The 69,325-nt window shown below is 41.4% G+C and overlaps 7 protein-coding genes across 12 annotated transcripts; 5 read left to right on the forward strand and 2 right to left on the reverse strand.

Annotated features, from left to right (window-relative positions):
• The first annotated feature begins 5,944 nt into the window (after positions 1 to 5,944).
• Positions 5,945 to 8,884, forward strand: LOC103360974 (FAS-associated death domain protein). 3 transcript variants are annotated; one of them, XM_008286927.1, is made up of 4 exons: positions 5,945 to 6,080; positions 7,631 to 7,971; positions 8,078 to 8,149; positions 8,229 to 8,884. In XM_008286927.1, the coding sequence occupies exons 2-4, from the start codon at positions 7,656 to 7,658 to the stop codon at positions 8,507 to 8,509; spliced, it is 669 nt and encodes a 222-aa protein (XP_008285149.1). In that variant the 5' UTR covers positions 5,945 to 6,080; positions 7,631 to 7,655; the 3' UTR covers positions 8,510 to 8,884. The 3 variants fall into 3 exon arrangements, with proteins under 3 accessions (XP_008285149.1, XP_008285148.1, XP_008285150.1); XM_008286926.1 differs by having other exon boundaries at positions 5,945 to 6,073; XM_008286928.1 differs by lacking the exon at positions 5,945 to 6,080 and adding an exon at positions 6,418 to 6,566.
• Positions 8,885 to 9,278: 394 nt separating this feature from the next.
• Positions 9,279 to 15,393, forward strand: csad (cysteine sulfinic acid decarboxylase). Of its 2 annotated transcripts, XM_008286930.1 has the most exons (15): positions 9,279 to 9,534; positions 9,627 to 9,769; positions 9,850 to 9,976; positions 10,063 to 10,153; positions 11,309 to 11,531; positions 11,654 to 11,733; positions 12,686 to 12,740; positions 13,271 to 13,387; positions 13,507 to 13,571; positions 13,683 to 13,764; positions 13,880 to 14,079; positions 14,471 to 14,522; positions 14,610 to 14,699; positions 14,844 to 15,020; positions 15,145 to 15,393. In XM_008286930.1, exons 1-14 carry the CDS (start codon positions 9,510 to 9,512, stop codon positions 15,015 to 15,017), a joined length of 1,524 nt encoding a protein of 507 aa, XP_008285152.1. In that variant the 5' UTR covers positions 9,279 to 9,509; the 3' UTR covers positions 15,018 to 15,020; positions 15,145 to 15,393. The 2 variants fall into 2 exon arrangements, with proteins under 2 accessions (XP_008285152.1, XP_008285151.1); XM_008286929.1 differs by having other exon boundaries at positions 9,280 to 9,534; positions 14,844 to 15,393.
• A 491-nt stretch (positions 15,394 to 15,884) lies between these two features.
• znf740b (zinc finger protein 740b) lies at positions 15,885 to 22,004 on the forward strand. Of its 2 annotated transcripts, XM_008286931.1 has the most exons (7): positions 15,885 to 15,969; positions 17,742 to 17,884; positions 18,051 to 18,284; positions 18,760 to 18,888; positions 18,986 to 19,115; positions 19,307 to 19,425; positions 19,588 to 22,004. In XM_008286931.1, exons 2-7 carry the CDS (start codon positions 17,840 to 17,842, stop codon positions 19,735 to 19,737), a joined length of 807 nt encoding a protein of 268 aa, XP_008285153.1. In that variant the 5' UTR covers positions 15,885 to 15,969; positions 17,742 to 17,839; the 3' UTR covers positions 19,738 to 22,004. The 2 variants fall into 2 exon arrangements, with proteins under 2 accessions (XP_008285153.1, XP_008285154.1); XM_008286932.1 differs by lacking the exon at positions 17,742 to 17,884.
• An 11,746-nt stretch (positions 22,005 to 33,750) lies between these two features.
• copz1 (COPI coat complex subunit zeta 1) lies at positions 33,751 to 37,957 on the reverse strand. The gene is made up of 9 exons (XM_008286933.1): positions 37,871 to 37,957; positions 37,366 to 37,434; positions 36,553 to 36,634; positions 36,381 to 36,472; positions 35,572 to 35,627; positions 35,397 to 35,474; positions 35,221 to 35,272; positions 35,100 to 35,138; positions 33,751 to 34,421 (listed from the first exon to the last, which is right to left on the reverse strand). The coding sequence occupies exons 1-9, from the start codon at positions 37,886 to 37,888 to the stop codon at positions 34,374 to 34,376; spliced, it is 534 nt and encodes a 177-aa protein (XP_008285155.1). The 5' UTR covers positions 37,889 to 37,957; the 3' UTR covers positions 33,751 to 34,373.
• Positions 37,958 to 43,138: 5,181 nt separating this feature from the next.
• On the forward strand, positions 43,139 to 48,566 carry nfe2 (nuclear factor, erythroid 2). Its single transcript, XM_008286935.1, is given in 5 exon segments — positions 43,139 to 43,341; positions 45,154 to 45,232; positions 45,346 to 45,483; positions 46,972 to 48,260; positions 48,262 to 48,566. Coding segments are annotated over 4 exon segments (1,536 nt in total). The 5' UTR covers positions 43,139 to 43,341; positions 45,154 to 45,184; the 3' UTR covers positions 48,323 to 48,566.
• LOC103360979 (heterogeneous nuclear ribonucleoprotein A1) lies at positions 48,481 to 52,221 on the reverse strand. 2 transcript variants are annotated; one of them, XR_520386.1, is made up of 11 exons: positions 52,122 to 52,221; positions 51,480 to 51,596; positions 51,209 to 51,355; positions 50,905 to 51,115; positions 50,653 to 50,802; positions 50,496 to 50,549; positions 50,287 to 50,415; positions 50,095 to 50,202; positions 49,926 to 49,995; positions 48,690 to 48,740; positions 48,481 to 48,607 (listed from the first exon to the last, which is right to left on the reverse strand). XR_520386.1 is itself a non-coding variant. In XM_008286934.1 (10 exons), the coding sequence occupies exons 1-9, from the start codon at positions 52,134 to 52,136 to the stop codon at positions 49,937 to 49,939; spliced, it is 990 nt and encodes a 329-aa protein (XP_008285156.1). In that variant the 5' UTR covers positions 52,137 to 52,221; the 3' UTR covers positions 49,443 to 49,774; positions 49,926 to 49,936. The 2 variants fall into 2 exon arrangements, 1 of the variants encoding a protein (XP_008285156.1); XM_008286934.1 differs by lacking the exons at positions 48,481 to 48,607; positions 48,690 to 48,740 and adding an exon at positions 49,443 to 49,774.
• Positions 52,222 to 52,827: 606 nt separating this feature from the next.
• Positions 52,828 to 58,562, forward strand: cbx5 (chromobox homolog 5 (HP1 alpha homolog, Drosophila)). The gene is made up of 5 exons (XM_008286937.1): positions 52,828 to 52,953; positions 53,493 to 53,673; positions 54,306 to 54,528; positions 55,189 to 55,289; positions 56,771 to 58,562. The coding sequence occupies exons 2-5, from the start codon at positions 53,543 to 53,545 to the stop codon at positions 56,910 to 56,912; spliced, it is 597 nt and encodes a 198-aa protein (XP_008285159.1). The 5' UTR covers positions 52,828 to 52,953; positions 53,493 to 53,542; the 3' UTR covers positions 56,913 to 58,562.
• Positions 58,563 to 69,325: the final 10,763 nt, after the last annotated feature.

The following is a 69,325-nucleotide window of genomic DNA, read 5'->3' on the forward strand; positions in this document are numbered from 1 at the left end:
TGCATATGCAAACCTCTCAGTACCAATCTTTAAACATTTATCAAGCTGCCAGAAGAAACTGCAAGTTTCCTGAACTATGCAAAAAACATGAATTCTAAAGACATTATGGATACAATAATCCTACAGCAAACAGTTTGAACTTAGAAGGCGCAACTCCATTCAAAGCCGCTCACAATGTGCAACACAGGCTGATGTGTGTGGTGTTAAAAATGTTAGTAAATCAAAGGTAAAGCCTGACTTTTAAAGGGACGTGTTGTAAAAAATTAAGCTTGTTCTGATTAACTGCAGGTTTTTAATCATTAAAAGGAGTCGCAAGACATTTTGGCTATTTCACCTGCAAGTTTAAATAAGTGTTCAGTTCAGTTATTACTGTCTAAGTAGTTGTGAATCTATTATGATCCTAAATGCATTAGCAGATGACAGTTGATGTTCAGTCACGGGTGGCCCACATCAGTCAGGTGTGATGTCCTCAGAAAATATTGTAGTTTCAGTGACAGACATCTCAGAGTCACTCCAGTTCTTACACAGGTCGCTGAGTTTGAGACAGTCCTGACCAAAACCCCAAAGCCCCGGCAGAATGTGGGTCTCTCTTGCCGATGGGTTTCTTTTGGGAGCTCAGGAAACCTGGCTCACCCTCTTTTTGCCAGAGGGACTTTGTGTCGTCTCATGGCCAAAAACAGAGCAGCCGTTGGGTTGAGGGAAGTCTGAGCTTTGTGGCTCAGATTATACAAAAGCTATGCTCAAATGAACAGCTGAGTGCAGAGGCCGGCCAAACGCGTTCAGGTACTTTAGAATGATAAGAGCTCCCTCTAGAGGTCGACTCACGCTGCAGTCGACTCACAACAATCTCCCTTGGTTCCTTTTTCTCTGATGTGATGGTGCAGGTTTCCACAGGTCCACAGATTTGACTTGATGAATCCTGTAAACAGTCTCGACAGAACACTGATGTCACCGAATTACAGCAGCAACTAATTGCTGACATCAGCTGACACCTGCTTCTCCCGGTGACTTTAGCTGCCATGATCTCACGCAGTAAAAGCATTGTTTTGTGCAGTGACTCCTTATTGCTCCTTTGAACTCCTCAACTCTGTCCTCCTTTTTTTTTTAATCTCGCCTTTGACCTCACTCCTGCAAACACTCCATTTTGCTCGCCGTTCTGCTTACATCACTCACACGTACGATCTCAGCTTCTCCAGCGCTCATCCATTTTCTCCAGCAGCTCCTTCGTGGCTTTAATGCAGTCTGAGAATTGGTCTGCTCTGTCAGTCAGACTCACTGTCTTTTCCATTCATTATACTTAAAGGAAGGAAAATGCCTTTGTGTTGGCCATTTTTTCAGCACCACTCTGAGCAACACACACACAAGTAAATTATTTACACTTCTATCAGCATTAATGGACCCATCAATTTCATGACAGGCTCAATCTATAAGTCCTTCGCAAACAATCTTCCTCCCATAATGAACAAGAGTTTCATATATATTCAATCTTGGAGAATGTTTACAACATGATGAGTGATAATGGATCCTGCTGTTATATCATAATATCAGCCATTTTCCTTCAGAAGTAAGGATAATAATATCTCAGATAGCATTACCTAAAAGGTCTGAGTTGAGCCATGCTGAAATTCTTCTTTCATGATGCTAAATCTAGCGTCTTTGTGCTGGAAACGGAAGGTTTCCACCTACAGTATGTGTTCACTCAGCGGTGAATAGCAGCTTTTCTTTGCCCTCGCTTTCTTTTTTTTTCTCTCTCTTCCCCGGTGTCTGTCTCTTTAGCAGCGTCACTCTCTTCCTCCCTCTCTCTGTTTGGATGCCCTGCTGCCGTGCTCTTTCTTCCCTCACTCTGGTCTTTCATATATAATGCATGTTAAACAAACAGACATGTCAGAGTCACTCAAATGCATGACTGTCCCTTCGCTGCTGCTCCATCCACCTTGAGAGCGGGAGGGTCAAGTCTCAAAGGCCTCTGTGCGCAGGCGAGGCCCGGCTGAACCACGAACCACAGTCAGCCGCATCAAAAACAAACTGTACATTCTGCAGAGGGGGGGGAGGAATCAATTTTTACTGCTATACCGCAGTCTATTTATACAAAAATCTTTAAGGTGAAACCTATTTCATCACATGAAGTCATACAAGTGTGGAGCTTTGGTGCACCCTCATCACAAACGTGGGCTCATGTCTGAGTTTCAAGCAAACATAACGAAAGAGTGGCGTCTGCAGCTATTTGTAAAATTATTCAAGAGTGTTTTTGTGCATGTTTGTGTCTTTGTATAAACATAAAAGCCTTGATTTGCTTCCTGTCAAAAAGTGTACAAAGCAATATTTGATCCACACAAATGTAGACCCAACTCCATTTTGTCCCTCGAGGGTTCAGAGTGCTAAAGACTGTCAGCAAGAGCGATTTCCCTCGTCAGTTACTTTACATGTAAATCTAATTTCTCTGTTAAGGCATGGAGGGGATAAGCTGCTGCGCCGGCTCACTCTTGAATTGTATACATGCATAAATAAACACACACACATACACACTCTGATCTACAAAATCCCAATTTTCCAGGTGCAGAGGTCTGTAGAATAGAGCCAGAGCCACTCATACAGAAACTGCATTATTCTCCATCAGCAGTGTAGAGAGTCTGAGCTATTATACCATCCACCACTAGCGTGCACATACAAGTGGAGTTTGCCACTTGACAGAGAGCGCGATGGGGCCTGAAAAGCACAAGGGTATGAGTGGGATCATGCTTGATCAGCGGCAAAGTAAGTTCATTGTCATTTGCCATACAGAATATGCTCCACTTGTGCTGCAGTAATATAATGCAAAATAACTAACGGCACAATTCACAAACACATTATACAGCACTTGGAGTTGAAAGCTCCCAGGATGTCAACATGTGCATATTTTTCCTACATCACTAGATCACTGCGTTTCAGCTCTGCGTAAATCTTCAGCAATGTATCTTCTCAAGATCAAGACTGAATATGATTCAAATTTATAGCATAATAAGGTTATTAGAAGTACAGCAAGGTGGATGAATTATGCATTCCTCTCTTACACAGCAGTCTCACCTGGGTGGTAAGAATAAATAACAGGAATAAATGATGATTCGCTCGACTCTTTCCACCCACTGTAGGCAAAGAGAAAGCTGGATTTATTCAGACAGCTAATACACACAGTGACTCAGAGTGTACACTGTGTGTGGATGAAATGGGCTCGAGAGGCTTTTCGTCTCACACAAACCAAATATCTGTCCAGGAATAAGATATTGATTTGTCATTTCCCAGAGCTGAAGCTTAGTAAACAAGCTAAGCAGGCGTGTGACCGGCGGTTCCTGATAATTGTTGTCCGGTAACAGTAGGAGGCCTTTCCTCTGAAATGACGCACGACCCTTAAATGTACTGTAAGATCATAAATTATTCATGTTCCCTCGCATGTACCTGTAAATACACACGCGTTAGATAAAAACACAAACGTCTTTTATTTGGTATTCATGCAGTGAGTCTTCTCTGCTCAACCGAAAACAATCAAATATTTATTCATATGTTTACAGCATTCTATTTCTGCAGTATGAACAACAACAGATTTCTCAGCGTAAACATGAATGTTTGAGCTTCTTGTTCTGAGGAACAAGTGCCCAGGCGGAGATGCCGTTTAGTTTACAGTTTAAAAAACTCATTGAATAAGAGCAGCAGTGAGTGTTTGTTTCCAGGGTGAGGAATTTGAGGTCATTTCAGACATACAGAATTACACATACAATTATTCTCTTCTTTTCTCTTGTTGTTTCTGTATTGTGGTTTTATACAAAATGCTGTATCATATTGTAATCTGGGCTGCAAGGTGGCGCAGTTGGTAGCACTGTTGCCTCGCAGCAAGAAGGTTGCCGGTTTGCGTCCCGGTGGGGGCACCGGAATCTTTCTGCGTGGAGTTTGCATGTTCTCCCCGTGCAGCGTGGGTTCTCTCCGGGTTCTCCGGCTTCCTCCCACACAGTCCAAAAACATGTTGAGGTTAACTGGTGATTCTAAATTGTCCGGAGGTGTGAATGTGAGTGTGCTTGGTTGTCTGTCTCTAAGTGTAGCCCTGTGATAGACTGGTGACCTGTCCAGGGTGTCCCCTGCCTTCGCCCTAAGTCGGCTGGGATAGGCTCCATCCCCCCCGCGACCCTAGTGAGGATTAAGCGGTGTATAGAAAATGGATGGATATTGTAATTTTTATTTACTTTGAGTTCTGTTACTTCCTAATATTGTATAGTTAAAGTTTGAGGTGTGTGGCATGTTCTTCCACCGTCTGAGGTCAGGTCATGGTGGCAGCAGGGCAACCAGGTCATTCCACTTGTCAAGTCAAGTCCATTTTATTTGTATATTGCAGTTTACAACATGTGCCATCTCACAGTGCTTAAAATACTAAGGTATAGGCCTTACAAATTTAAACAGAGAATCCAACAATCCAAAGCTGCCTTTGGATTCCCTCTGAGGAAGCAGTTGGTAACGGTGGGAACCACAGTAGTGCTTTCCAGTTCCTCCTGGATCCCAGGGTGTTTCCAGGACAATGGGGATATGTAATCCCCAGTAAGTTCTGGGTTTACCCTGGGGTCTCCTCCCAGTTGAGCATCCCTGGAAAACCTCCAAATGAAGACCATCCAGAAGGCATCCTCATCAGTTGCGCAAACCACCTCAGCTGGTTCATTTCGTCATGAAGATGCAGCGACTCGACTCCGAGCTTCCTCCGACTCATCTCAGCTGCTTATATCTGTAACCTCATTCCTGTGGTCGCTACCCAGAACTCATGACCATAGATCAGGTTTGGAACATAGATTGACTGGTAAATTGAAAGTTTTGCCCTCTGGCTCAGCTCCCTCTTCACCACAACAGTCTGGTTGCATTACTGCTGCCGCTGCCCCAGTCTGTCTGTCCATCTCATGCTGCATTTTCCCAATCAGTCACAAGTGAAGAAGATCCCAAGATACCTAAGAACCTTCAACTCACTGCCAACCCAGAGAGAGCAGTTCGCTAGTTTTGTACTTGTAGATGCTGAGTCTCATTCTGGCTGCTTCACACTCGGCTGCAAACAGCTCCGGTGCACACGGAAGGTCACAGCCTGATGAAGCCAACAGAACCACATCATCCACAAAAAGCAAAGCTGCGACTCCGAGTTTCCAAAACTGGACACCTGACTCACCTCAGCTGCCCCTTGAGATCCCATAACAGAATCAGAGACAAGGGGCAGCCAACAGCCACGAAAGGTGTTTGACTTGAGGATACGAATAGAGCTCCCACTTTGGTAGAACACTCGAAACAACTGCCACAGTACCCCTTAATACCCCACAATACCCCCTACAGGATCATAGGCCTTCTGGAACTACACAAAACACATTTAGACTGGAAGGTAAAACTGTCATAACCCACTCAGCAACTCCAGAAGGATAAACAGCTGATCCACTGGTCCACAGCCAGAACAGAATCCACATTTCTCCTCCTGAATTAGTCGCATTGGTCATTCTTTCCTGTACTCTGGAATAAACTGTACCTCTGTGTATCAGAGTTACATATTTAGACAACTGTAGCTGTACGCCATTGCATCTTCTGGAAGGTGCAGATCTATAAAGGTCTCACTTCTGTCTATCTACACTGAATACTTCACATTAAATGTTTTGATATGTTTTTATGAACACTGCATGTTCTATTCATAGTACAGTATATATGGAATGAATGGTGTGCTGCTGTAACATGAATTCCAAAATAAAGTCTTACATTTCCTTCTTTATTTTCATTTCACTTTATGGATGATTTTTTTGTTTTGTTTTTCGTAAATAAAAGATCTCCCAGTAGTTCTCTCATTACTTGGTGTAATGTGTGAACAGTTCCAGCAGATGCCACCAAATCCTCACAAGCTCAGGCAGCTGACTGCAGTTCAACCATCCACCCACTGGATGGAAGTAAACACAAGTGATCGATGAAGGAGGCAAAGAAGAAAAAGCAGCCGGGGAAAAATGAAAGTCTGATGATCCAGAGTCCAACAGAGGAGCTGTCTTTGGTTTGTCTGGGGGGCAAAGGAACCACTTCTTTTACTCCCTCTCTTACGGTAAGTGGTAAGAACATAATGGAGATGCTCTGATGTTGTTGTGGGTGTGAGACTAGTCTGCTGTCGTGGATGCTGAAACACGGCAGGAAACGAGGAAGTCCAAACATCAAGGGGCTGCAGAATGTAGGATAAAGCCTTAGCTGTCTGTGTAACAAAACAAGAAAACACTACATGCATGTCTGTGTTTATGTTTCTCACGTGCTGTTGTAAACAACGCGTCCCCACTAATACTCCAAGCAGCATCGCAGCACTTACTGGAACCAGTTTGCAGATCAGGGAGTTTGTTGACTTGCTGTAGAGTCATAATGAACACCAGCAGGTCTGTGTTTGAATCTAAACTGAATGAAAATATCAGCGCAGCTTGCAAACGGTTACAAGTCCCACCACGTTGTATTCTGCATGTTTAATGCCACTAGGTGGAGCTCTCACAGACAAACAGTGACTGAGGCAGCATCATAGTCCAGAAATCCCACCTGATGGAGCCACACTCAGAGTGAATCCTGATTTTCATGTATTTTTGGCAGAGTGGCTGACATCCCAAGTGTAAAAATGGCTGCAAAATTAAAGCACTTCTGCTTATTCTTTAGGTAGCTTTAGTCATCTTTGAGCATATTTCCTATTGGTCATTCACTGGAGCAGTGGAGAGACTTGGTGCAGTCTCCTGTGAGGATATTGTCATCTCTGCAGCCTCCCAGGAGCTCGTTTCATTGGTGAAGAACTGTGCAGATTTTGTGCTGGGCAAAAAAAAAACCATCACAATCAAAAATACTTAATTGATCCCTGAGGGGAAACTGCTTGCATTACAGTTGCTCCCAATCAAGTCTTAGAAATTTAAGCAGTAGAAAAAAAATATAGGATAAAAATATGTCCTTCATCCATCCATTATTTATACACCACTTAATCCTCACTAGGGTCACGGGAGGCTGGAGTCTATCCCAGCTGACTCAGGGCGAAGGCAGGAGACACCCTGGACAGGTAACCAGTCTATCACAGGGCTACACTTAGAGACAGACAACCAAGCACACTCACATTCACACCTACGGACAATTTAGAATCACCAATTAACCTCAACATGTTTTTGGACTGTGTGGGAGGAAGCTGGAGAACGCAGAGAGAACCCACGCTGCACGGGGAGAACATGCAAACTCCACGCAGAAAGATCCCGGGTGTCCTCACCGGGATGTGAACCGGCAACCTTCTTGCTGCGAGGCAACAGTGCAAACCACTGCTCCATATAATATAATAATTGTCATGTTACTTCAGTAGAGTCTGCTGGATAATCTATAACACATTTGTGTGTTACTAAAGTGTTTTGAAAATAATGCAAAAAAAAAAAAACATTTAGGACTTCAACTCATAAGTTGTATTTTGAGTCATATCACAACCTCTATAAGTCAAAGTGGCCCAAAGTGAGTTTATGTAACAACAATGTGGTCATTAGACATTTATTGGGCAAAGAACTAAACTTTAACAATGTATTAGATACATGTTTATCAGATTATTTTATCTGTGTATGCATTAGGAGAATTTATCTTTTTGTTTGTTCGTTATTTTCAGGAGCTGATTCAAGCTTCCTTCAGTCATGGCGGAGGAACCCGCAGCAGAAATCCAGTTACTCAGAAGGCAGAAGACAAAGCTCATAGAAATTCTGAGTGCGGATGCTGACTTCGTACTGCAGCACGCGGATGCTGGCTGCTTGCTCTCTCTTCACGGCTACCAGCAGGTGAAATCTTGTCGTGTTCCGAGTAAAAAGGTGACGGAACTTTTGGATCTTATCATTCAAAGAGGTCCCGATGCAGCACGAGGATTGCTGCAACTCCTGAAGGGCCAGGCTATGCAGGAAACCTTCCCAATGCTTTGTTTTATTAACGATCTGCAGCTCAACACACTGTCTTCAGGTAGAGCAAAGTTAGTTCAACGCTTCCTCAGCAATTTTATCATTAGACACTGTTGGATTTCTTTCTAACGTATAAACGTTTCCTTTTCTTTTACAACTGAAAATAGAAATACCAGGAAATAGACAACAAGGTGATGAGTTAAAGGAAATAATCCCAGCAAAAAAAATCTGCAAAAAGGGTAAGTCACACTCTGCTTATGTTCAATCCACTGAAAACGCTTACAGGACGCCACCGTAATCATCCGTCTCATCGTTCAGGCCCCAGCTTAGTGAACGAGAAGCAGCTGATGACTGTGGCTCGTGCTATTGGCAGATCTTGGAGGGAGATCGGCCGAATGGCTCTAAACATCTCGTCTGTGAAGCTGGAGCAGATCGAAGAGGATCATTCGCCGCATGTGGAGCGAGTGTTCGCCATGCTGCGTTACTGGCGAACGTGCCAGAGGGAGGAAGCCACTGCTGCTCACCTGCACTCCCTCCTCAGTCAGGACGACTGGGCGCTGCCGCCCGAAAGCATCGACTGTCTGTTGGAGACCGACTGAGGCCTTCGCTGTCTGAGACTGAAAATTCTCACCAGGAATTATTGTTTCTCACCATAAAGACTCATTTTATATCAGGAGAGAAACAGCACTGAGATTTTACAACTTGATGAAATTACCCCACAGTGGGGTAACATTTCCACCGCTGAGCAAGAGACCTTTGTTCACCTTAAACCTTTTATATGATGGTGCAGCTGTCATAGAGAAATAGTAAATGATTTATTTTATTCTATTTCTTTTTAAGAGGTGCTGTTAAGAGTGACTGTGGTGTTATTTTTATTCTCCTTTTAGAAATTACACACACAATGAAGCAGCGCTCAGTTCATTGTAGTGTGTTCAGGGCATTTAAGGAGGCAAATAAAATCATATTTCTCTCTTTATGTTTTGTGTAAAGTTTTACTCAACTCATTTTATTAAAGGTTGAGTTTGTCGGGGGGGAAGCAGGTAATTTCCTCAGAAGGATAATCAGGAGTCGCAACAATTGGATGTTCCTCAGATGTCTTGTAGATGAAATGTACCTTACATCATGGTGTGTTTAAAGTTACAACCTAAGCGTCTGTTGAAATAGCATTGTCATGTAAATGAGGGCAGACAGATATCACACACTGAATTATTTCATTTGATCAAAGGAATTTTGTTCTCTGAAAATTTTCTCGCACAAGTTAATTTGACGCTCTCGGTTGTGAAGCGATGAAAGTCGTTTAATGAAATGCACAACGCCTTGTTTTATTCATGAGAAATTCACGCCTGACTTGGTAAAAGGAATGATCTCTTTATGTTAGTGACAGAAACTCATAAATCAGAAGTTGCTGCGTGTCTACTATTGTTTCTCAATTGGCTTCCCTCATCTCAGAGAGCATTAGATAACTTATTCCGGGGCAAAGGTCGGCCGCCTCCCTCTGCTGCAACACCTTACTGTTGCTTTAAAGCCATTTTCTGCAGGCAGGCTGTCAGCAGACCTAAATAAAACAGCAGAGACTGTGAAGCTTTTTAAAACTTGAACATGGCAGACGAGTCTCCACTCTCATGTAAGTACAGTGCGCTATCACTGTCTATTTTAGATTGCAACTCTTTACTTTTGCAACTGTTTGTTAATGTGTTTAACTGTGATATGTTACAGCTGAACAGTTTCTGGGACGGACTAATGAGCGTGACCTGAATGAGCCTCTTACTGACCATGCAGAGGGGCAGCTTTTCTTGACTGAAGCCTTCAAAATTATTGTGGACGAGGTGCTCCGCAAGGGCACAGATGTGAAACACAAGGTCTGTCATGAAGCACAGAGTGGCTCAGATTACAGCAAGTGCTCCTGATAAAACTCACAATCCTTGTTTTCTTTGTGCAGGTTTGCGAGTGGAAAGAGCCCGAGGAGTTGGCACGGCTGCTGGATCTGGAGCTGAGAGAAACAGGGGAGCCGCAACAAAAGCTCCTGCAGAGAGTCAGAGATGTGGCCAAGTACAGCGTTAAGACAAGTAAGGCTGGCAAAAACAACCCACCCAGTTAAACAGGCTGACTCTTATTCCCCTTTTGATGAGATTTTTTTTATTGTTAATTTCAGGTCACCCACGATTTTTTAATCAGCAGTTTGCCGGGATGGACTATTATTCCTTGGCTGGACGATACCTCACTGAAACGCTCAACACCAACCTGTAAGAAATGAAAATAAAACAGTGAAGTACATAGAGAACCCTTTTAAATGATATTGTGACTGTGTTAGCAAGTAATGGAAGAAATATTCATCCTGCATTCAGTGAGTAAAAGTAAAGAAGCAGTTGAATGTAGTCAAATAGCATCAGAAGTATTTGCTAAACTGATTGGCTCCTTTATAGTGTGTTCTGCTATTATATATTTTATGTCATTGGATTATCAGATTTCTTATATACACAAAGAATGACAATGCTGATGCTTAAGGTGGAGGTGATTTTAGATGTTTTATATACTGCTGTGTTATTTCATTGAAAACAATGCATCAGTTACTTTATGTAGATGAATAAATGTGAACCTGGAAAGTAACAAGCCACTGTATGGTTGTCCTCAAATGTATTCATATCCTCCCATTAAAGAAGAAAAAACAGCTGTCACTGAAATAAGTTGGAATTGACAAAAGTAATAAAATAAATAAAAATTTAATGAAAGTCATGACATTGCTTTTGAATTGTGGTTCAACAGAAATATTTTTTTGGGGGAAAAAAAAGCAAACATCAAGATAGGACCCATAAACTAATATTTTGTTGAACAACCCTTTGAGCCAATCACTGCAATCAAGTGTTTTCTGTAACTCTCAATCAGACTTCTTCACCTGTTGACAGGTATTCTGGCCCACTGCTCATCAGCAAAGTGCTCTCATTTGTCTGGGACATTTGTTTGTTTTTAATTATTCTTTTCACCCACAATACAAAAGCAATGTCTTATTTCACTTAATTATAATTTAGCAAATTTTTTATTCATTATTACTTTTTTTCAGTTTCTAGTTATTTGAGTGACTATTGTGAACTTTGCCTTTTTCTTTAATGGAAGGATATGAATACATTTGAGGACGACTGTAGGTGTCCAATAAATCAATGGAGTGAAGGTATAAAGTAGCAGAAATTTAAAACATTCAAGTAAATGCTTGAGTATCTTCAACTCTGTTCATTTTTGAATGTGTAAGTAAATAAATAAAGTTTTTTAAATTCATTCTTCATCCCTCTATATCAGAATTCACACAGCGCTTCACAGTGAAAGATAAGAGAAAGACGCCTCAGATAGAGTTGCATTACATGAATTACAACATACAAAATTATCATTTTGTGTGTCAATTGCAGCTTCACCTATGAGGTCGCCCCGGTCTTTGTGCTGATGGAGACTGAGGTTCTGAGAGGGTTGCGGCAGCTGGTGGGCTGGACAGAAGGCGACGGTATTTTCTGCCCCGGGGGATCTGCCTCTAACATGTACGCCATGAACCTCGCACGCTACCGACTGTTCCCAGAGGCCAAAAGCCAGGGGCTGTATGGTCTCCCACGACTCGCTGTCTTCACATCTCCAGAGGTCAGGGCGGCTGTTCACACTGTTGAGTGGAGTGAGACTTTATGAGCGGTGGTCAGTGAATATGTTCGATACATGTCACTCAAAGATGCATCCTTGTGTGTGGGTGTTTTTTTCCCCCCCAGAGCCATTACTCTGTGAAGAAAGGGGCTGCATTTCTGGGCATTGGAATGGACAATGTGATCTTGGTGAAAGTCGATGATGGGTAATTGATTATTTATTATAACAGCTGAAGCTACTTAATAAAATATGAAGAAACCGTAGACCGCTGAAATCATTTATCAAGCAAAAGTGCCAGAAATTCTCTCGATCAACCGCACTCTCCTCAGTTTTATATAGTGGTAAAATTGAATACCTTTGAGTTTTAGACTGTTGATCAGATAAAACAAAAATATTTGTTGGTTACAGCCTCATTTACAATTGCTCTTGAGATTCTATAGACTCAAAAGGCCATAAGAGACATAGAGTATTTAACTTTGCTGCTTCATCCTTCTGTTAAAGCGGTGACATTCTCTCATTCAGACATACTGTGGGCCACTTTTGCAGTAATGGCTTGATTCAGGCAAATCCTCAACAGTGACAGAGAGCCACGTTGATATTTGTCATACACGTCATTTTAAAGTGTACGTCAGGTGATGCATAATAATACACAAATAAACAAAACATCAAATCTAAACTAACAGGAGGTAGCCTATTTAATACATTTAGACACCTACAGACAGCTGGAAGCAACAAACTAATCTTTAACTTCTGTTAGAACCTGGGTTCCATTCATTACTGGTGAGTCTCATATAGCTGACCTGCTCTGTCTTCATTACAGTAAGTTTTTATCTTTATGGACATTTTTGTTTCATAATAGATGTGAAATTGTTGTGCAAAGTGAATAAGAAAGGTGGCTTGCGATTTCGACAGACACACTGTATCTGGGGCTGTCTAGGATGTTTTTGGATCAATATTGGATGTGAAATGAAAAAGCCTTCCCGAAATTGCTTCACAGAACTCGAAGTTTGTCACTATTGCGTGACCAGGGTGCTCATTCAGACATAAAGCCGACATGTTCGGATGCCGACGTATTAACGTAAAGGGTGCATGTCCAAAAGGGGCTAAAATAATGTCTTAATTTCTTGCCTTTGTCTTTGCTTTCTCATGTGCTGCAGAGGCCATATGATTCCAGAGGACCTGGATGAAAAAATAGAACTCACCAAATCTCAGGTAAATTCATTGATGTTTAGTGTGACCTCAAAAGTAACATGTTTCACATCATCCATCCATCATCTATACACCACTTAATCCTCACTCGGGTCATGGGGGGCTGGAGTCTATCCCAGCTGACTTAGGGTGAAGGCAGGGGACACCCTGGACAGGTCACCAGTCTATCACAGGGCTACACTTAGAGACAGACAACCAAGCACACTCACATTCACACCTACGGACAATTTAGAATCACCAATTAACCTCAACATGTTTTTGGACTGTGTGGGAGGAAGCTGTAGAACCCGGAGAGAACCCACACTGCACGGGGAGAACATGCAAACTCAACGCCGAAAGATTCCAGTGCCCCCACGCGAACCGGCGACCTTCTTGCTGCGAGGCAACAGTGCTACCAACTGTGCCACCCTGCAGCCCATGTTGCACATCAGATTTATTTAATTAGCTATGTCCCGAGCACATTTGTTTATCTTTTCAACCTGAAAATACCAAATGAAAGGAAACTGTGGTCACCTTCAGTTTGTTTCTTTCAGGGTGCTGTACCGTTCCTTGTAAGCTGCACATCAGGGACCACAGTACAGGGAGCTTTTGACCCATTGGATCGCATCGCTGATGTTTGTGACAAACACAAGCTGTGGATGCACATCGACGTGAGTCTTCCGCCGGATGACTTATCTGTGTTGACAAGTCTCGGTTTAGTGAAGCTTGTGTTGTATTTGTTAAAAGTTAAAAACATGCAGTGTTTTGACGGTTTTGTCGTTTGTTCCAGGCTGCCTGGGGCGGGAGTGTGCTCTTTTCCAAGCAACACAGACATCTGATGAAAGGAGCTGACAGGTATTAATATGCATACCAGAAAGACAACATTTAGCCTGTACATGAGTAGAGCTACAAAGTTGGTCAGATGAGCGACACTGTGTGTGCTTGTGTGTTTCTGTGATTAACAAGAGCAAATTCAGTCGCCTGGAATCCACACAAGATGCTGGTGGCCGGCCTGCAGTGTTCTGCCTTGCTGCTAAAGGACACCACGGTTTGGCTTCACAGTTTAAACCTATAAAATTATAAATCAGAATAGTGTTTTTTGAAGGGGGGGGGGTTATTAAACAGGTTTGTGTTTTCTTTGACAATCCTCTTGTGTCCCTCAGAACTTGTTGAAGCACTGCCACAGCACTAGAGCGACATACCTCTTCCAGCAAGACAAATTCTACGATGTGAATCTGGACATTGGAGATAAGTCCTTGCAGTGCAGCCGCAAGGTGGATTGTCTGAAGTTGTGGTTGATGTGGAAAGCTGTCGGCTCCGCTGGCTTGGCAGAGCGCGTAGACAAAGCTTTTGTCCATGTGAGGTAAATAAGGCATGCAGCTGTACCACATGTCAAGTAGTAAAATCAAACTTGTCTCATCCTCAGAGGGCATAACTTAGAATCCCTGCTGTTATATTTTATGTGTCAAACTAATTTAATGCTTGTCAGCGACTTAGTGGTTTACATATTGAAGAAAATATGTGAAAAAAAAGACAGATAATTTGCGTTTGTCTTGCTTAGCAGGTTAAGACCCTTGAGAGGGATCTGCTCTTCAGTTTCACAGTGAATCCTAATCTAACTAATACAGCAGGACAATTATCATGAAAATGTCCACTTTTCTTGAATAAATAACACCAACATGGTTAACATTTTTTGGTAAATGAGACTTATACTGGAGCTCTGTCCCAGGCTAACAGAATGTGAAAACTTGTAGGTATCTGGTGGAGCAGATGAAGAAAAGAGATGGGTTCCATCTTTTGGGCGAGGTATGTTAAAATCTACAGTATAAAGCATAAATGTTATTCCCCACAAAATCTGAATTATGACATGTATATATTTGGTTCCATGGACAGCCAGAGTTTGTGAACGTATGCTTTTGGTTTATACCACCAAGTCTGAGAGGGAAGGAAGGAAATGCAGATTATCAGGAGAAACTGGCAAAAGTAAGTTTCCATGGACTGAGTAAAGAATAAAGTCTCCTTATTTAAAGTGTTTTAATGCCTTCTTGCTGTATTCAGATGCATCTATCTTATCAATCTTAAAGTTAACGCTATATGTATGTTTGTGTTTTTTTCTACTGTCTAAAGGTAGCGCCAACCATCAAGGAACGTATGATGAAACAAGGCACGATGATGGTGGGCTACCAACCTCTGGGAAACAAGGTCAACTTTTTCCGTGTGATTGCTTTTTCTCCCCTCATTTCCCAGAAAGACCTGGATTTCTTCCTCAATGAAATTGAAAGACTAGGAAATGATCTGTGACTTTAACGCCGCTTTCAGACAGAACCACCGTGTTCATCTAGAATTCGAGTTCATGTGCACAGCCAGGCATTGTATATTCACAAGTTAGAACAGGCAAACCTCACTGTAGCAATTTAGATAATTTGCTGGATCCAAACAGCTGCCGCAATGTACCAAGGGATAAAATTAATGAATTAAAAAAATAATATCGATATGATCTGAGTTCTTCATAAATGTCAATTGTGGAAAAGTAAACATTTTAAATACCTGTAAATAACTTGAATAACTTTTTTGTAAAGAGTGTAAAAAATTATCAATTGAGTGAATGTCCATGCAGGTCATTTTAACGATGTGTTTCCATGAGTGAAAATCATACCAATAAAATATACCGATGATATATTCATGTAGGAAAAGTCCATATTGTGACACGCTTGGTGATAAGTAGGAGATGTGTGCAAAAAACGCAATTGTTTTTTAAAGATTTGATTGCTGGCATGGCGCTACATTGAAGAAGATAGTACAAACGTTGTAGAAACATCCAATGCTTATTGTTTGTACTGGTACAGATACATATTGTATGTTAATGCTGTTTGTTAGTCATTTACACATTACACCCATGTATACAATGTTGGGTCATTATCATGCAATGCATCCTAACTTGCCTTGATGTAGATTAATCCATGATACTATCTGAATAGCTGTGTATTATTATTATTATTATTATTATTATTATTATTCAACTAGTTGTTGAGGCTCCACATAACTCACACATTCGTACTGGCACCAACACTACCTCACAGTTATGGCCGCCAATGTGGGTCAGTCCGCTTCAGTCACGTGGTTGGGCGCATGACCAATGAGGGCTCTCCCCGGGGAGTACTTCCGGTGGTGTTTCCTGTCAGTGTTTGTAAACTGAGAAAAAATTGGAAGTGCGACAAGAATTAATAATCTTCAACACTCTGAAAATCGAAAGGTAAGCTATCACGCTTGCAACACATCTCACTCGCGGTCCTTAAAGGGTTTTGTAGTCCGTTACTCGCCCGTTTCGAGCAGCTGTGGCCGGTGAGGGAGGTGTTATTTGAGGTCGGCGCTGAGCCCGAAAGCCCTGCCTGGCTGTTGTGTTGTCTGGGGCGGGGGGTGGGGGCTCAGTCGGACAAGAGTTGTCCCAAAACCCCAACTCCTGGCTAGCTAGCTGGTTTCTGTTTGCTGTTTCATTCAGCGGAGACTCTCGCAATGTTTCACACTTTTTGCATGCATTCCTAAATACAAGCAAACTGGCTTTGCAGGTTCATGTGGTCCCAGTGGATCACCAAAGCTCACTTGTCCATGGATTTTCTGTTGCCCAATGAGGTATCTAGCGCCTAAAGGATACGTTGCTAGCTAGCACAGTAATGCACAGATCATGCGTGTTTGACCACGATTGATTCACCTCGCAAATATATTTCAAATTTAAGATTGAATACAAACTCGTTGCTCTCAATTCATGAGTGTTTGTCTGTATTGTTTAAAGGCTGTATGCATGCAGCCCACCCGATGTTAACATAATAGTTCTCTCATAAGACTGCAAAAATCATGCTGCTTCTTACTGGATATTCTACATTTTGCATGGTGATAATATGCAGATATGCCCTTCTGCGAGGTGATTATTTGTTGTTGGTTTATATACCAAATCATTTGCAATTTTGTATGTTACCTTTTGTCTTTAACATTTCTGATATCTGTAAGGACAACCTGATACTGGCTCTTTTTAGTCTTATGCATGAACTGAATCCCACAGCACAAGACAAAGCTCTTGGCACTGTAGTATCAAGTGCATTTACTTTCACATTAGTTGCCTGGTTTTGATCAAATTTCAAAAATGATGTTTACATGGATCACAGGAACTTGGTTGTTCATATCCATGATCATAGCAATATCCAGATTTCTGACTATTTGTGTGCAGGCATCCTGATATTTTAACATCTCAGGGTCTTATTCCTGTATCGACTGAGTTATCTCAAAAATTAATTAGCATAGTTTGGTTTCTGGCTGTTTGACCTGTGCTGCATTTCTTGATATCGATTGCAAAATTAATTTTTTTTTTTTTAGTGTGTTGATCATCATTTCAGTTTTTTTTTTTTGCAGCTACTGTCTTACTGTAGTTGTGGATGTACCAGCAAACATGTCAGAGACAATACAAAACCTAAAAGAAGTGTTTACATGCCACAGTACTATTAAATTATTCATAATTTTCAAAGGATTCAAAGCCTTTATTTTCATGTGCAACACTAACAAGTTATCAGAGAAGTGAAATTCGTAGTTCTCTGTGTCTCTGCCTAGTGCCAGAATTAACCCATTTACTCTGGTAAGTGCTACCAGACCTGTAGCACATCGGTAAAACCCATCAAAACTTTCCTGGATGTAGATTCATATTTACTATTGTCTCCATGATGTCTTAAAGTACACTTGCTGCTCTCACAGATGTCTTTTCTGTTTTTCAGTGTCAACATATGTATGATGCATTTGTTGAATAATGTCTCATTACCTACACGTTTTTGTGTTTTTGTTTTTTTTGGTAGGCTGCCTTCATATTTCCATCAGATTTGCTTTTTTTGTTTGTTTTTTTTTATCTCGCTGTTGAGTGATGTCTGTCAGCCATGTAAACCGGAGGCGTCTACCAAATCATTGGGGCTTCCTTGCCTGAACAGCACATATTAATGCTGCTCCTAGAATTCTAGTCATATATCCATATACCTCTATTTTCAGGCTTTGGCCCCTGATGATTTGGGTGGGTGTCTGTCACCCCTCATCCTGAGTGAAGCCCCCTCTGTCTCCCCAAACACGCACGCATTCAAACCACGGCGATGACACACCATTCCAACAGTTCTGTTCGAGACCATATGAAATGGGTCAGTGGAAGTCTCTTCATCTCCAGAATCACCATCATGGTTTTAGTGTCTGCATTTATCTGTCAGTCCTATTACTCAACCCCACCTTTCTCCCCCTGACTCCTTGTCTCTGTGAGGAGTCCTGGAGTTTGCTCTTTCTTCTCTGACATGTTGTTTGTGTTGCCAGGCTGGGTTGCTGGGTTGCGAGGCGGTGCTGTCCAGCATGGCCCTGATGCAAGCCAACAACATCCCAGGCCAGAAGAAGATGATGTCAGCCTTGGGTCAGGGGCACAGGGCCAGCCCTGAGAGCCACCAAACACACTCGCAGCACAGCCACAACCACCATGGGCACCAGATTCATCATGGACAACCCCACCACAGCCACATGGGCCATCCTTCAACTGGGAGCTGTCCACCTCTGGTACGAGAGAGGCGCCAACCATAATTCTATGTTAACCACAAGAGCTTCTTTGTTTATTTTGCAACAAGAAAAAATGGTTAAGATCGCTCAGAAAGTCTGTTAATGTGGTGATTTCACAACTTTGCTGTCATGAATGAATTTAACATGGTACTGGACAGATGTTGCAGCAGGTGAAGTAAACTTAACAAATGTAAAACTCATTGGCTGGATAAAGTTAGCTCTCCAGTGGGACTCTAAAGAAAACATACAAGTTCATCGGCAGTTTCATATTTTGATACCTACCGGGCGAGTTACTGACAAATTCTGTAATGTCGATATGCTGTTAATATATGTTAAACAGAGGGCTGAAGGTAAAAGGTTTCCCTGTATGTGTGATTATGTGTTTGGTGCCTGATTAGATGCTAACGTGTACCACAAACCAGTTAGCCAGAATGCACCTTGTATAACAGTACTTTTCTTTTACTTCCTCCAAAAGCTAATCCGAAAAGATGGGGATTATCACTCATCAAGGATGATTGATGGGAAAGACATGCAGGCAAACCAGAACATGCAGCCCAAGAAGAAACACAAAAAATCTGGATCATCCAACAAAGTAAAAGTGGAGGTAAGGATGTTTCAAAAACTCTGTCGAAAATCACAAAGTGCAAAGACACGCTGTTGCCGTTAAGCTCAATTTTATCTAATTGTGTTCATGTTAACAGCATTTACTTCCACAAATTGATATGGACGACGACAGCTCCTTAAAAGTCCAGAAGAACTTCATCTGTGATCATTGCTATGGAGCTTTCAGGAGCAGTTACCACCTCAAGCGACATATTCTTACACATACAGGTGAGCACTTTTTCACCTCAGTATGGCCACTGGACTTTAGCGAGGATCCTCCCTTCTCATCTGCTTGATACAAAAACAAAGAAGTGTTTAATTGGCAACATACAGTTGTTTTAATGTATAAGGTTTTTGTTTGTTTGTTAGGAAATTGTGTTGTTAGTATTTATATAATATACACCTGCGGTTGTTTACAGGGGAAAAGCCATTTGCCTGTGACGCGTGCGACATGCGGTTCATTCAGCGTTACCACCTGGACAGACACAAGAGGGTGCACAGCGGAGAAAAACCATACCAGTGTGATCGCTGTCATCAGGTTCGTTGGCCTTGTTTGGTTTTTTTTCAGCACAACTAAACAACATTATGTGAACTGTTTTGTTTTTTAGTCAGGATTTTTTAGCATTATACAAAAACAACTGTCTGCAACTTTGGCTGAGGCGCACATCTTTTTTTCTTTTTTTTTTTCTCCTTGCTTCAGAACTTTTCACGGACGGACAGGCTGCTGAGACACCGACGACTTTGTACAGTTGGGATGAGCAAAGAGGAAAGCCAGTACTCCCAGGATGCATCTGGCCACCCAGCTTCCTGGAGCCCCTTACAGCCTTCGAACACCCGTCTGACTGTCTGACCCTCAGCTTCCTATAGAGACCCAACAAACAGCAGCAGCCTGCAGCTCAGTAACGCCACACACTGGAGTTATGACCTGAACAGAGCCTAGCCCAAACACAACCAAACTTTAGTTTGCTCTTGCCAGCTCATTCATAGAGCTTGATAGTGGATTTCTGTGCTTTTTTAACCTACTGTTACATTCATGAAACAGACAAATGGGGATGGACTAGTTTACAATCTTGGACAACAGGTCATGGTGTTATGGCAATAACTGAACTGGAAAAATACACACATCTCCTGTTTTTTGAAAGGTTGCAAGTATTTTTTGGTATCGCTGACCAGAGATTACAAGTATTTTTTGATTGCCTGGACAGCCAGTTCATTGTGCAGCAGCTCTCCGATTTCCTTTTGACCTGCAATCAACCCCATCTCAAGCTATTGTTACACACGGACATTTCACCAAAGGACACCTACACAAAATCATGTAGCATATTAGTGTAACGTCCGCCTCGTTTTGTGTTTCTTATGCTACTAATCATGTACCAGCTACTGCTGATAAGCCGAAGGTCGCAGCCAGCTTGCGGCGTGTGTGCCGCCTCAACGACATAATCATCCATTTCTTAAACACTGTAGGTAAATTTAATGTATTTTTGAAAGACGCTGATCTGAAAGTGGGTCTTTGCAGCTTTGTTCATTTTTACTTCGTATACAAGATTGCCTTTTTTTTTTTTTTCCAACACACAAGTCTTAAATTGATTGTAACAATTTCTTATCTGCTATTCGTCCTGCTGCTGCGACGACACGTGCAGCCCTGTTGCTGATGTGTAGAAATCGACTGAAAAACACTAAGGGTTAACTAGATGCTCCTTAAATGTTAATTTTTCAACTAATGCTGGTAGTTGTGTAGCGACTGTTGGCACACACATTCACAGTTTTCACCTTGTTTTAAAGGGGTTTAGTCCTGACTGTTGATACAGTGGAAGGCTGACAGGGGTTTTTTTAGGAGCCCAGGTTTTTTGAAACTCTTAAACATCAAACTTTTTCCTAATATCATATGGGTGTAAGAATCACCAGTCCATTGGAAAAATTTCCTGAAGTGCTTCTGTGAAAAGACCCTCCATAAACATCCACTGTGTTTACGGTCTCTTATCCTAGAAACTACAGTATTGTTTGTTTGTTTTTATTTCCTGTTCTGTGATCATAGATTCTTCTGACTGATTTTCATCCCTTCAAAAGTGTTTTTTGGTCAAATATCTGAAATCCTTAGGTTTACGTGAAGGTTACTGAAATTTCATTTATCTGTGAAACCTTTCAGAAGTCTGTTTCCAAGTCACTGGATCAGACTTCTCCTTGGGCTATTTTTTTTTTTTTGTCACTGGAGGTACTTTAGAAATGTTCTTGACTCTTGACATGTTTCATTCAGTCCTTGTTTAAGAATTAATTCTCCAGAAAAAAGGAAAACAAATTGGCTCGTCCGCAGATTTAAAGTGCAGACCTCTGTCTTTGCCTGACTGAACGTGATCTGAATCCAGTGCCATGTCGTTTCATCTCAAGTTTAACCTTGGACATCTTCAGTGAAGATGACTAATCGGACTTTGTGGAAAGGGAACTACAAGGTCTGCGAGGTCTTTTGTATTATGATAAATGGCAGCACACTAAGTTCAGGTCTGTACGTGGTTAAATTAGTCTGTAACCACTGGACTGAAGATGTTAGTTCAGTTGTAGAAGAACACATGAGTTTTAACAGTTATTTAGACTGAAATGTTTCAAAGTAGACATGTAGTTCAGTTCTGTGCTGTCAGACTTTTAGATTATGTGAGAGGAGTTTGGGGCCCATCACTGTCTACTGTTCATGAAGTTAATATATATTTAAGTTGTACTAGGGGTAGAAAATAGTGCGTATGGGACCTGAACTCCAATGGCAAATCAGAGTTTTTACAAAGCTGTAATCCTTAGTCTGATCATTTGTTATGACAGCTGAAGAGGCCACAGTAAGTCATTGTTCAACTTACTGTGAGGAGAAAAGTCAAACTCTCCACTCTTGCCCTTTTAGTATAGCAGCCATGATTAGTTAGGATGTTCATTTTTTTCTTTTTTTTTTAATTTGCATGTCTTTGTTGGAGGATCTTGTATGCGTTTTGTTTTGTTAAAAACAGATTTTTTTTTAATGTAAGCCCCAACAATTTTGTCATGTCAGGAGTAAAGTGAAGTCAGTGTTGACTCAGTCACACTGGACTAAATGGAGTTTAAGGGCCCCAAGTCACAATAAAGGTGTTGATTTTTAAACACTGCATGTTGTTCATATAATGTAGAACAAGGTTTCTTTAGTGATATTCAACAAGTCAAATTTGCTTTTTTAAAATTGGTTTTCTAGAACATCAGACTGATAGATTTACTCCATGTTCAGGGAAGTGTTCACTGTGAAATAGTCTTAAATTACTGTGCATGGCATATCTATTGAAAATAAGCAATACATCAGTTATGTCAGCAGGTGGCAGCCATGACCATGTGAGGGTGACTTTTCTCCATAGCACTGTAATGAAGATTTTTAAAAAATGTGTATATATAAAAAAAAAAAAAAACAATGTTTGACACCAATTGGTGGAAATTCAAAATGATCACACAGTGCTTACAGGGATTTATTATGAAAGGAAATTGCACCAAAAAATTATAAATCCTCATGCCAGAGTCTTACAACAAAGTTTTTTTGATTACAATAATGCAGCTGAGAAAATCCAACCAGGAAACACTTGTAATTAATATTATTCGTTTCATCACCAAGCAGAACTTCTAATATCATTTTGTCCTGTTATTAGGTTCATACAAAATCTTGACTACACAAAGAAAGTGTGTCTCTTTACAACCTTTCTTGACACTAAGAACCTGATGTTAGATGCACTATTTTAAACTGAGTGCTCTGTAGTTTCTAAGGGCCTTTTTTTCAGTCGTCACTGAAGCCAAGACAAGAAATGCTCAATGATTTGATATCATGAGCTGGAGGTGGTTGGCATACAAACACATGGGATGGTGCCTCTCACAAAGTGGAGCTTGCAAATAAATCAAAAATAAATAAATAAATCACCACAATGGCATTTTATAAAATCCTAAAAACGTGTTCAAATCTGCAGTGGAGGAATGTAAAATACACCGCAGTCAGTCTCAGAGATAATTTGTTTCGAATGTTTCTGTTAAGAAATATTATTGTCAAAGTGGGCAATCAAACAGACATAACCGTCTGCATGTAGCCATAGCTGATACCCACATTGTTCAGAGGAGGAAAGAATTTCTTCAAGTACATTGCCCTGTAATTCTGCGTCGGTAGGTATTGCCACATCACTCGTACATTAGGAAGTGCAGATCATACCCTTTAGCACCTTCCTCTTGCTATTGACCAGTTCTTTAATTACAGCATTAGGATAGGCAGGATGAGATCAGCCTGAAGGCTGCTGGGAGTGTGCGCTTTCCCCCATGGGAGACATCCCCTCCCTCTGCAGTCTGATTTACAGCACCCACAGGCCCCCGGCACTTAACAATGGACCTCCTTAAGTGAGGTAGATGGGGAGGAGATCAGTGAGGGGGAGATAACACTCCATCTTCATGCACAAAGTGCTGAAATCATCCAGGTTCGAAATCATCTCTGCGAGACAGACTGATCATGGAGTCAGTCCAGAGGTAAAGTGTGGGAGTGCTGCCTCGTCCTCAGTCTGGCTCACTTTATCAGGGAGGAGAGCTCTCTCTAAGACTGATAGCCGGCTCTCTACATGCTCACCTCTCCTGTCAGAGGGATACAAAAAATAGGTCTTCCACACAGAAATTTCCCCAACAACCAGTAAATCTCAGCTGACTGTGCATACTGTGGCTCTGTCAACATATGGGTGGTTCAGAGGTTTACAAAAACAAGTGCTCAGCAGCAGAAACGTTCCGTCTCCTACAAATGTTTGGTTGCCCCCTGATCAAACCCATCACGGGCTCACTGCAAATGATTGAAACCCCCCCAACAATAGCTCTTGCTATCTCCTTCTCCCCGAGGTGTGGGAGAGCCTTTTCATCTCAGGCTTTGATTAATAAAGGAATCGCTGGTTGGTTGAAAGCAGCGTTCTGCCCCCTCCGAACATCCATCATGCCCGTGACAGCCCACCTCTCTGTGTTAATTAGCGGTGATATTTAAGCTGTCTGAGGTGTTCCATGGCCGTCAGCATGGTGGTGCTGCTCATCATTAAAATTTCAATTCCTCTGTCCGGGTTACTCCCATTCTCCTCGACACCTCAGTGAACAGGTCCTTAAACATTCACACAGGAGCACGAATCGAGCGCGGATCGCAGAAACATAAAGCGGGAATCGGGAAATTCAACAAATTATCCGTGAGCACGTCTCTGTTGGTGCACTCTGTCTTTTTCATGCATTTTAATGTTAAACCAACTTTGTCAGCATGAAAGTAAAAACATCAATTTGACTTATCACACTTGCTCAATAATCATTTGATATTACGTGAAAGAATTTGCCATAAATCTAAAGTTCCCATCAAACAATGAGCGGAGAAAATGTGAACATATTACTTATTAATGATTACCAAATATTGTAATATTCTCAAATACTAGGGGCTATTATTCAGAGATAAATTATGTATGTGGCTGAATCTTGGTCTATGTTATAACCAAAAGGCATCATGCACCAAAATGAGATTTTTAGTGGTGCGAAATGAAAGTCTTAGCAAACGGCAGCCATTTTACACCAATCTGACATGGACAAAATGGCTTCCAAAGTGTACACAAAGTTGGTGTATAAGCATTGTCTACAAAATCTTGTAAATTTATGGAATTTACCAAGACGATGTCTGCCAGCCACCTGCTTCACAAAGCGTCTCTGATGGGAACGTTCAGTCACGTCATGCTTCAAAGTGTCCCACATTCAGACGTCTGCCACCACTTTTCTAATTAGTGTAACTCAACAAGATTAATTAGCCTCTGCATATCATTCCCAGTACTCAAAAAAGAAAAAAAAGTAACACAGAGGAGAAGAGGAGCGAAAGCTATCACCCATTTGAGGGGTAACAAGGGAAAGGTTTGAATTCGGCCTACTTGCATTTTGATACAGTCCAATCATGAATATTCATACATGAATGTGAACCTCAAGTGGAATCAGAACTCACCAGATGAATTTACAAAATTAACTTTTTGCTCTTTTAATGAAGAGAATGTGACGGTTGAGAGAAAGAAAGAGAGAAACTGGATAAGAGGTTTCAGATGATGGGAATAAAAAGAACATTTTTAACAAATTTGGCGTTTTTAAGTTGAATTTTCTGCAGGGTGGTGCAGTTGGTAGCACTGTTGCCTCGCAGCAAGAAGGTTGCCGGTTCGCGTCCTGGTGGGGGCACCGGGATCTTTCTGCGTGGAGTTTGCATGTTCTCCCCGTGCAGCGTGGGTTCTCCGGCTTCCTCCCACACAGTCCAGAAACATGTTGTCTCTACGTGTGGCCCTGTGATAGACTGGTGACCTGTCCAGGGTGTCCCCTGCCTTCACCCTAAGTCAGCTGGGATAGACTCCAGCCCCCCACGACCCTAATGAGGATTAAGCGGTGTATAGAAAATGGATGGATGGAAGTTGAATTTTATCACGCAGCTTCAGATTCAGGGTCCTGGTGATGTCCTCGGCTTACTGAGCAGTTGAACAGAGCAACATCACTGTCAAGAAAGTATTTCTGATTCTGGATGTTATTTGTAAAACCTATGCTTTTCCTGCAGTGACAGAACAAAATATCTGCTGCGAAAAAGGTGATTTCATAACTTTCGTCTGATTTCCTAACACGGCCACCAACATGACCTAAAAGGCAAATGTGAGAGTGCAGAGATGATTTTAAAGAAGTATTTATCAAAATGTTCTGCTGCCATCTCACAAATGCATATAGTGCTTGCAAAGGAGGGAGAGAGGCCCAGATGCTGCTGAGCACCAGGGCATCTTGTGCTACTACTTTCCCCTCTGCTACGGGTCGGCAGTATGCAGATGCATTCGCTAAGATCAAGTTCAGTAGTGCAGGACCTTGTTGCTGAGATTTATATGACCTAAGAGACATCCACATTCCCCTTGACAGGATGGGTACCGATTGTGTAAGAAGCACTTTCTTACAGAGGTGCATTTAGCTTCAACAGATAGATTAACATGCCTTGGCCTCGTGCCACCCTATTAATCTACAGCTTGTTGGGACACGTTTGGAGTGAGCTGTTGGAAAGCATCACCTCAGACGTCAGTGGTTTGCTTGCCTTCTAATCTTACAGGATTCTCTGAGTCAGTGAGTAAAATGGACAACACACTTTTACTTTCACACAAACTGCTTTATAATCATTTATAGTAGGCAAGAAGACACTGCTGTTAAACTTTTATATAGTTTACAGCCACACATTGTCATCCACTGCACAGCTATACAGGCTTTGTTGCTGACACCATATGGTGATTATTGCAAACAAACACACAGCAGAGCAGAGCGAATCCACAGCTTTATTCACAGTTGCCTCTCACAATAAAAGATATAAAGATAAATCTCATTATTTGGCTGCTGAGTGGTTTCTTACACATATTGGAACAGATTCACATGTAGGTGATTTAGTGAAACTGAAGCTGGTCTGTAGTCATTTTCAATACATATTTTATACAGATAAAGCCACTTTTGGCCATGCTAGTGGTTCTACTGCTAGCAGTGTCAGTCCATGTCTTTGGCTCAGAAGAAATATTTCAACAGCATGAAATTTTACATTTATGCTCCATGGAGGATGAATCCTAAAGACTTCCCCCGACTTTTCCTCCAGCGCTATCAGTCATAAGTTAACATCTGCTGGATGGATTGGCACAACATTTGTTTCAGATATCCATGTTGCCCAGACACTGTATCCTACTGAGTCTTGTGATCTCTACACACTTCCTCTAATACTGCCCTCGGACTTTTGCTTTGAGTGAAATGTCTCAACAACTATTTGATGGATTGCCATGAAATCTGGTACAGACGTTCGTGTCCCCTTTATAATGAAATATACCAACTTTCGTAATACCCTGACAGTGCATGCTGACAATTAGTTTAGCAGTTCCCTTAAAGGACTGCTGTGCTTGAGTATATTCTCATACAGCTGCGTGGCTATAGAGTCTAAGCATTGCTATTAATAATTAGAACACGATGAGAAGGTGTCAACATTGTTATCTGTCTTGTTTTAGAACATCACCTTTTCCTTCATTGTAAAGTCTACATTTGGGCTTCAGAGTGGCAAGATGTTCACTGCCCTGTGGAAAGATACAGTATACATCACAAGTAAATACACCTCTGTGCAAGATCACCTATGGTGATTCAAAATCCCCTCACCTTCCAATAACTGCATTATTTCTAAGCAGATAATTATGTTTCCTCTTTTGAATAGTCTCAAACAAATTCTTTAAAACTTCCGGCCCCAAAGTAGAAACAGTGCAACAAATGTGAATATGATTATGATCACTGACACACATGTTAGCAAACCTGTGATCACTGAAACCAACTTGGGTGCCCCTCTGGTTTTCAGTTGGCATGATTGCATCAACATGGTCATAAAATGACCTGTGAACAGCAGAACTTCCTAGATTTTTGACCTATTTTCTGTCTTTCTGCATGCCTGCATCAAAGCTCCACATAGAAAAAAAAATGCCGGAGTAACCGAAATCTTTGATTATGAAACTTTGCAACAGTGAAATGGGACACAGGAAGATCAGGGACCTGCTAAACATATGTCAAAAGACAGTCGCAGCAGTAATTTGGAGGTATAAAATGAGCTTTAGCACCACTCATCAGAGTCAAGTGGCCAAACTCCTTATATTACACCTTGGACATGGCACAATTTGTGTAATTTAACTCTGAAAAACAAGTGGATGAGGGCCTCAGACTTGGCAAAGGGGTCATCAGTGGACAACTGAGCTCCTGTGACAGCTCAAAGTGAGAAGCACAATGCATTGCTTACTCTTCGAAACAAAACTGCAAGATTAAATTTTGCTTAGTAACATGAAAAAAAAAACCCAGAAGAACTCTTGGAGCATGTTTTTTGATCAGATGAGATCAAGATAAATATGTTCTGATCAGATTAGGTCCAGCATGTTGACTTGAACCTGGCCTGGACTACCACAGTGAGCGCACAGTCCCACCAGTGATGCACAGAGGTGTGAGAGTATTGGCTGACTCCCAGTCTGCAGAAGTTGAGCAGAAGATAAATATTCCTGCATGATAACAATCCAGCACATATCGTCAAAAAAAAAAAAAGGTGACATTTATGACTTGACTAAGTATGTCACCTGACTTGAATCCAATAGAACACCTATGGAGTATTTTAAAGAGAACAACACAGCAACACAACCCCTCCAGCAAATAGCAGCTGGAAAAAAATACTCTTTGAAGAATGGCAGAACATGTCTTTAGAAATGTGATATCTTCCATGTCTAGAATGACTGAGTCTGTCCGTTAAGAGTAAAGGTGGACATACAAAGTAATGAAGAGATTTGAATCTCAGTAAATAAGGCTGCACTGATTGTAGCTGCATTGAGTTTCTACTGTGGATTGGTACTTGTGATATAGTAAATCTAAACTGTTATTTTTTATTTGAGATATGAATACTCTACTTAGAAGTCATGCAATTACTGTAAGGCGACAAATTTTTAAATCATTTGGCATTTAAATGATATTCCACACAGGAGTGTACTCCCTCCCGCCGTGTGCTGTTTATTTACCTCCATGACCTCTGTGTTCAGTACATTAGAAACACACATCGCAAACACAGTGAGAGGAAAATGAAACTATCCAGACTACTCCAGTGTGAGTTTAACTTTCAGCAAAGCTTACTCCATGAAAGCAAAACTGTAAATTAGGTTAAAAACTAAATCCTCTTAAGTGATTTTATTGGTCACAGTTATGTAATAAAACCACTAAAAACTGCAGGAAAAGAAAGACTAAGGTCAGCAAATGGCATGATTCTCTTCATAATGGTGAACTCTGCAAAGGTATATTTGTCTTAACCCCAACAAACTATCCATCACTCTGGTGAGTTCAGAGGGATCATGTCTCTTTAAGATGTAAAACCTGTTTTCTTTCTCTTACATGGCACATTGTCAGAGGGCACGCTGCGTAACCCCAAGTTATTAAGTTCAGGAGAAGGTCTTTTATGAAATTATGCAATCCCCACTTGACAAGGCAAGTCCAGGGCTTTCCTCAGTCTCTTTATTGTCCAACAATTTTCCACTTGAACAGACAACCTCAAGTGTGAAGTGAGAGAGTAAAGAGAGGGATTTGATATCCAAGGGAAACGCGCATGAATTCGCCAGAGGTTGATAGACAGGGCAGGGGCAGCCATGCTATTTACCCTTAGATATTTCCATGGGTCAAGGCTGTTACAGGGCCACATTCTCCCTCTTCTTGATCTTGTCAGGATAGACTGTCAGGCTGATGAAGAGATAGGCTGCAGATAGATGATGGTGTTGCACGAACACTGGGGCTGCAGTGAGCAGATACGGTAGCGAGACAGCAAAGTGACTTTGGCAGTTTGCTGCTGCTACTGATCAGCTTTGCATTATCGTGAGTTATTTAGGCTCTTCTGACCCCTGAGTCAACCAAAAACCTGATGACCATAAAAGATGTGGAATGAGAGAAGAAAGAAAACACTTGGTAGAAAACTTGATATCAAAGGCAGAAAGACGAGTTTGGATTCAAGTACACAAGCACAGTCACACAACTCTCCCATTTTTCATCTCTCTGCAGAATAATCGGGTTGCCCTTTGGCATCGATGGGATGTTTTGTGGTATTTGGATGGACACCAGGCAGTTTTCTTTTTTAATCCCATCACGCATTTCTCTGTTCTTTCCTCTGTGCTCACAGGAAGGTCTCTTCTGCTCTCATGATGTAAGGACTATTATACTCCAGTGCCACCTCCCTTCAGGGATAAGATTTTACGATTGCAACCTGACACCGTTTCTGTGTCCTATAAGCCACAGAGCTGTAACTCACTTCAAAGGCAGGAGGCATCAAATCACAGTGCACCCATAAATTAACCTGTCAGGACTTGGCCAATGAGAAGGCAGCATTAAATCTCTGCTGTCACGCTGGCGGCCAATGGAAAGACGATGGCTGTAAATCTGTCAGGGCCGCTCTGTTAACGGTGTTGTGGTGTGGTTGGGGAATCCACGGGGAGGGAGGGGAGAAAGTGAGAAAGAGTAGATGACAGAGGGAGGAGGGAACAAACTGATGGTTTAGAGGTATGCCACAGAAAATGCTTTCCTTTACATTCTTTAGCCTCGACAAAAAATACACATGCTGTAGTAAAACAGAGGAAGGCACGCAGAGGATTTTTTTTTTTTTTTGTCATGCAAAACAAGACTAAACATGAAATGAAAGAAAACATGTTTCCCTGATGGATGCAGCGGCAGCGAAATAACCCCAGCAGAAACACTCATAAAGGTTTACGGCCAGCATGGCTGTGTCTGATGTTCACTGTCTACGGTGAAAATGACTGATTGCCCTTCTTTAGTGCTCTTTTGCATCATTGCCACACCAAACCTTAGTGTTGACTGTTTGATACCAGCAGTAACCCCTGACTGTCGTGACACAGCACCATCAGTAGCACGGCCTTAGGATTACATCCTGCCTGTGAGGGTCTGGAGGAGGGTGAACCAGGGTCCAGTTGAGCCCATCCTCTAACCAGATGTGCCCCCAGTTGTGCACCTTCAGGGGATAATGGAATTGACCCTTCAGCACAGCAAAAACCTCAACAACTGCACTTGAGGATTTTGTTTTGCCACGGAGCCACGAAGAAACACAACAGGATCCTGCTGCATCGAACCGTTGCCAGCGAGGGGTATTTTCACATCCAGAGAGCTTCCACTATCACTCTTCTAAAGCATGCTTTCAGTAAAGAGTAATGCACTGCCCTACCTCGAGAGAACTGTGGGGAAAACAGCAGAGGGAAAACACATCAGGTAGAATATTTCCTCGATTAACAATGCCCTTGGTGGTGTACTTTCATTATCCTATCAAAGTTGAACATTTTCATGTAATAAATCTTACAGATCTCATAAAATAACTGGTCCTGCAAAGCAATGCTATTCCATCCCAAAGAAAAAAAACACAAAAAAAAAACGCTCCCTTAACAAATCCCACAATTTTTTCACCAACTTGTAACGACACCCAATAAACCAGACACATTTGTGGTGACGTTTTTATTTTGCATCAACAAAAAAATTAAACATTAGCATCACAATTTACAGTCATCTTATGTCATTACTATGAAAACTTTTTTTTCTTTCGTCAGAAACATAAATAGCAGGATGAGTTATGGCAAAGGCAGGCAGGAGTGCAGCGGTGGAGGTGTTGTTTTTGGCCGGCTTTCCTTGGAGTGGCCATGATTCTCTGTTCTATGGGAATCCATAAACAGACCCAGAGAGGGCAACTGGGGCCATAAACCACGTCAGGCTGCCACAACGCTGCTGAGGCAAAGGGAGCAGGCCTGGACCCGTACCTCCTCTTCTCTGCACACTCACACGACCACATGCTCTTCGAACAGTCTTCAATGACTTATTTCAGAAAAAGCTGTGTTTACCGTGATTCTGTAGATTTGATGGTAATTTGGTATATGTGGAAAAATTAAAATTAACATCAAAAAAATCAGGAATAGACTCATTTCCTTTCAAGTTAGATTGCTATTTTACATATTGCATTAAAATGATGTTAGTTATCTTAGTGCACGGAAATGTGAGAGCAGCAGAGGTAAAATAGCTTGTTAATTTTAATACAGTGGGTCATTAAACATCATGTGGGTCTTGCCCTTTGCCCCGCTCAGACAATGTAATGGCACTTCCTCTAATGCGTTTACTGTCCTGGATCCAGCATGCTGTCATTGTTTTCCACTGTGTTGTTTCTGTTTAGCAGGACAAGCCATTGGATGGGTGCTCGGGCCCATTGACTATGACATAAAGACTCTGTAAGCTTACAGATGATGATAATTTATTGGCTCTAATTCTCAAAGTCCTCTCACACACACACGCATACACAAAAGAAAGAGAGCGACTCTTTCACTGTATGCATCGATCAATTACGAGGCTCTAGCCCACACGTCTCTGACAATTTTACTGCATGTTATGTACAGCATGTCAAGCCATGGCGTTTCAAACTGTTATACTCATTCCTGTATAATTAATATAAATTACCTCGCTGGTTTTTATGATGGTGCAGCTGTAATTAGTGGATGAAAGCAAGTCACTGAGCTGCCGATGGTGCTGCAGGGCTATCTAGATGAAAAGTGAGGGTCTGGACAGGCACCTTGGGTGGGATCTGTTTTAACCCTCTCTCTTCCCCGCAGTGCCCTCGCTGGGATCTCATCTAATTACATTTACTGCTGTCTACTTCTGCTAACCTCGTCCTCTTTAACCTTCATCCCCCCCTTTCACTGAAACCACACACTGAGACATAAGCTGTCCTCATTATACCAGCAAACTGGCGCGATAACAGTAAACTGGTGCAATAATGGAGTCCATTTATTATTACCATTCTCTTTCGTACTGCTCTTTGTGCAGCAAAACACTTAGTCAGTAGCATCAAGACAGCCTCCATTCATGCTATCTCTGCAGCCATAAAGAGCCGCAGATTCAAGGACTGAAACAAACTGGAGTTAAGCCAAGACAGTAGGTCCACAGGTCAGAGCCAATAACAGTTTTATTGACTACACTACTCTGTGTTAGGTGAAAACATCAACCCACATGCATCCGGGCGCAAACACATACACACTTAGTCTTGTATCAACCGCTGTCCCCCAACATAAAGCATACAGAAAGTGTTTTAGGTGTTGTTTTCTTTGATTCAGCTAACTAAAAGAAATACATGTCCCTTCAAAGAGAAATACTCGTTTTCCTTATGCACACAAAAGTGGTTAAAATGGAAGTGTATCAGGACTGTATTTCACACTTTCAGGGCCATTTTCTTACTGGAGTTAACTAATTATTTTCCAGGGGAAGAGGTGTAAAAATTTCCCACAGGGAAAATAAAGGGTGAGATGCTTTAATTTACCGTCTGCCTTCCAACATTACAACTAATGCGTGTGATCCTTCCAACAAACTCCTCCAGGCCACGATAAGACATCTCTACATCACTTTATATAACTTCACTTAATGTTTCTCCCTTTGATGCTTGAGCCAAACTATTTCGATATAGATAACAAATCCTGTTTGGAAAAGAATGGCATACGTCTTACACATGACAGGTTACAAACAGCAACTTAATGACTTTCTACTCAATTCAACAGACATGTTACAGCACGCAAAGAAGTGTAGGATCATGTGTATGATTGTAAGGGCAAAGCAAGAGGAGACATGACATTGTAACAAGACCTGCCACCCAATGTGGTTGGAATTAGACATGGCTGCTTGTGTTTGTTGCACAGGCAACACAAATCTCATGCTGGCAAAGAATATCTTCAAGTGATCAGAATGGGAACATATGGGGATACCTCGCTGCAAGAATGCAGATAGATCATTTCTACTCCTGTAATATGCATCAGGTACCAACATGATGTAGTGCCTATTCTCACACCCATTCCTCTCTGGAGGGTATCCTTCATTTGCATTCAAATGAGTGTATGAGGTTAGTGTGTGAAGGTGGGGGTGCATACATGGAGGCACACAATTCATGATGCACACTGTGGCTCTCTTTAGTGAAGAAATGAATCAAGTGTGTCTCCATAAAACTTATCTTCATGTCACAGTACACAGTACCATGCAAGCTCCAGATCATAGCTGCATGAATGAGCCTCCTCCCCGCTCTTGTTTCTACTACAGTATTTATGTTCCTCAGCCTTGCACTTTGCTGCCACCGCCAGGAGATGGAGCCCTTGCATTTGTGTAGATGTCTCCTGCTGTGGTCTCAAAGAACAAAGAGTGCCAAACGTATCAACTCTGACATTAGGAAACATTAACTCTTAAAATCCAGTTAAACGTCGGTTAACAAAACAACACGGTACGTCGTGTTAGAAATATCACAGCTGTTCACACGTCAGTCACAAGAAATGTTTATTAAATGTATTTGATGATGGAAAACCCCCAGATAAAAATAATGTAAAGCACACCCCTGTGATCAGTGGTATGACTACAGTACATGTTGTTCATTTTTTATTCACAATATCCATGTAAAATAAAGAACACAAAGAGTGGCTCTATGCTTTCTACAGTAATCTATGGGTGACAGGATCGTGAGCTGAAGGATACAATTCTTGTGTAGGAGACACATGGAATGTTATCGCAGGCTATGATGATGCTTGTCAGCGTTTTACATCTGTAGATAGATACTTTACCCGAATAAACAGTCAGATTCCTTGATGAAAAAATAACAAACCAACAAAACAGGACAGGCCAGCCGTTAATGGAATGTACACCGTATCGTATCCTTGTGTTGATTATGTCATACAATGCAAGGCTGTGCAAACACAGAAAAACGACAGAGGAAAAAAAGGAAAATGAATCTTTGTCAAGCAGTAGTCCTCGGAGTGTGACTGGATCTGTCACTGGCGCTCCTCACAGCTTTGATTGAAGGAGTGGAAATCAGAGGAGAAGAAGTATGAGGATCAGTGCCATTAAGTTTGGGCTGTACAGCGGCTCACTGGTAGACTTTTGCAGGTTCTATCGTAGAAGTGACCACTTGATCTGTTCTTTGGCAGACTGAAGCACCTGTGGAGGAAAAATTGTTTTGTTTAATTAATCTTTAACTGCACTGGCCTGTAAAAGAATGGCTACAGTATGAGATAAACCTTAAGGGGAAAAACTATCAAACAGAACAAAATGAAAACAAGTGGCATCATTGCAGAGATTAGAAGTATCAATGCTTAAAAAAAAACAAAGTTACACATTATTGCCAAAATACTGAACAAAAAAAGATGAACAAGTGATAAATGATGAGAAATATGCAAGACCTAATTAATCATCTTAATTCATTGAATGAAAGCTGAATCATAACCATAAAGCATGAGGACTGGGCACAGCCATTAATCACGGCCAGAGGAGGGATGGCGGTAGCCAGTCTCAGGCCTCTTAAATGACAACATTAATCAAGAAGAGCTCACACACACAGACAGGCTCCTGTAAGAGCTAAAAGACAGGAACCACCGTTGGCTACATACCATCTCACCACAGAATAATTAGCAATCATGTACACTGTCGTGCATACAAGACAATGCAAAATATGAGAACCCAGAGGCAAGTGACAAACTATGAGTCGAGGAGAACGACACTACAGCAATGCCCTTGTATTTGCAGGTTCTGAAGTAATGAGTTTGAACAGTCAATAAACTAATGGATCTTTTAAACTTTACAGCAGAGAGAAGATCAAGGTAGGAGTGTTTTTCTTACCTGGGTGACTGTCTGCTCTGTCAAAGGCACATCATCACCCTACAAGAACAACAATATTATATTTACAGCTGACATAACCAACATCAAACTGTGGAATCTTTTTGAGAAGATAGAATCTTACTCTAAGAGCTACACGGTGCACAACTTGCTGTGGGTCACTCTCTAAGATCACCCTGCAGGAGATGCATAGAGACAGACCAACAATTATTAATCATGGAAAAGGGCAGCAGTAAAACTCTAGCCTTTTTAACAAAAGACAACTCAGCATTGGCAGATTTAAGCCGCTCAGTTACTTACCCTCCATCTACGATTTCATCCACAGCTAAGAAGAGCCCCTCCATATTCTCCAGCAAAGCCCTCCTCTCGACATTTTTTCTGCAGAGTTAAAAAGACATACATGTGAAGCTTAACTTTGTAAGACATCTGAAGACGTCTGGTCGAAGTCTTGTGAAAAACGGCCACCAGAACTCACCTCAACATCTGACTCAGCGAATCGAAGAGGCAGTTTAGCACAGCCATTAGCATAAGCTGTAGAAAACAAAACAACACATTAGAATCTGTCCATGTCTAATGAACCCACTGTATTGTTCTATAATTTGGGGGTGGGCAAAATCACTCAAAACATTACGTTATCTTTCTTCATGGAATTACATTTACAATTTTCTTTTTCAGACCACAAGGCACACACTTCCTTTCAATTTCTTTCATGTTTTACCCTTGTCAGATCTTTGCAGTCTCTAAAGCACTTTTAATTAATAAATAAAATATCTAATAATAATGCCCAATTTATTAAGATATAGAATTACTATCAAGTGAAATTCAGAATGACAAGTGCAAAGTTTCTTTTTGATGTGAGCATATATTTCAAACGGAGTTGTTGTGTACATAAGTACAATCACACAACAGAGAAAGGAAGTCTGCTAAAGTGTAAATTATTAGTACTTAATAGTCTAGTGTACAGCAGGCTCATAAGTTTAACACCTGGTTGCAGTGCAAGAAATGTACAAAAGTTAACTCTTTATAAGAAACACGGATAAAACTGTGACTTTAAGTTTCTTTGTAGTAGTTTGGAATATTATATTTGAGGAAAATACCAATGCTCAAACTGTACTGTTTGATCTCCTATAATTCCAACCATTACACAAGTTCTAATGAGAGGAGACTAATAGCATTTTCTGCAGATAAATGTTTGTCTGATTTTGCTCATCACTGCATACTTTAATTTCAACTCTACTTAATCATGTTCTTCAAACAAACAAAAAAAAAGAAAATTAAGTTTACCTCATTTTCATGTGAACTTCCAATCACATAAAAGAAGAGGTCGATGTTGCTCTTGTAGACAACAGTGAGGCCCTCAAGTAATGCTATCTCACCTAAGGGGACACAGAAAACAGGTTGTTAGACGTGTAGTGAGAAAAAGTGACTGTTGTTAAATATGATAAACATTACTTACTGTCCGTCCTGTGTGTTTTGTTGAATATGTTCTTCTCAAACGCCTTCTGCTCCTTCACTGTCGGGTATGTGTCGTCATAATACTGTAGATAGATTTCAATGACATGTTATTTTTGATATCCAAATGCATAACCCACATCAGACAATATTTAGTTTAAGTTCAATCAAAAGGATGATACTCTACATACATTTTTTTTTTTAATATATATTTTTCTTTTTAATTTTTGTCTTATTGCCAACAAACAGTACGTAGGTCAATCTTTCAATAATTTCTAACTTCCCAGACGATCTACAGACCTCGACCAGAAGCTGATTTGTTCTTACTGAAGCTGAAATTCTATGAGAAACGGGTCATAAAGTATGGCTTTATTATTTTAAAGGGTTGAGCATTTCTAATTACACTAGTGCATTGTTTTAATAAATTATATTAAATTAGGAATTAATGGTGCATTTTTTGGGAACTATTTTTAGCTGTGGATTTGGTGCACTAGTGAGAAGTACAGCACAGTATTAGGACGATGTGTATAGGTGTATATTCACTCAAAATAAACAACAAAGCCCACATTTATGGTAATAAAGGAATATGTTGCACTGTGCTTTGATGTATGAGACTTTACCACAATAATTGTAAGTAGCATCAAGTCACTGTAATTCATTGTTGTTTTATACTTTTAATAGATTTACTGTCACTTAAAAATATATATTTGCTGATTAAGTGTTTAAGGTAAAGCTGTAAATCTTGGACCAACAGGTTCAGCAAGAAAATGTTTCACCAGTAAGTGTAATTACACAGTATAATTGCCAGAAAATATACCTTGGCATAAAGCCTGTCTCCATCGTTGTCCAGAATAAGAACTGCTTTGACGGTGTACAAGGATGGTTCCTGTGAAGGTAGCAGACATTGAGCAATGACTTTAATCTACACACATATGTTATGATTCACGAAAAAAGTTATTGACCGTATGTTCTGATCAAATTGATAAACAATACGGCAAAAACAAACTCTGACGGGGCGATGGTGGAGGAGCAAACGTGGAGTGAATTTAACAAAAGCAATGCGACCAGAGTCCGAAAACTAATATATAAGTATATATGGTTAATCGTCATGGGAAGTCATGGCACTTCCACATCACCAGCATATACGAAGCAGACTTCGGGAAGGCTAGCTAGTTAGCCAACAGAGCTAACCCGTTTACGTTTGTTAGCTTTATGTCAAGTTACCTCGACAGCTCGCTAAATGACCATATTTCGAGAAGCATATCTCAAGAAGGGAAGCAGTTACAAGCAAAAGCGTGAATAATAACATGCGCTAACATTACCAGTATGGGAGAATCCATCTTCTTTCTTGTTAGCACACTAGCTACAGAGCTAGCAGCAGTGCACGTAATACGTCCAGGAAATGAGGCTCCCTCCTATTGGCTGACGTGGTGCGTGACGTAGTTACGTACAGGGCAAAGATCAGTTCACTGCACTGCCAGTAACCGGGACGGGAAAAATTATTTTAAATAGAAGGTCAAATTATGTGGTTACGGTTATACACTTTTGGGAAAGTAGCAACTTTGTAATGGTCCTCAGGTAAAGTCAAAAATGTCCTCCACCAATCTTATGTATGTAATTCTATGCTGCCTCCTGTGACTGCATCCCAATATTTTAGTAACTTTTAATTCCTTTAGTCATACATCTGAAGTTCATCTTTTCCAAGCTGTAATTCCCTGTCAGTGATGCCTTTAGGGACCTTTTTTTTTTGTAATGTGTATACATAGGCACACCAAGAGGTTTATTTTAGAGTTCTAATTTCTACAATGAATGAGGCAGTTAAAACTAATGGCACTTTATGAGTTCACTGGCTTAAAGTGGTTGCCGTTTTTTTTCAAAGACTGTATGGTAACCAGAAATCTCTCGTTTTACAAGGCATTTTAGCTTGCTCGTACTCATCAGCATCTTTTTTCAGGATCCTCCTACATTTAACCAACCCCAATTATCTTAGTTCCCACTTCTGGGAAACATTTGGAAACCCAGGCTGATGGGGATTTCCCTCTATCTCACTCCATATATTACATCATTGTTTGGTCTTACTGTAGGATATTTTTGGGCTTGAGTTTCAAATATTATCGGAAAGCAAATAGCGTACAGCTTTTGTGTGACTGAAGAACGTGTACAGTAAAGGGATACAAACTATTTTGATGTGCATTCACAACAGGACTGTGGGAAACCATGAAATTTTGCAATACTGCACTATGTTTACACAATTCAGCCGCTAAGATTTCAAAATTGCCTCAACTAGAGAGGAAACATGCTGCCTTGAACTTGCTCGGGCTTAAAGGTTAAAAGATCTTCAGATGTCACAGTCATGCCATCTCACCCTAGATGTAAAGTATATTTTTATGCATAGATGTGTTTAAAAAGCACCACGGTGATGATGACCAGCAGAGTTTGGTGAGCGTGATGAATGAAAGTTGAAAGATGAATCAACATGTATGATGAATGAACATACAAAAATAACAGTGCTACTTTGCTGCATGATGCCCGAGGGAGGCCTAAAATTGGAACCACATTAAAGATGATGATTTAAAATAAGTTGTGTTTAAATAAATGCATTTACATTCAATAGATAAATAACAAAATCTACACAGCAGTATGTGAGGAAACTGTTCAAGAGGCTAATATGTCTCTTAGGGCGACTGTGGCTCAGGTGGTAGAGCGGTTGTCCTCTGATCGTAAGGTTGGCGGTTTTGATCCCCGGCCCCTCTGCAGTTGAAGTGTCCTTGGGCAAGACACTGAACCTGAAGTTGCTCCCAATGGAAGATTAGCGCCTTGCATGGCAGCTCTGTCGCCATTGGTATATGAATGTGTGCATGAATGAGAAAACATTGTAAAGTGCTTTGAGTGCCGCTAAGGCAGAAAAGCGTTATATAAGTGCAGTTCATTTACCATTCTTACAGAGCTCTTGTTCAAGTTCAGCAGATATTTTCTATACATTATTTAGCTTTTGCTTACATAGAGTAAAAAGTAGAAATTAATAACAGTGCAATGAACAGAAATGAAGTATTGTCATAATATGTGCTGCCCCTCTCTCCCCAGCTTATGCCAACAACCACAGCAGTTAGCAGTTCCCTTCCTAAGAACCAAGTGTTCTTTTATCAGCATCAAGCAGAGCTTCCGCCAACCAACATCCTCCTTTCCCTGCCTTTGCTCTGTGTGTGTGCGTGCGTGTGTGTGTGCGTGCGTGTGTGTGTGTGTGTGTGTGTGTGCGTGTGTGCGCATATGTGTGTGTGTGTGTGTGTGTGTGTGCGCGTGTGTGCACGTATGTGTGTGTGTGTGTGTGTATTAGTAACCAGCCTTGGGCTTAATAACATTTATATAATACATTTACTGGCACACAAACACTTGTGCAGCCCCTTTTGTAATTAACAAAAAATTTAAATAAAATAAAAATGGAACAAAAACAACAAAAAAAACCATTTTTTATGACTGTGTTATGTAGTTTTTTTGTTATTCTACTTTCTAACATCACATGTATAATGTCTATACACAAACACAAAACTGAAATGCAATACTGGTATTGCAAAACGTTATCTTCATCTAAACATCTTGAGATAAGTGCAGGCCTTATTGAGACATTCAGAAGAATGATGCTGCATGTTAAGGTTCCTCATTTTATCTTTTTCAGGCTGTGATAATGTGTGACTATCACTCGAGACATTTTAAGGGACAACAAAGGAAAGATAATCTTTAAATCCCCATTTCTGTCTGCCGACATGATTCTCTGAGGTGGTCTGTGCACAAGAAAGATCATTTTGCAACCAATTCCTTCAAAACAAAATCACCGTACAAATTGAAATTTGCATCTTTACATGGACGGCAGTAGACTTAAGCCTTTGTGAAACTATTAACTTAAATGCTGTAGACGGATCAAACTCAAAGAGCTTTTCAACTGAGTGCCAGACAAACTATTTTAAATATACAAATTCCATGTTTCCTTTATTTTCAGTGTCACTTTTTTTTATTGTTTAAATGTTAACTGTGTAAAATGAGTCTTCATTTTTATATCTCAGATCAAGATGGCAACTAGCTAATAATTAATATAGGAAAAAAAGACATGCATCTGCCCTCTCTTTTTTTTCCTTTCCCAGAAGCTGACTCCAAAAATATTCCCTTTTTTGATACCACAACCCCAATGCACACACTCATTTTGTTTGGTAGTGAGGTGGTTTTTCCACTCCTGTCTGATACAGCTCTCTGGATGTTAAAACTAAACCAAAGATGCCACAATTCCTCCATTTTTAATGAACAAATTAAATGCCACGGAAACAGAATCACACACACGGAGGGGGTGGAGAAGAAGAATCAAACAAACATGTTTAGGCATTAATTTCAGATTGTATTTCACACAGCCCTGTCTAAAACTCAGTGGTCATTGAGCATTTAAGCCCAACTGAGTCAACTGTGGGCAGTTTCCAGCCAACATGTCTGGTCTGTTTTTGAAGTAGACTTGTTTGTAGCACTGAGGTGCACAATATGTAAACTCTGACAGCCCTGAGAGGTTCGGGCAAGCTGGAAAGCAGAGATGTCAAAGACTAATTGAAGCAAACAAACACAAACAGGGAATGTGGGCGTTGACCTGGGAACTGTGTCCAGATTCAAAACCACTGTGGTCGCAGTAATAACAGGGTGCTCTTTGGCATGCTGTGGCAGTGGTTGAGTCAGGGGCTGGGTGCTAGGAACTTGAGTTGGGAAGTCCCTTCTTTGATTCCTGGTAGACATTCACCTTTCTTGACTTTGTCAGCCACCTACTTTTTCCATCTTAGAACAATGACAGAGAAAACATTGTGATTTATGTCTCAGTGGGATGTGATATTGTAATGGGCCAGACAAAGGCTTCCACGTTCTCATGCTTTTTGAATATATATAGTGTTTCACTGAGAGTATTAACTGGAGGCCCTAAATGTACATGTATGTCGCAACAAAATCTAGCTTCAGTTTAGTATTCAGCTCAAACATTTACATGAATTATTCAAAACTTATTATCTTCACAACTTTTGATGATTTATACTCAAAGTGTTTTCTGAATAACTGCTTTAAGCTTATAAAAAAATACACAAGATAACGTGACGCTGCATGTTTTTTTCCTATATTATTGTTTTACAAATGTTGCCTGTTGGTGTTAAAAGAGTCAAAATGACATGAACAAGGATCAGCCTTTAGAGCTCTGCATCACATCTATTTATGTCGCTTGGTCTAATATACATATGGGCGCGTGTTTTCTGTTTAACAGTGTCAAAGCTAATTTACCCACATTTCGGGGACAGACGCGATTGCGACATCAGCTTTGCATTTCTGAGAAGTTTTGTGTAGCTGCTTGTTTTAATATACTGCTTGCATTTGTTGCACAACGCAGCCTTATTTTAGGTGTGAGCGATTATTAGAAAATGTGATCCCTTATACGCAGGGAGTTCTACAAACATGCATGTACTTATTTAACGCTCTGATATAGTTTCAAATATCTCGATGTACAGTGTGTTGTTTCCAGAGAAGCAGAATTAACAGAAGCATATTTCAGTACGTCCATCAAATGATTTGTTACCATCGACTAATGCTTTTAAAAATGAAATCCATCCACTATGTTTTACACAATGTACACAGTAGGGGATCTGTTACAGAGAATGAGAGGTGCTGAATATTTCATGCGATCCAGATTAGTTCCAAAATCACCATTGTCACCGAGAGATGGACTGCCACTGGAATCCATCAGAGTACAAGACAATAAACACGCATTAAAACAATAAATATACAGTATCTCTATAATCAGTAATTGTGCAAAAAGCTGTTGCACAATAGGCCTGTTCTGTGTAACACATAGCCTTTGTGGGTTCACTGTTCACAGTGTTTCAGATCAGGGCAGTGAGGGGATTTTTTTGTTAAGGATTTTAATGGTCACTTGCTATGTAAGACACGCTCCCCTCCATTCTCCCCCTGCTCCTCTCTCTCCCTTGGCGGTTGCTCTGCCAGATAGAGGAACAATGTAGTCTTTCTTACCTGTCGGAGGGTGTACATTCCATCTCTGCTAAACTAAGTCTCAATCCTGCCTCCAACCCACCCCTGCTTGAACAGGGCCCTCTCTGCAACTCCGGCTCTGACTCCAGGTACTCCACATCACACTCCTCATACCTTTCACTGGGGAGGATTTGAGAGGACATTGTTCATGTACGGTTTGGCCCGGACAGAGACAACCATTCGGCTAGTTTTCACTCACTTTTAGCTGTTTAATATGATCCTTTTATGTGTTTTGTCATTACACAATTAGAATCAAAACTGCTTACAGTGTTTTTTTGGATTTGTAAACATCTACCTACTTCACTGTGGACTGACAGAAAAATTGCCGTGGTGTATGCCAGACTGTTGGTTTGTGGTTTGTCATGTGGGCAAAAGGGAAATTTGGAGGTTGGGGTGCAAGTGTGCTATTAAGGATACAAGAGTGCAAAAAATTGTGGTGTGGGTGCTTTACAGGAAGATTGCGTTTGTCTGCACAGAGCCATCCCATTTATGCCGGTGGCTGTATGTGCTGCTGAACAGAGAGAGAGACACTCAGTTGAATGAGACATACAGCAAGAGGCCTCATGTGTTTTACTTCTTGTGATCTGTTAAAAGTAAGTAACAGCACGACAAGAGCACTCAGTATTTTTCTTGTTCTTACCTGCAGGATTGTGCTTCACATCTGAAGTGTGTTTTTTTTTTCTTTTCTTTTTTTTTTCCCTCATCACCTGTTGAAGACGCAGAGAATGTTGCTCAGGTATGTTCATTCATATCTTCTTTTTATTGATTTGTCATATCTCGCTGTTTTTTTCATTCCCAAGCTATTCTGAGATGTTCCCTCTTGAAACATTTATTGCATTATATTTAGGTAAATCTAACACTTTACATAAAGATTTTACACATCATCATGTAACACAATGAGAGTATAGAACAGTGTGATTTAAGTTGTAAAGAATACATTTAATAATGCTGATTTCAATACATGTGTTTCCCCAAATTATATTCTTATTTGAACTTTAAACTTGCTGGATTAATTTTAAAGAAGTTTACATTTAGTTCTTACTGTTGAATTCCTTACAGTAAATGAAACAGCCTTAAGAAAGTCACTGCCAGCTCAGTACTGGTTTTAACAGAACATAAAAGTTCTAAATCCATGTTTCAGAGCATTTATACAGTACAAAACAACTGCCATGTGGCGATGGCAAATAGCCTTTTACAGACAGGTTCTGCTGAAAAGATAAATAATAAACACACAGGATTTGTTTTAAAAGTAGGTAAGAGGACAGTAGATGTGTAATTCCTAGAAACAGATTTGGTTAAAGAGTATCCTAGTCATGGATAATTCCACTAACATGCAGAAAGAATGAGCAGGAAAAAGTGTCTTGTACTGACATACATCACATTTTCTAAATAGTTTTTGTGTTTTTAGTTTTTTTCTAGATCTAAATCTGTTTAGTTGATGCAGACCATTAAAGCCTCTTCAAAGGCTACACCCAAACTGTGATCTATAGCTCCTCAGTGTAAAACAAGCTGTTGTTTGTTACTCCAAACAGCAGCCTAATTTTTTTTTAGTTTTAAGTAATTCTAACTTCAAAGTTACAGTCAACCACACCCTGACACTGACTACAGGCTGTGTCATGAGTAGTATCTGTATTATGGCCAGTGGATGCCGCTTAATGGCATCACTTTATGCAGTTATTGGTGGTGAGAGTTCTGCTTTTTCAAAAATATGTATAGAACAACTGTGAGCATTCTTAGCCAAAATCAAAGCAGTTTTAAACCATCCACTACGATGTATTGGTCTGTGCTTGCTATTTATTTAAGATTTATTTATTTCCTTTAACAGGGACACACATATATAAAGAGAAGCAGTGCAGCACATGTTTGCTCCCTGGTTAGAATTTTTAATTCAGCTTTAAAAAGCCAATAAATTGCTACAACTGATTCGAGTAAAAAAATGAATTTAAAAAATACACATAAAAAATTATATGATGATTTATATGCATGTCGCAAAGTGTGTTTGTATGTGACAGAGTACATTTATGTACACAGATGTTTGTGACGAGTAGATGTGACCTGAGTGCGTTTAAATTAGATGGTGATATCCTCCGTATTGCACTGAAAGATTCTGTAAAATACAGGTAGAATATGGTAGGACCACAGTGCCGTCTCGTTTAAAGAGCCAAACAATTACTGCGGACATGTAAACTATACAGCAGCATTTCCAAAGCAGCCATCAGGCCCCAGTGTGTCTTTTAGGTTGCTGTTTTCCCGCAGATTGTCTTATCAGGGGTTGGCATAGCTGCACCCTGGTACAGCTGATGGGAGGAGTCATCACAACCAAACTGAACCCTTCATGAGCTCCAAAAGAACCTTCTCAACATCCAGTCATTTATTTAGTACTAGCAGGTCAACAGATATGTAATGTACTGGTAGAAATTTGTGTTTGAAGGCACGGTGTGACTTAACGGTTCGCATGAGTGAATGTGTGTTGTTGGTTTTTTTTCAGCTCTTATATAGCTCAGAAGCTGGTAGGTGAAACTAACATTTTGCTTTGTGTCTCCACCAGGTTGATTTATTGCAGCAAAAGCCTCTCCTGAATGTGTTCAACCGCCAACTATGTTCTCCCTCTGAGGAGAACCTGTGAGGTAGGTCCGTCTACGAGGTGGGAAACCTCAGTACAAAGTCAAGGCTGAAATAGAATCCTGTTTTTTTTTTTTTTTTAAATATAAGATCCAATCATTTGTTTTCCCAATACAAGGTAGCAGCTACGCCAGGCAGGCTGTGTGGGGGAGTGTCCATGCCAACTAATTTCCCTGGAGTCAGGCCTCATGGAGCTCCTCAGGACACAGAGATGGATGTGGCTTGGCAGGAGCTGATGGCCATCACAGAGTTGCAGGTAAATGTGGCACTGATACACTCGGAGCACTCTCAAGACTTTTATTGCGAAATGTTACTGCAGTTATCATAGATGAACATTTATGTAGAATTTCACAACACTGCATGCTTCATTGTCATGGAGGTGCTTGTTACACTTTTGTAATACATGTATGTGTATTCTTTAAAAATATAAAGACAAATCTGTGGAGACAGTTGTACACACAAGTTTGACATATTTGATTTCTGAAGCAAAAATAAGTTGATGCAATCGCTGAAGGAAAATGAACTTTTCTACAAATGCCTCTGCACTTGCTTCATATTTCATTAACTTAATTGAGCAGTGTGCAAAAGATTACTTCTAAAGTTTTACCTCATTAGACTTTAAGATTAGGATTCTTCAAATAGAAACACTGTATAAGCACAGGGATCTCTTTACAAGTCTGAAACTACAGTTATAAAGTGTGGGAGTTGAGACAACATGAAACTGCAGAGAATAAATGCAAAGCAAAACAAAACCGACTGCAAAGAAGCTGTTGGTTTAGCAAGAGTGGTGGTGCAGCGTTCCACTGCACAGTCTATATGGAAGAGTCATCAGGAAGGAAACCGTACCTGCAACCTCATCACAAAGGTCAATGTCTAAAGCAGTATTTGGGGAAAGCCAGAGTCACTCAGTGCGCACAAAGTTTAAATTGAGTTCTTTGGCCACAATCACCAAAAGTATGTAATGAAAAAGAGCAACATTTGTTTTAAAGAACATCATGGCAATTATTTGTGGGTGGAAATATTATGCTTTGGGGTTGTGTGGCAGTCAGCGGTGCAGGAAATATTGCACGGATGGAGGGAAGGATAAATTCCACAGAAGATCAGCAAATTGTGGGTGCAAATGTCAATAAGCCAGGCAAGAAAACGAAGCTCGATGCTTCAGTGGCTACAAAACGCATTTTGATGTATGTGTACTTTTTATGTTCGTGACAGGAATCAACTAAATGTGTGCGCTTAAACTTCGGCATTTATGGACTTTACCAACTGACTTTTAAGATGTAGGTTTGTTATTCTCAGTGTCAGGTGTGACATCACAACATAAAAGAAATGTAATTCATATGTGATCTAAAAAAAAAAACTTACTTTACAATTTTCATATGTTGTGTTACACTGAAAACTAACACACATTCAGGTAAGATGGGCAACAATGGTGTATTTGAGTGATGGCAGGATGAAGAGATTGTGAGAGGGGGCAATGCTGTATGTTGCTAGTGGCCCCCTGCACTGCACAATAGCCATCTGTTTCCAAATGAAACCTGATCACATCTTTGAGAGCCCTTCATAGGCTATGGGTGGCAGGCTGAAGTGGGGGCAAACTCTGTTCTACAGCAGACCAGTTGAATTGTGCAAAATGTAGTGTGTTCCACGAATCAACTGAGGTCTTGTAAATGTAATGATTGCCTGAAGTCATTTTTTTTAATGCTGACAAATACGTTTGTGCCCGTCCTGGGTGTTTTTGTTGCAGGAGTTTGAAGTCCCCAGTGAAGGTTCCTATGAAACAACACAGTACCAAACCATGGAGCCGATGGCCCCTGTGGGAGAGTACGGGATATCTCAGCCGCATCCCGAGCCGCCTCCTCCTCCTCCTCCTCCTGCTGCTGCTGCTTGTGAACTGAACGCTGCTGGCACTTATGATGGATGTTACTCTGAAGAGGTGGCCGCCTGTCATCGTCTAGGCAGCAACACAGAGGCGATGTACGGAAACTCTGAATCTCAGCTGGCTCAAAGAATGCTCCCCATCTCTCACGCTCAGCCCTCTCTCATGGCGCTTCGGGAACCGATGAACATGTCAGGTACCAGCCAAGGGCACAGGAGAGCCAACGCCTGTCTCTCTCAGGGTTTAAGTCGGCACATGCTGTGGACTACACATGGACAAAGCGCACATGCTCGCTCAGCTGATGATATGGAGTCGGACTCTGGTCTGTCTCTGGGTTCTAGCCCACCTTTGGCCTCCCCTGATAACCCTGTAGGTGGTGCACCAGGCTACCAGAGCGTAGACATAGGCATGACATATAGTGATGGTGAACCCGACAGCATGAACGAGCATGCCAGAAGAGCACACATCCATTACTCTATGGATTACCAGAGTCAATCTCACTCATATTTACATTCAGGTGCACAGCCATCTTATTTTTCACCACAACCCAGTTTATCTCATATACAACAAAGCAGTCTGACTCTTCGGTCAGTGAAACAACAGGGTCCTGCTGCTGCTGCTGCTGCTGCTTTGAGTGACCTGTACAATGATTCTGCAATGTCCAGCAGAGGGAGCTCACAGCATAACATGTATATAAAACCACAAACGAGCATCTCTACTCCTGCACCGCTGAGCAGAGATGAACGGCGGGCCATGGCTTTGAAGATCCCCTTCCCCATGGAAAAGATTATCAATCTACCTGTGGATGACTTCAATGAGCTTCTGACACAGTACACTCTGACAGATACTCAACTCGCGCTGGTCAGAGACATTAGACGGAGAGGGAAGAACAAGGTGGCAGCTCAGAACTGCAGGAAGAGGAAGCTGGAAAGCATAATACACCTTGAAAGAGAACTGAATCAGCTGCAGACCCAGAGAGAGCACCTGGCACAGGAAAGGCTTGAATTCCAGCGCAGCTTGGCTTTCATTAAATGTCGACTTACAGACCTCTACACAGAAGTATTTTCTCACTTACGAGACGAAGATGGACAACCGTACTCAATAGATGAATATTCTCTCCAACAGACACCTGATGGTAAAATATATTTGGTACCTCACAATGCAAAAGAGAGAGCAATGCTTAAGAATTGGGAATAGTGTCATTATTTATACTTCCTAATGTGTACTCCCTGACTGTGCCAACTGAGAATACTTTTAAGTAGCTGGAAGTCACATGTTTAGTTCATATGGTTATGTCTTATCCATGATGTTAAACTTGTCATTCGTGTATCAGTGGACACTTTAATGCTTTTTCAATTGACTGAAACTACACCAGAATGTTTTATAAAAAATACTTTATTAAAAAAAGTCTTTAAAAAAACAAAAAAATACACTGCACAGCAGTCATCCATCGAGTTAAAAAATTTAAAAAAAGCTTCAGCACCAGCATGATTGTTCCGCTAACCTGTCCAAGAAAGAAAAAGAGAACCAGGTTAAAATAAAGGCAAACTGAAAATGTGATAACGTGCAAAGGTTTTGATTTGTACCTGACTGAGCCATTGTCACTGAAATGAAGTCAGATGTTAGGGACCATGTGCCTAGAAAGCAGAAATAAGAGTAAGTAACAGCAGTTTTCCCCCCAAATAAGTAAAGAAGGTGTTCATTTTTGTTCACAGCATGCAATATGTTGGACCTCTATGCACAATAAGAGAGGTCAATTTAACCAGTCAACATTGGTGCATGTCACAAAACTTGTTTACGGTTACGTCATTACTGGGCTACACAACTTACTACCAGCTACATGACAAAAGCAACATATACTATCAGTAGTTGAGAAGTCTGGTCTTACCTACAGACAGCATTTAAGCCTTTTGGCAGATGCTAGCCTCAGGCCTCTGTTCTCACTCTCCCCTGCTTCAATGATCCTGGCGATGGTTTTGCTACTTCTCTCCCTCAGCTTGCTTCCATGGCTAGCCTTAAAGACTTTGCATGTAAGCTAGCATCCTCCAGTTGATCTTTGCAGAAATCAGGGTAGAGTCTGTACCAAGTGATGGGCTCTTTACGATGATACCCTTTGCGCACCACTTTTCTTTTTTTTTCTCTCAACCAGTATTGTAAATGTACCAACTCATGCATCATGGAGTATGTAGTGACCAGTGCGGGATTGCTCACGTCACAGGAAGAAATGAGCTTTTTCCAGACTCCTCACACAACGTAAAATTATGTCCCTGAACCCCACTTTGTGCAGCAGCTAACCGTGAACCCTCCCTTTCCCAAACCACTAAAGAGGCTAACAAGACTTTTTAAAAAAAACTGAAAGATGGTTTATTTCAGCTTGATTTGATGCAGTTACAAAGAAAAACCATACTTAAAAGATCTACATGAAACCTTATTGGAATGCTTGCTTTCCAGAAACACATTTGATTAAAAAAAAGAAAAGAAAAAAAAGAAATAAAACACAAAAACGTTTAAATGAAGGCCCTCCATGATTTATCTACTGTACATCTCTTCTTGCAGCAGCTGTAACCTGCCACAACTGTTTGGCTGAGCAGATTTAGGGAGGTAAACCTGCAGCTGCCCTGTCAATTCGCTTGCTCTCCTCTCCTTGCTCTCCTCTCCTAAGTACTCAGTCCTGTTGAACAATACGGAACAACATTGTTAACTACTGGCTTAGTACGACCTGACATCCAGAGTGAATTTGTTTAAAGGTAATCTGCACTTAATGATTCCCTGCAACGACAAACTGGTCTTACAATACAAAAACATTTCAGGCAAGTTCTTACCACGTCACATCTCAGAATCGTCCTTGACGGCCATAGCCACCACCATTGTTTGAGCCGCTTCCATAGCCACCTGGAAACAAAAATTATTTACCAACATGATACAAAAAGACCAGTATACATACTGGTCTTTTTGGTATAGTATGTGGTGACTTCACATGAGTATCCTTACCAAAGCTCCTGCCACCACCGCCGCCGCCACCAAAGTTGTTCTTCATTGGGCCAAAGTTAGAGGCCTGGGGATCGTAGTGGCCCATGTTGTAGTTATTTCCGCAGCTGCCTGCAGTTGGATGATTTGCCACATTATGTAAAGCTCATCTTGAGCACAGAATAACAAAGGTTCCAAGTGAGTCAAAACCCTTACCATAACCATTGCTGTCATAATGACCGTTTCCTCCATAACCGCCACCTCCTCCACCCTGGCTGTAACCTTGACTATATCCGCGGCTTCCATTGTTATATCCACCAGGACCACCTGGGCCTCCTCCATAGCCTGAAACATTGAAAATCTTTGAGTACGTTGCCAAGTGTCAAAAGTGAAAACACCCGAGCCCGACCAAATGGCCTACTTACCACCATCACCTCCGTTGCAATTGTAAGGACCATCTCCATACCTCCCCCTGCCACCTGCATGAGAAGCAAGCACTTAGGTAAGATCTCAGTCATCACATAACATTAGTTTATTGTAAGTGTAATAAACATGTAAATTCTTTAATCCAAAGAGTCATACCCTGATTGAAGCCTCTGTCGCAGTCATAGGGCCTTCCACCGCTGCTGTTACGATTTCCCCTCATTCCCATTCCTGCATTCTGCATCTCCTGTTTGGTGAGGGCCTTCCTCACTTCACAGTTGTGGCAGTTGATTGTGTGATATTTCTGAACTGTGGGATGGAGAAGAGTTTAGTGCTCTATGCAACAATCAGACAAAAAATTAGCTAAATCTGCAAAAGCCTGCATTGACAACAATCAATCTCTGTACTCACTGACAATCCTGTCGACTGAATCGTGGTCATCAAACGTGACAAAGGCAAATCCCCTTTTCTTTCCGGTGGTACGATCGGTCATGATGTCAATGACCTCGATTTTGCCAAACTGCTGAAAGTAATCCCGGAGGTGTGACTCCTCTGTATCTTCCTTAATGCCCCCAACAAAGATCTTTTTGACTGTTACATGGGCACCCGGTCGGTTTGAGTCCTGCGAAACACATTCAGGATTGTAATTACACTTGCACTTCTGAATGCAACTTACAGTTATCCAGGACAATATAGCGTAAGTAGGTTGACTCACCTCCCTAGAAACGGCTCGTTTAGGCTCTACCACTCTCCCATCAACCTTGTGAGGGCGGGAAGCCATAGCAGCATCGACTTCTTGTACTGATGAGTATGTCACAAAGCCGAAACCCCTGGACCTCTTGCTGTTGGGGTCCCTCATGACCTGAAGACAGAGGGTTCACTTGTTCTCAGCTTGACCACAGACTCTTACGTGCACGTTTTCAATGCACCATACAATGGGTAGATTTTTAGCAAAGGTGATGGTCTTCTAACTGAAACCTACTTACCACACAGTCTGTAAGGCTGCCCCATTGCTCAAAATGAGCCCGCAGGCTTTCGTCTGTGGTCTCGAAGCTCAAACCTCCGATGAAGAGCTTGCGAAGCTGCTCTGGCTCACGTGGGACCTACACAATGGACAAGACAGACTGTAGCATCTGGGCACGTTCACCAGCGTGCAAAAGCAACACTCGCACCTTTTCGGCAATTATATTCGAAATCAACATTGTAATCGCTCTGATCGTGTATTAACCCTGTCCTGCGCCACATATCAAAAATCGGGGCAGGGTGGAGGAGGGAGGCAACGCCGCCATTAACACTAGCGGAGCGGTCAAGCTGAGGGGGGATATTAACATTTTTAGCAGCAATTATACGCCGGCGTTAAATGTTAATGCGGCGTTATTGCCTTTCGTGTGTGACAAGCGATGACAAGCATTGAGGAAAATTCCTGAATTTCGTATACAGCCGATCGCTTGAACAAAAGGCCACGAGGCCCAGTTGCTGTAAAATGGCGGCTTGACAATACTGGAAAGCTGCTGCAGCTGCGACGAAAACGACGCCTGCATTTAATGAACCCATCGGTTTTTAAATGCACTTTTAAACATCTGTTAAGCATGAGACGATATACAACGCTTTGCGAATGCGTTACTCACATCCTTCGTCGACATCTTGCAGGTATATCCTTGAAGACTCCTCGTAAACCGGCCGAAGAAAGGTGATCTGCGTCAGACGAGCCTAGCCTGCTATTCAACAGTACAATAAATAGCAAAGGATACGCCCCTGCCACACGGTGATTGGCCAGTACTTCCCGCTGCAGTCTGTCGTCAGAGGTAGTTGGATCCTGATTGGCTAACATTCAATCAATCATTACGAAAGCCCAATCTCCTGCTGCCAGGCGTGTATTTGAGGACCGTAAAAAAAGACGTCGAGGAGGTTTGTGTAAAGGGAAATTTCTACGAAATTGTGTTTCGTACACGCTGTTGTTATGTTATTGAACATACGGTTGACACAGAGCAGTCAATAGTGAGGGTCATATAGGGGTAAGACCTATTAAAATTGCACTTTACAGCCCTAAATAATTCTGGGTTTTGAATTCTCGGTGGAGGCGGAGATGTGCCTCAGTGCAATATACCTCCTACTGCCAGAAAATACTCATCATACACACACGTTTTTACCAAAAAGCATTTCAGCAGGAAAACACAATGCACATGCAATGCAACAAATATGTCTCAAGCTTTACAAAACTGAGTTAAAATAATGCAAAAGCATGTTTGCCAGCAGAATATATAGGTCATCAGCTGACCGAGGGGCGGGTACATTTATTGTGCGCCTTTAACGCGCGCTTTTTGCGCACAGCACCTTTTTGTGATCCAAGCTAAATGCTAAAGTAGCTCAGACGTTGGCCTCACAGACTGCAGGTCCACAAAAGACGGGGGCTATCGCCACGGTTAACTGGTCGAAACCGACGGTTTAGGCATCCAAAGGGTGAGAAATCATGTGTACATCAATGTGCTTCAGGCTGCTGCAAGTATCGATTTGTTGGTCGATATCAGAGTTAGCTAGCTCGGTGAAGTGTTAGCTTGCAGGCTACCTAATTTAGCAAGTTTGCCTTTGACGCCCATTGGTTAGCGTGTAGCTAAGCACAGCATCATATCGTTATTTCTAAGTGTTTTTCTGGTCACGCTATATTATCTATAAGGGTTTCATCTAGTGGACGGCTTCTGCGAGATATTTAGTTGGCCTCTTGATTTTACATTTTTGGAAGGGTTTGTCGTGCCTGTTGCAGACTGAATAAAACGACAATGCTATGATGCCTGTCGTTGATATGCGATAGCCATCTTGCTAGTGTTGGCTCACGTTAAGAAAATCTGACCTGTAACTTGTGAATGCATTGTCGTTAACGTTGTTTGGGTTTCGTATATAACACATATTCGTGCCTGTGTGCATGTATATCAGCTTTAAGACCGGTATGGAGTAACGCTGTTTTCTTTAACGTTGCTTCTCTGTTGTTTCTTCTTGGACAGGGAAGAGCCAGTGGCCTGCAACAGCGTAGTTTTAAACAACAAACTTTGCTATGGGAAAAAAGTCTCGCGAAGAGGAATCCTCATCCTCTGATGAGGAAGAATATGTTGTGGAAAAGGTGCTGGACAGGAGAGTGGTGAAAGGCAGGGTTGAGTTCTTCCTTAAGTGGAAAGGATATTCAGAGTAAGTAACTGCCAGTCTGCTAACCAGTGATTTCAACTGATCATCACAACAGTCTTAAGATATATCATCCACACTGTGATGGGCAATAGATGTAATTAAATATTACTAACAACCAATGACTTTTGCGATTTGTTTTACATGTATTTTATGTAGTACCCAAGGGGGGAACCAAAAGAAAAATAAAAACAAAAATAAATGTGAACATCATCAGCTCTGTAAACTGGGTGCATGTTCATTCATATGTATAGATTATATGGCATACAGAACACAAAACATTTATATTTTCTGTTGTAACAACAAAGCTTTATGGTCATCCATATTTTTTCCTCTTTGTCATGTGTGTATGTATGTATACACACAGCTGATGACCTTCAGAGTGTGTTGATGCATGTTTCTATTCAGAAAGGAACTGTGGAAGCTCCCTGAGTTTCAGTCAATAATGTGGATATAATTGGCAAAAAATGTTCCTTTTTGAGTGACATACAGAAACTTTAAACATCACATGTATTATGTCATGCCTGACATCCTAGTATTCTCTTATTTGTCGTCAGTGCTGTTGTTGTTGTTGTTGTTTATTATTCAAGCATTATGGCTATACTCGTACTTACTTGCTGCACTGTGATCTTCCTCAGTAAGCACAACACATGGGAGCCAGAGAAGAATCTGGACTGCCCTGAGCTTATTTCAGAATTCATGAAGACCTACAAGAAAAGTGGTGGGAGCTCCACACCAAGCAGTGGGGCCAGCAAATCAAGCACAGGCTCCTTGGGACGCTCCAAAGACTCCAGTGGCTCCAAGAAGAGAAGCTCAGATGATGACGAGGAGGGTGGAAGTAAGCCCAAAAAGAAGAAGGAGGCAAGTAACCTGTTGATGCAGTAGATTTTTCTCATAAATTTGAAATGTGTTACGATGCAGTTATTAATTGGCACAGTGCTGAGTTTAAGCTTGACAGAATTGGAAACATAGCGTATTTAATTTATCTTAAAGTAAAAGCATTAGAAGTTTCACTGTAGGGGTTATAATTGATAGATTATAGGTTGACACTTTTCTGAAGCTTTGGGTTTTACACAGTGGGGAGCTCTTTATTTAAAATCCTACCATTAGTACATTAATTACAGGTGGGTGTTTCATCTTTAACCAAAAAGACAGAAACTGTTGCTTTCCTACATTTTAAAGGATACTCATTTTTTCACATTGTATGTTTTTCTTGGCATTCAGTAAACATTTATTGAATCTATGGAATTTTATTTATTTATTTATTTTAACACAGTTTACTTCGTTTAGGAAATTAAGTCTAAAACTTTAAAATTCATTATAAAAAGCTGTATACGTCTGTGCAATAGTTTTGTGTGTAAATGTGTTTTTAAACCAGATTGATTTTTGGAACAAGTGTAGATGCATTCTGTACATACATTTCTTTGCCAATACTTCTAAATACAATTTGTACAAAATCTAAAACTTGGTTGCAACATAACACAGATTTGTAAGTGAATGTTTTTGTTTGCTATCCTCCAGGATGACATCTTAGTTGCACGTGGCTTTGAGAGAGGACTTGAGCCAGAGAAGATCATTGGAGCGACTGACTCATGTGGAGACCTAATGTTTCTTATGAAGTGGTTGGTTTTATTTATAGATTTTTTTTAATATTTGCATGTGGAACTCATTGTCGGCTCACTGTTTTCATGCAGACGTTATCACTAAACAACACATACAGTAGTCCTTAAGAATCTGCTTTCACCAGTCCTTAAGATAACTATTTCATATTAAATCAAGTAGTACGCTGCTTTGATAACACAATTTGAACACAAGTAATATTACTTACACCAACATCTTCGTACTGGAACACAGTGTTGTGCATTTTTTTAAATTCCTGATAGGATCAAATGTTATAAACTCACTCTGAGCTGCCTGTGTCTTCATGGAGACAGGTATCTGCAGCATTGGAGTTAATGCATACATTTTTTATTGTATTGTACATTTTATTTTAAAATGGAGAGAGACATTTAAAGCATATAGCTTTTGTTTTTAGTATAACGCAACAAAGATATTTGAGTAGGCGTAATTGGGGGAAACTTTGATTGTTTTTTTTTTTCTGAACAACTTAATTCTGGTACTGAAGAATGACCTGACTCATAAATACTTTTTTAATTAAGGTACTTTATCATTCATATTTTTGGTGTGGCGTTGGTGTTCCTCTGGTTTCTGCATGTAAAACATTGGTACTGCGCTGTGGTGGCAGTCTTTTCTACTGCTACATCTAAGTCGTAATGGTATGATTGTTCGAAATGACAGCTCCCAATGTGTCATATTTCCTCTAGCAAATTACCCATTAGCAGCGCTAATAGCCTAGCTGTCCATTCATATACAAACAGCAAGCCACACCATTAAACTTTATGTAACTGCATATTATCTGGATGGATATATGTAGTACCTCACTGCTCATGCCCGGTGAAGCCTCATTCAAGAGTTTACATGAGGTAGTAGTTATACCATAGCTGTTTTTTATTACTATTATTTTTTTTTATTAACAGGGAAAATCTATAGGAATATAAAAAGAAAATACATGTAAACATCAGCATCAGATCCTAAGATTCACAAGCTCCATCTGCCTTTTTCTGCATATGAGAAGCACTGGCTATGATCTTTTTTTTTTATAGCATCATAACTGTATCATTTAAAAGAAGATGACAGCTCTCATTTTAAATCATTCTTACTTCTACTAATAAAAGTTATAGAAAATAATAAATGGGTGAGAAATCCACTTAAAGCAGACCTTTAATGTAGCACTGTGGTGATTAAACTGTATGTTAAAATATAAAAAACACATACAAACATGATTATTTTTGAATTATACTTTAAATATGACTAACTAGGAATGACACAAGTTCAATCAAGTCTTGGAGTTTACAGTAATCTATAGACAATTTTGTGAAGTATTTTTCCCAAGTTGTAAGCTAGCATTTTTATGCTAAGTATAGTCCTGACATGTTTACAGGTTGTTGGTCATCTTTGAGCAGGGAATCATTCCTAAGTGTGTGATTATATTGATCTTCTGCAGAGATGCACAGGCCTGAAAATGGATCTTTATCTCTTGCAGGAAAGATTCTGATGAGGCTGATCTCGTGCTTGCCAAGGAGGCGAATCACAAGTGCCCACAGATTGTCATAGCCTTCTATGAGGAACGTCTCACCTGGCATGAAGATAGTGACAAGAAGGAGAAGGACGCTGTCAGTGCGTGAGTGCATCACCTTAGGAGGAAACAGGACCTCCTCCACTGCAGGGACAACCTTGAGTCGGACATTTTTCACACCCAAAACTCCCATCCCTCACCTTTACCATGTCCAACAATGACGCAAAGACAGCGGACACGGCTGTGTTATCTCCATCCATGCCCCATTGGAGCACAAGGGCCCAGACTGCTGAGGAGGATCCATCAGACGTGAGGAGAAGCTGTAGTTGACATGGGTGATAATGCTACTGGGGAGAGTTTCTACTGTTCTATCTTTGTATTCTTTACCTTCTTTTTAATATCTTAACACATGTTTTAGTGCTTACAGGATACGGTTATGTTAGTATGGTATTCCCACTGAGATGGCCATCTGCTAAAACCCCAAACATAGTTTTGAAAACCAGAGCTGGTTCAATGTGCTGTGAACTTGTTCCGAGGTGAGTGCACAACTCCCATCCGAAGTTCGTTAGAAACGGTGCACCTCTTTTCTTTAAGAGCTCATTGAGGACGAGACCATAATTTTGATATTCAGGAAGCGACCACCACAGCAGCTTCCTGATTGCATAATCACTTCCCTTTTTAAAAAGAAAAAAAAAACTTTTTATCTCTTGTAGATTTTTCAGTTTGTCCCGTCTGCAGAGTTATACCTTCAGAATTTGAAACGTTGCAGAGGACAAAAGCCAAATATGTTTTCAACATGTAGTGACTCCCTTGCTCATTGTTTTAAGTAGTAGTTTTTATCTTTTGTTTTTTCTAAGTTTCAGTGTACGAATGTTGTGTGGTGTGTTTTGTTTGTTTGTTTGTTTGTTTGTTTTTATTTCTTCACACTATCACCAGTTCAAGGAAAGGACAAAAGACATTTTGCTCTGCTTGAGTCTTTTTTTTTTTTTTTTTTTAACTGCAGTGTTATTTTTGTACGAGTATCATTTTCACAGGTTAGACAATCTTCATTATATCCGCACGAAATGAAACCAGCATTCACACCAGTCATTAGGGTTCTGCCACCTTGTGGCGAAAAGACGTAAACCTTGACTCTGACCAATGTTAATGGAGACAGCCCTGCATTTTTAATTGTTGTTGATCTTGTTAGTTAGTAATACTTTGATATATATATATTTTTTAAAAAAACATTAAGCAGTAAAATCCGCTCACCAGAGTGTTCACTCTTGATATCAATATTCATTTTAAATATTAAAACCAGCTTATAATTGGATTATTACTCCTGCATTCTTTTGCGATGAGTAACTTGATTGTTCTCGGCTCTAAGATTTTCAATTTCTCTGGGACCTGGGAAGTATGAAGTCAGTTCTTATACAGAAGATGGACGGGGTTGAGCTGTTGTGCTCCAGCATGAACACTTAGGACCAAATGTTTGGTGTCTACCGACTAAGATCTGCTCTGTTTTTCAGACGTTTTTGGCTTTATTCGGCATTGTTAATGAAGCTGTGATCTTCTCACATTTCATATACATAGTACATAAATCATATCCCTTGAAATCACTTAGAGTATTGTTTTGGTGTCATTTTCTTTCATTCAAAATACTTTGTCCCCAATTTTTTGCCAGTGCAGGATTTTTAAAAAGTAGACTATTTCTTGTGTGAATGAAATGTTACAAATATGTGTACAGTAGCACCCTTTAATAAACATTTTCAATGTTAAAGTTGCTGTAAGGTGGCTTTTTTATTTTTGTTTGTGAAAGAGATATTCTAAATAACGATAATTAATTTTTGCGTGAGGCAGTTTTGAGGGGGGGGGCGTAAAATAACAGTAATTAGTACTAATTATTACTTGTTTTGGATGAAACAAGTAATAATTGACACTACTGCACGAGACAAGGAAAGAGACAACTGTCATAGACAAAGAATAAACACCAATAAGTATGACTCGACGATCTGTTTCATTATGGTCCATCAAAATGAGCCCATTTTCTATCTTTTCCTCAACAAAATGTCTCAAGAGCACCAGCTGCTCTCACCCAGCAGATGGTGCTGTTAAACAATGCTAATGTAAAAGTCATAACTGCTTTTATGCAAGTCATTCACAGTTGAAACACTTAACAGTTGCTCACGACTACAACTCATAAATTTGTGTTTATGGATTGTGATGCATCTTTTCTAGGGGCAGCGATGCATGTTGTGTTTAGCGACTAGCATCATGGTTGAACCCACTCATAAGTTCACCGACTCAGGTTGTGCAATAAAACACACAGAGTTCAAATTCACGCATATCTAACTTACAACTTAATATATCCTGTAGTTTACCAGCATATTTAGTATGTAAGGGTGAAGTCTGCCTGATAAAGCAGAGCACATGAAAAATATAGGAAATCACTTGCATTTGTTGCTTTGCTTTTGGCATTGGCTTTTAATTAGATAAAGGAACCAGGGTCATTATGGTTCATGCATGGTCAGTGCCTTAAGCCCGCAGGCCAATGAGGGAGCCCACTTTAACTTAATGTCATGATGCAGCCATTAAGGAAACTCAGTGGGTGTAAACACCACAGCTTGTATGACAAACGCAACAGAACAGAATATCTAACGTCGTAATATGTCAGGAAAAGGCTGTTTCCTCGACTAGAAAATGGCATGAAGGAGGTGCACTAGCCAATTTCCACTAAAACCAGATTCCAAAATGTGACGACGAAATACAATTTTTCTTAATCTGGTCATCAAGACAAAAGCAGGAAATTAGTTACGTATTAAATGATGACTTGTTTATGTAGAAAAGTGTCTCTGCAATGGAGACAGACTGCCAGATAAGTTCTAAACTGCAGTGAAGGTTGAGTCTTGTGCTTCCCTCGCCACCATCTTTTTCTTTCTTGCTGCCTTTTATAGCGGCACTCTTTGACACACACACACACACACACACACACGGTGCTGCTTGGCTACGTCTAAAGTGATGGAATTTTCCTTGCAAAAAGGCTTTTACACTCCAAATGGAATGCAAAGGTCACTAGTAAATATCCAGCCCCTGGGACCATTAAGCTGGGCAAAGGGAGCGAGCAGCAGGCTGTTTTATGGAGCCTGGAGCTGTCTGCTGACAAACCCAGGCCAGTAGGTTTGGTCGGGAAAGCCACTGTGGCACTCATGGGAGCTCTGCCACTGACATGTGTGGCAAATACAGATGTCGAAGCAGTTTTGGTGTGTGATCCACGGCACAACAGAGTGAAGCTTCATCGAAGCTGAAAATTTACAGGAGGAAATCCGATTTGGGCCTCGTGTTGAAAATGATCAGCCTCGTTCAGCAAAGAAGTGTTGGCTTTCTGGGGCATATTAATAGCAATGTTTGGTATTTTCAATAGACACCTATACATTTAACACAGCTTTTTAGCCATACGTGTCGTACAAAGTGTGTTCTTTGTGTTGCGTGTTGGTGTAAATTTATTTATTTATTCGCAAAAGCCTCTCCGCACTTCAAACATACTCCCCCCCTACTAGTAACTTCTAGTGCAAATGAGTTCCGCTGGGGAACGTCCACAGCAGAGGTGGGTCGTCTTGCAGCACAATACACCAAATGAGTTTCGAGGGAGCTACTGTGCAGCTGTGATGAGGGAAGGGACTGCTGCAGTGGGCATCATCAGAGTTACGGCTCGCTCAAGGATGCCACTAAAACAACAAACAAATGTGCACTCACACAGATAACACACACACACACACACACACACACACACAGGGTACAATGCACTACCACCTTGCATGCTGAAGAAAAAAAATTAGCCCAAGAGAAGCCGTGAAAAAGGTGCTGTAAGTCATGAGTATCACAGAGGCCAGTGTAATTTGATGTGGCCTTTCTTGTGCTGTGATCATGTAGGCACAGCTGCCCAACAGCTGTGTCTCCATTTCCTTGTTGCAGTCAGATAAAAATGTCTGCAGCGACGACTGGCTCATCATCTCTCAGCACAGTGCACTGATCTGTGTGAAGGTGATTGCGATGCGATGCTCTAATTTGGGCAGCTATCACACTTAATGTGCAGTAAAGCGCCACAGACAAAGCTCCTTCGTTCGGAATGCCCCCCTCTACTGCGCCACACAGCTCTCACCACCAACCTTCTGCTGGCTGTGTTTCCCCTTCACCACCACCACCACCACCGCCGCCACCACTGCCCCCCCACTCCTCCCTTCATCTCCTCTCCCCACCAGGGGAAAAGAGTTATAGCTGCCATAAAAGGCAGGTAATGCATTGTTAACTAATTCTGTCTGCTCAGAGCTGATATATCCTCTGCTCTAAATCTCTGTGCTTCCAATAAAATGCAAATGCTAATGCTTGCCCTCCATGAGCTGATATCATTTTTAACAGGCCAGAGGTAAATGCTAGAGAAGGGTGGGGTGGGCCAGCGGTAGTTTGTGACACGGTGGGGCTTTGAGCTTTCATGGTACATTCTGTCATAAAGGAGACCTCAAGACCTGCTCCACATACCACTGACCAACAGCATACATGCGTGTAAGTGTGCACATGTGGCTGCAGGTATGCGCATTCGGGTGCAACAGTACATTGTTCATAAGCCAGAGAAGTCGTAGTTAACCTCTGATTGTTTAAAACTAAGACTGGCATCTTTGTCATTAAGAAAACAGCACTAGAAGCTTTTCAGTCACTACTCATTCACCATCAAATAACAGAAGCCAATTTGCCTGTGGATGTAATGCATCATATTTCCATGTTAATAGTAGTGTCATACTTCGTGTAACCTTGGGCTTCTAAATATTGATCCACTTCTAGATTTTCAATTATCCTGTGCCGTTTTTCTGCCATCTGGTAAGGACCAGTGATTTGTGTTCCTTCATATCTGGAGGCTTGTCCTGTAATTAGACCATAAATTAATTTGCAGAGAAGAGAGCAAAAAAGATTGAAGGCATTAAGTAAGTCCTCGGTGGCTGGAGACAGAAAATCATAGGAAACCACAGCATAGTGTTTTATTCACTAGAATAAGATAATTGGATTACAAATTCCAACACCATAACTTTTTTCTTTTTTTTTTTTTGTTTAAGCATGTGTCACTTGTTTTTCTTTCAACTATTTAAAACCATGCTGCCGCTAACGATTGCTTGTAAGTCACTTCTTCAGTGAATGACTAGAAATCATCCACTGACATAATTATGTCTAATTGCTTGCAGTGCAACAGCAAAACGATTAGGAAAAATTGTGTACATTAGTGTCAGAATGTGTGTGAAACTTTGCGGTGAAATCTGCCGTGAATCCATCAGTGGTTTTTTTTTAAAATGGCCCCCCTACAAAGACAGACAACAATTGTGCGCTTCGAACCGAGCTCTTATTTACAGCACTGCTCAAGTGGAGCTCCTAAAAAGCCCAATGCATCTTTATTGATTTTAAATTGGGAGTATAAGCTCCCCTGCAAGATTAGCTCATTGTCCCCTGCTGCTAAATTACACATAGTGATTGGGGCTGTCGCTGCACAGTTTCGGAGCACTACAACAGCAGCTCTTTTTGCCATGTGGAAATTCACATTAGACAAGCCTAAGTTACTCGCTTAAAGCAATTAAGAGAAAAATGATGTAACAGAATGGGCCTCTCTTGCGGCGAAAAATGCTAAATCAGCAGGGTCTGAGTTTAAAACACTGTATACGGGCACGGTCTGATGTGAGTGAGGGTAATGTCACAGTGAGACTAGCACAGTAGTCTGTAGGTGGAAAACTGCGTTGGTGTACCTTCTCTACATGATACCTTGGGTGTTATTAAGCAAGGCCACAGCTGCCAGCATACTCTGATCATATCTTGTGGGGCTTGAGAGGCAAGGTCAGCCAACACGGAGCCCACCTGCTCCCCCCCGCCCCCCGTTCTCCATCACACAGTCCCTCAGCCCTGGCCTCCCGGAGGAAACACGCCTGACTGCCATGCCGGTACAGACAGCATGTGTCCCTGAATTTATGATGGCGACTTATTGGCGGCCTTTCACGTTAAAAGTCATCTTGAGTTTCCCAGTCTAGCTGTATGTGTGGTGAGCGTTAATCCAATAACATTCGGAGCAGACACGTACAGGGGCTGGCTCTCTGCCAGCTCTGAGCCCTGACAGTCTTTGACCCACCGCTGACCACAACATTCTCCTGCCTCTGCTCCCAGCCATAGCCAGCCTTGGCATAATACGGAGCCATAAACTATCTAACGTTACACTGCGTATGAATGTGAAGTATTACACGCTTTAAGGTACAATATGCAAGTGAGAAAAGTCCAGCTGCGACAGGCTCATTTTGTCAAAGTGGGAAAAAAATCACATCTGTCTACTGGGGAACTCTACACATCTTACATTTTAATCGAAGTCTGCCAAATGTGTCAAATGAACAAGTTTCAGGCCTTTCTATTTCTATCAAGGATTAGAGTTCAGAGAGGCCATTAAATCCCCGGGATTTTCTGTAGTGGTATTTATTTCAACAGGAGATATGAAGGTTCATATTAACTGATCCACAAGGAACAATTCTGGCAGAAGTTAAAATGCTGCGAATCTTGCCCGGGCCTCAGAGTGGAAAGCTTTCAACAACATGAGCTGCTCTGCTGCTGGAGGTGGCTCCTGAACTGATTATAATTTTAGTGGCTTATAAAGCCTTGATAAATACTTTATAAAGCCACGTTTCATAACAAATCTTACACATAAAAGAAGGCATAGATGTTACTCCACAAGGGATAAAGGGACTCTTGACAGGTTATTGAATAGGTTTTATAATTCAATATTACAACCACCATCCTTGTAAGAGCCCTGTCATCTCCCAAGGCTCACAGAATATATAAGTTAAACACACATTCAAGTGCTCACAGTCTAGTCCATTACACTGATTAGCAGTAAACACATTTGTAATAAAACTTAGTGAAATAGAGGAGGACGCTCTGCACGCTGATTCATGGGAGAATCTTGGTGAAATATAACGTGTCTCGGACGTCGTACTTCTGAGGGCGCAGTGATACAAGGCTTTATTTACAGGATCTGTAACACATACCGGCCGATTTATCCAAACAGCTCATGTCTAAACATTGAGTCCGTCATTTCAACTGCTGGCCAGAAATAAACCCAGGCACAGCAGTGCGACGGGGGTCCGGTGGATGTGAGAGAATCTGGGAAGCAGAGCAGACCAAACAGATGTCTTTCCACAACACAGACACCTCCTACTTATATCTCGCTGCTCTCTGCTATCCGTCCACCACTTTACCAAAATATCCATCTGTCCGATTCTCGCTCTTTCTCTCTGTCAGTCTCCCCCCCCTCTCTGTAATTCCACTGCGCTTGTGTTGCCTGGTTTGAAATCTGTTCACCATGCACTGAACTACCCATTACATAAGCGTTATTGGAAGGTTTAATGATCCATTTTAGCACAGAGCTTTCCTTTCTTTCCTTTTCTTTTCTCTCTCTCTCTCTCTCTTTTTTTTTTGTTTTAACCAGGCAGCTGTTATTAGAGGAAGAAGAGCAGGAGGAAGGAGAAGAAGAAGAAAGAGCGGATCATGTGTTTCCACTTTTGACCTCTCCACTGTGGCATGTACACACCTGGTTCAGTTTAGAATGCTGTTTTTTTGTGGAATAGCTGCCGGGTAGTGGTTTCATCTGAGGAGTGGAGGTCTAAAAGTTTACACCACCAACTTTCTCTCCCACGGGTTATTTTTGTGTGCATTCAGAAATTTGTTGTCATGTCAGCAGCGAGGTATGCTGAGATGTAAAAACGCAGTGCCAGTGGTAAGCCAGGTAACCAGCACTTACTGAAGACAATTGGTTTCCCCTTTACGCAACATTAACAATCTTGTTAAAAAAAAAAAAGAACATTTTGTGTAGATGTTTACAGGCCGAGATAAATAACCTTTGATAAATTTTGTTAGTGAGGGAACATTACTTCAAAATGACATCTTTAAAGGCGTATTTTAACCCCAACTATGTGAAAATGTATGTCAGATGTGTTGCCTTGATTATGGGAAGGGCAAATCACGGCCACCTCAGACTCTGAGCTACTCATCTGTTTCCTATTGGAGGAAGTGATTCTGGCAGGAAGGCAGGGGCAGTTGATGAAGGCAGGCTGGGATAGAAAGACGGTTTAAAAAAAAAAAAAAAACAGGGGAGCAAAGAGGGTAGAGAAACAGGAAATGACAGTGTGACCCACTGGGCCCACTTACTACCTTGCCAGAACCCTCCGGCCACAAGCCAGCCTACTGGGCCGGCAGTTTCCATCACCTGCTGCTTCTGGTTCCCTCACATAAATCCAGGTGCTCCTGAATAAAGCTCTCTTTCTCCAGGAGCCACAGGGAGCCGGAGGGGAGGCTGCAACACCGGAGGGGCTGTACCACCGAAACAGCTGAAGCTCTGCCTCCTTGTGAGAACATGTCATGGAAAATGCTGCTCCCAAATAAGGGTAAGCGTAAAGAGCTGGGGATTTTCTACCAGTCCCCTGCTAGTTCAAAGCTCCATTTCATTAATCCTGTCTTCTAATTAAAAGAAGCTGGACCATTCAATATAAAGTTGCTGCATGGTTTTATTACTGTTTCCTACCTGCCTGATATTAATATAAGCCTGGCCCACTGGGGAAGGAGAGCCTCAGCTCTTCCCAGCTCCTCACTGCCCCCTGGCAAGCCTGAATGGCCTCTGCAAGCCGCTGAGCTGATAAACCTAGAAATCATTCCCGATTCCAGCCAGAGCTCTTTACAGTACCTTCAGCGCTCCCTGGTGATGGATTAATGCACTGTTGTTGTCATTTTATTGCCATTTTATTGCCCTGGTGCAATTTACCAGGCTTTATGTGCCTCCGCTGTCCGGCGAAGCAACGCGCATGCGCACGGAAGACCGACATTCCGAGACAAAGGGCCACCTCTCCGAGCGATGACTGCGCATGCGCATTCACACAGACTCCCCTTATAACACAAGACACACACACACGCACACACACACGCACGCACAATCTAAATCAAAAACACGATTCATTCCAACGCAAATGGGCTACTATACAAGCGAGCAGATGAAAGGCTTAGTAGTGAATCTTTCAGCCACCTGATGGAGTTCACATCCACCGCTGCTGTGTTCTACTTTCACCACCTGAGGGCAACATCACTCAACCGGCCTGCAGCTGCAGCCCTCATCCAACCTCACTCAGCCTAATATTATGCATTAGAATATTTATTTGGTTTCTGCTTTCTACAGCTGTTTTGAGGATGACAACATTTAAACCTGAGCTTCCTCTCTTTGGATTTGTATGCAGATACGACTCCACTAAACAAATCCCCACTTCTGCCTGCTTGGTTTTCGTGACAGAATATTCCAATTTATATTAATGATTTTGACATTTAAAGAAAACATATATCTGCAATTACTTTAAGGCTACTAAACAACCACTAAATTTTCCACAACCTTCATTTTAACACTTACAAACACGGCAAAACATTTCAAGTGTGATTGCTTAACGTAAACACACCCACCCACAGACACGCCACACAGCTGCTGATGCCGGGTCGTTGTTGTAACATGTGGAGGAGCTTTGTAATATCTCATGCCAAGCTATTATCTCTTTCATGCTGTGGGAAAAAAAACAGCAACATGCCTACAGCCAACTGATTTGGCTGGAGACAAGTTATTGGACTGCATTCTATTTCGCTGTCTTTATTTTGGTATAATTATGTTATTTAACATTGGGCAATGATTTAAGGTCTATGTTAGATACAGTAAACACAAGTTATTGCCTAAGCTCGTTGCTTTATTTGTTAGAGTGATATTATATCTATGGATGATACAGAAAGTGATCTTGTAGATGTAATCTTTATGGACCTACTGAACACTATGTGACTAACATATGAAGTGGTCGTGGCAGGAAGCAGCCACCAGAGGGAGCACAGATGCTGCTAAATTGAGGGGAGCTACCTGACAATTAAAAACCATTAGGCTTCAAAAAAAAAAAAAACATGAAAAGATACACCATTGATCTTATCATTCTACAAATAACTACCATTTCAAACGCTTATCAGCTGCAATAAAGATGTTTCAGACAACTCAACTTTTTTTTTCTACTTTGTCTATTCCTGCCTTGACATTTAGTTTATGTCTCACTTTGCCTGTTTGGCGTAGAGGCGCATGTGGATATATACCTGTGTGCATATTTCTTTCACATTTGTAGTGTAAAGTACAGTCTTTGCAAGGACCTGTAACCTCAGAGTCTTTTACGCCCTGAGAGCTGCTGATCCATCACTCTTAATGGAAGAGGATAAGTTTCAGCCAGTGAAAGAGAGAACAGACAAAGGCAGGACGATTTATGACAGACGCAGAAGTGGAACTTCTGGCTGTGGGCCTTGATCTGAGCTGGGCTGTGGCTAGCATAGTCTCGGCTACGCCTTGGGCCGGGGTCATTCCTCCCTCACCTCCTACTCCACACATTACTCCTAAACCAGAGAGCTTCAATCTCCACACCAAATACCAAAATCCAAACCTCTCTCCTAAGCTTTTGAAGTTCCGTTGCCCCCTTTTTCTGGACTCACTTTTGCATGTCTATCTTTTCCAGTGAGTGCTGAGCTCTGGGTGGTGAAATATGGAGTGGAGACCTGTTACATGTTAGCTTAGGAGATAGCCAAGGTGTAAATTATGTGGGAGTCTCTGGCCAGCCTTATTTATGAGAGGCCTGTCAGGTGTTTAGGTGTTGGAGTGAGATGTGCGGCTTAAATCGTTTACTTCGCTGTAAATCAGGTCATACAGGCCACATCTGTTTGGACAGTGTATGTTTACGCGTGTGCGCCTGTGTTTGAGTCCTTGTTTTTGCTGGAGGACTATGCGAGGCCGGGTTGTGATAATGTCAAGGCATAGGTGTTAATGTTTTACCCTGAATGTGAAGGCATGTGAATGTGTTTGTAGGCCTGTTTTGTCTGGAGGCCATCATGGCTGGTGCAGATGGGCTGAAACACGAGCTATAGTTATAGTTATTATGCTGTCTGACTAACAAAGATGCCTTTTATAGATCCCCTCAATCCCTACACCTGCCGTTGCCGTTTTACATTATGAGCAAACATGAAACCTACTCAACATTTTTCCTGTTTCTTTTGAGACGTCCCTGTCTGTCTTTATCCCAGACATATCATGTAGAGGTGGGTAGCTGCGAATGTAGCCCATCTGAGGACATCAGGTATCACTCAGCAGGTAGTTAGACCTGTCACTGGATGATGGATACCGGCTCTCAGACAGAGGAACTGCAGCAAACAGGTTGCATAGACCCTGTATTTGTTGTCATCATTCCCCCACAAGGCGTTGCCTATAGTGCGAGCTATGTATCCCCTTCTGTTCGCCCTATTGTCTGTCCCCTGACTCGGCCTTGTCTCGGCACAACAATGGCATGGGACTTGGCTGGAGCGTTTTGTTCCCCCTAAGTGGGAAAGCGTCAGATCTTAAAGTGAGACCAAAGGCAATGAGGGAGTGCAGAGAGGAGGAGAGATGAGCCGAGCCGAGGTTGAAAGGGGTTAAGAACATGAGACAGAAAGCTCCGGAGAGAGATGGAGAGGATGAAACGAAGGGGTGGAGAGGACAAGAATGAGGGAGAGGAAGAGGGACAGAGGATGATGTGCTAGAGGCAGGTACATCTGCATTCTCTCCAAACACAGCATAGGCCTGTCTTAGGTGTCTCTATCCCAGCAGCACTCACTGGCAGATTTATGGCCTCTCCTCGTGCATGTGTGTCTATGTGTAGGAGCAGGAGGGATAAATTGAGAGCGAGAGACACACGGTACGAGCGAAGAGAGAGAGAGAGAGAGAGAGAGAGAGGGTATGTGAGTGGAGGCGAAGGGCAGCAAGCAAAATAGCAGCCATGTTGCATTCCATCGATATCACAATTTTCACCCCCACCTCCCCTCTCGGTCTCAGCCATATTTCATCCTTCCTCTCTCCCTTTATCCTTCCCTTCTCCTCTCTCCTCTCCCTCTCTGTCTCATCACCCTGCTCTTCACTTGGCGCTCTTGGCCCTTCCATTGCTCTGCTGGGTCCCAGGCTTTAAAGCCCTCTCAGGGGGAAGGGTGTAAATCTGTCTCCCCCGTCTCAGGAGATTTCCTGGGGCTCAGCAGACTCAACAAAGCCTAGCCAGTGTGTGGAGGACCAAATGTTACACACACACACACACACACACACACACACATTTCTACTTCCATCTTTGTGAGAACTCTCATTGACATAATGCACTCCCTAGCCCCTTACCATAACCTTAACCATCACATATAAATGCCAAACCTTTACCCTTACGTTAATCATGCTCTAACTCTAATTCTGACCTGAACTCTAAAACCAACCCTCAGATTTAATTTCATGTCAGAAAGTGAGAACCAGCCAAAATGTCTTTACTTCCCAAAAGAGAAGTTCTCACTCCTGTGGTTTAAAACTCAGATTACTTCTCACAACCCACACGCATAAAGAAAAAAACCAGCACGTGAGCCCATATTCATTCACACACGCTTGGCCTTGTTGGGAAGCTTCTGTGA

The sequence above is a fragment of the Stegastes partitus genome, unplaced genomic scaffold (genome assembly GCF_000690725.1).
Source record: "Stegastes partitus isolate 25-593 unplaced genomic scaffold, Stegastes_partitus-1.0.2 Scaffold476, whole genome shotgun sequence".
NCBI classification, from domain to species: domain Eukaryota; kingdom Metazoa; phylum Chordata; class Actinopteri; family Pomacentridae; genus Stegastes; species Stegastes partitus.

Coding starts and splice junctions, on each gene's coding strand:
- copz1 (XM_008286933.1), bottom strand. Junction 36,635..37,365: donor GAGACAGGCTTTATGCCAAG/GTATATTTTCTG, acceptor ATCTATCTACAG/TATTATGACGACACATACCC. Junction 36,473..36,552: donor CAAAACACACAGGACGGACA/GTAAGTAATGTT, acceptor GTGTCCCCTTAG/GTGAGATAGCATTACTTGAG.
- cbx5 (XM_008286937.1), top strand. CDS start 53,543: ATGGGAAAAAAGTCTCGCGAAGAGGAATCCTCATCCTCTGATGAGGAA. Junction 53,674..54,305: donor AAGTGGAAAGGATATTCAGA/GTAAGTAACTGC, acceptor GATCTTCCTCAG/TAAGCACAACACATGGGAGC. Junction 54,529..55,188: donor AGCCCAAAAAGAAGAAGGAG/GCAAGTAACCTG, acceptor GCTATCCTCCAG/GATGACATCTTAGTTGCACG.
- znf740b (XM_008286931.1), top strand. CDS start 17,840: ATGACACACCATTCCAACAGTTCTGTTCGAGACCATATGAAATGG. Junction 18,889..18,985: donor CCAACAAAGTAAAAGTGGAG/GTAAGGATGTTT, acceptor TCATGTTAACAG/CATTTACTTCCACAAATTGA. Junction 19,116..19,306: donor ACATATTCTTACACATACAG/GTGAGCACTTTT, acceptor GGTTGTTTACAG/GGGAAAAGCCATTTGCCTGT.
- csad (XM_008286930.1), top strand. CDS start 9,510: ATGGCAGACGAGTCTCCACTCTCAT. Junction 13,765..13,879: donor TGCTGCTAAAGGACACCACG/GTTTGGCTTCAC, acceptor TGTGTCCCTCAG/AACTTGTTGAAGCACTGCCA. Junction 14,700..14,843: donor ATCAGGAGAAACTGGCAAAA/GTAAGTTTCCAT, acceptor TACTGTCTAAAG/GTAGCGCCAACCATCAAGGA.
- LOC103360979 (XM_008286934.1), bottom strand. Junction 51,356..51,479: donor GCAGCCTTACAGACTGTGTG/GTAAGTAGGTTT, acceptor CTCTGTCTTCAG/GTCATGAGGGACCCCAACAG. Junction 49,996..50,094: donor CGGTGGTGGCAGGAGCTTTG/GTAAGGATACTC, acceptor TTTTGTTTCCAG/GTGGCTATGGAAGCGGCTCA.
- LOC103360974 (XM_008286927.1), top strand. CDS start 7,656: ATGGCGGAGGAACCCGCAGCAGAAATCCAGTTACTCAGAAGGCAGAAG. Junction 7,972..8,077: donor GCTCAACACACTGTCTTCAG/GTAGAGCAAAGT, acceptor AACTGAAAATAG/AAATACCAGGAAATAGACAA. Junction 8,150..8,228: donor AAAAAAAATCTGCAAAAAGG/GTAAGTCACACT, acceptor CTCATCGTTCAG/GCCCCAGCTTAGTGAACGAG.